Here is a 59,915-nt window from a genome sequence, read left to right on the forward strand (position 1 = left end):
AGGGCATGGAGAGAGGTAGTGAGCACAGCTCAAACCTAGCTGGGGCTTTGGAATCAGAGGCCTGGGTTCAAGTCTCATTTTTAGTGTTTACTGGCTGAATGACTTTGACCCAGGAAAGGTCACATCTCTCAAAGACACAATTACATCTGCAAATGTAAGGCACTTTATGGTCACAGGGGCTGGGACCGAGATATCTAAATGACACCAAGGGCCCAGGCTGCCTGTGGGGCCATGCCTGCCTGATGGCCTCTCCCAGCTGGTCTGGCCCAGCCCCAGCTCCCTGCTCACCTGGTAGTTTCTGCAGCTGCCTCTCGTTGGTAAGGGCCACATCATCCTGGTGGGTGCAGAGCCTCGTGGCCACAATCCCATCTCGCCCCACCCTGTGGGCAGCCGTGGCCCGGAGCTGGCGGGTGACCTCATCTGAGCACCTGCAGAGGCCAGGCTATCAGGGCGGAGCCTACCTGAACCCCAGGGAAGGCGGGGCACGTGGGTGATACAGCCCATGCAGCAGGCCGTGGACCAGGCTTGGGGACTGGATGGGGCACCAGGGCAAGATTTGCTGGTTCCCCAAGCTGGCCAACTTGTTCCTTCCTTACTTGGACCCCAGACATGGAGAATGAGCGTGGGGGTGGTGCTTGGCTGGGATCATGGGCAGGCACCCTTCCCTGTGTCTGCCCCCGGGTTGGAGCTAGCCGCTCTCCTGAGGAAGTTAGGTATGAGGAGTGAGCATAGGCCAGAGATTTAGAGACTGAGGTGAGGCTCTGATGTTGATACCCTGTAATACTGGTACCCTATAATCAGATTGGCCTCCAAGCTACAATTTTCTAGCCCCTTGCCTGCTGCCTTAGGGGGAAAAAAAAAATCTAGCCTGTGTTTCTATTTTCCACACTTCAAGCCTTCCTCCAGGGAAGCCTGGGTGCTGCAGCAACTCAAGTGAGAGGAGGGGGAAGAAGTTGGGAACACCTCTCACTGCTCTGCCACTCAGCCTTTCTCTTGTCCCCCACACTTGCTGGTGTATGCTGTGCACCTGCCTACCTGCCTCCTGTCCCCAGGCATAGAAAGCCCCTCACCACCACCACCTGCTTCCTTCATCCCATCCCAACCTGATCTGGGTCCCAAGACCCAGCTGCAGTCCATATCTTCTGCCCTCCTGGCCTCCTTTCCACTCCCAAGTTAGAATACCTGTAGCATTTCAACCTTTTGTCCTAGCTGGGGTGGGATCATGTCTGCAACCTCCTCTCCCCCACCAAGTGGCCGCACAGGCTCAAAGAGTAGAAGGAACTTGGGTTTTAGAGTCAGACCTGAGTTCAAATCCTAGCTCAGCCACTTACTAGCCATGACTTTGGACAAGTCACTTCACCTCTTTGAACCCCAGTTTCTGCATCTGTAAAATGGGAGTGTTAACATTTCTGAATAACTCTTGTGTCTCCATCTGCCCATAATTCCCTGAGATGTACTCTGTGCCAGGCCCTGTGCTGGATGGTAGGGACCCAACCCTGGGGGAGGCTGGGCCCCAGTGCTCACAGAGTGACCATCCCCAATGGGGCCATGAAGCATTTCTCTCCCTTCTCTGGGTTCCTGTGCTTCTCTCTGACCCACGCTTGGATCCGCATCCCATGGCCCCTTCTCTATTCACCAGGGCCCACCTGCCCAGCCGCACAGCTTGCAGCAGAGAGATGAAGGTCTTGTCTGTCTGCCGCCACACCTCCGTCAGCTCCAGGGTCACTGGGACACATCTCCTCCAGCTCTTGGCCTGGTGGGGGCAAGACGGGGCGTCAGGGAGCAGAGCAGACCCCTATGGGGGTTAGGGCCAGAGGGTGAGTGCTACCTGGAAGCAGAACTGCGGGGGCTGGGATCCCTTGGTTACAGGCGGCAGCTGCAGGAAGTCCCCACAGATGATGAGCTGGATCCCTCCAAATGGCTTGTTCTGCTGCCGGACAGCTCTGGAGAGGAGCATGTGATGCTTTAGGCGCTGGGGTGAGCGAGTTCCACATGGAAGAACACCAGAACCCAGTCCTCACTGCCCATACTGACCTGGCCACGGCCTCCAGCTTATCAAATAGGTCCGCTTCCACCATGGAGATCTCATCAATGACTAGCCGCTGGCAGTTCAGCCAGCCCTGCCGCACACCTGGCCGCTGGGCCAGGGCCACACACTGGGCCAGGGGAGCCTGACCCGAGCCAATGCCTGTGAGTGACACTATTCAGCCTGGGCTGAGATCCCAGCCCTGTCTCAACCCTGACCTCCCCTCTCTTCCCACCTGCCTGGCTTGCTCCCAGCTTAAGTCCCAGAGGCTCTCACTTACCTGCAAAGGCATGGAGGGTAGTACCCCCGATGTGGCAGGCTGCCACCCCAGTGCTGGCAGTGGCCACAGTGCCTGTGGGAGGCAGTGAGCCCAGGATACGCTTCAGCAGATAAGACTTCCCCGTCCCTGGGCAGAAGGCAAAGTCAGGGCCACTTCTCCTCCATCCTAGCACACCACTGTTCTCCCCACACCCACTCTACCCCCCACTACCTGCACTCCCAGTGAAGAAAATGCTCTGGCCTTTCAGGACAACCCTCAGCACAGCAGCCTGTTCCCTGGAAAGCTCTGGTTTGGTGGGGGGCAAGCTCAGCTTCTTCACAGGCAGGGGCCACCTTGGGACTTCCTGGGGGGATAGGGCTGTCTCAGGGCCTCCCCACATTCCCTAGGCATTGCCCCCTCCCTTCTTGGCCTGGTAGCCCTTTGTGTCTCTGCTGGCTTCTCTCCTTGGAGCCCTTGGGCAGCCTCGGTTCACCTGGAGATCTTGCCAGTAACCACAGGGGTCCAGGTCTCTCCTTGAGGAAGGGACCGAGGCTGGATCTCCACTGACTCCTGGTGCCCTGAAGACCCCAGTGTGTGGGTCCAGATTCTCCTTCAGCTTTCTCCCCTGGGTTCCCTAACTCTCCTGGTTCCCTTACCCATCCTTCCTTCTCACTACCCTTCCTGTCACAGATGTGTCTCTCTTGCCTCAAAACACCCAAGCAAAACCCTGCCTAGCCAGGGCGCCTTCTTGCCGCATCTCCTTCTTCTCACCAGCTTGTCTCAAACCTCTGTGGTCTGTGATCCATTTGTTCCAGTTCCCGAACACTGTCAGACCCACCAGACTTTGTCCCCTATCTGATTGGACCTGTTGGCTGCCCCTACACAGCTGACCACTTCGTTCTCTCCAAAACCTCCTCTCCTCCTCCAGGGCGACCAAGTTCCCACTTTTCTTCTGAAGCACCTTCTCTGCTTTCTCTTTTAATGTGACCTTGGCCCCCTTTTCCTAGTCTCCTTACTCAGTCTCAGGGATTGCACCATGAGAAACATGCACAACTCCCATATTCCTGTCATTCTCATAAGTCTGATGAGCATCTCGTCTGAGATAACCAGTAGCCATCTCGAATACCTCCACCATCTTCCCCCCACACTTGGGCTTTCTCGGTCTCTTCCGTCTCAGTGGCACACCCACTCCCCAAGGCGCTCCCCCTTTCCTGTCCTCACGGTGCTGGGCTTGGCCCCGGACCGGGGCTCCGTGGGCCGCTTCACCGGCGTGGAGTCCGTGACCCAGGTGGCCGCCGCGCGCCGCAGCTCCTCGGGCTGCACCGGGCTGATGGTGACGAAGTCGCGGGGCCGCGGGCCAAGCAGCTGCGTGCGGGCGGAGGCCGGCCCGGGACCCGGGGCCGCGGCCAGCTTGAGGCGCAGAGTGCGCAGGAAGCGGCGCAGGCGGTCAGGGGGGCAGTCGGAGAGCAGCAGCTGCACCGCGCCGGTCCGGGGAGCGCCGTCGGCGGGAAGCCGCAGAGTGCTGCGCCCGGACGCGGCGAAGCGCGTGAAGAGGCGCGCGGCGCGCAGGGCAAAGCACCGCGGCCGCCCCGCGGGCCCGGACGCCTGCAGCCTCAGCATCAACTCGCGGCGCTCGTTACGACCCAGTCTCAGCTCCGCGGTGCGTAGGGCCTGGCGCCTTCGCGGCTGCCCGCCCGGGCTCAACTCCTCCACAGCAACACGGCACCGCAGCTCCGCGTCCGCGCATTCCGCTTGCACTGCCTGGGTGCCCGACAGCATCGCCACCAACTCTGCAGGTCTGCAAAAAGACCGGAGCGCAGGGGTCATCACAGGTGGTATAGAGGTCGGGACGGGGAGCCGGGTCATGGCCACAAAGGGTCCCGGGGCTGTCACTGGTAACACAGAGAGTTCACGGAGAAGGTAAAAGGGTCCTGGGGCGAACCGGAAATTCTCTTAGAAATTACTCTCCTACACAATAATTTCCAGAGCGGCGGATGGGCAGCGTCAAGTACACCCAGGGTTGGGGAACCTCGGCTGTCCGACAAGGGCCACAGAAGGGATCCCCTGAGCAGAAAAGAAGCCTGCTTCCAAGAGACCCAGGGCGGGCACGAGAATCCTGAGTCTCCCCCCCGAGGAAGCAGGGGACTCTCACGTGTGGAGGTAAGCAGGGGACTGACATGTAATCAGCGCCTTCTGTCTTCCAGGTACGTTCACTGGTTTATATGCAGCCAAGCAGGTCTCACTACTCCCCGTGTACAGAAGTGGAAAACAGGCTGAGAGAGGCCACAACGGCTGGTGGGAGTCAGGGCTTGTGTGATTCTGAAGCCCCGGCGCTTCCCATCTCCAAGGTGGGATGGGGTAGAAAATATTTGGCTAGGGAAATCGCGGAGGGACCCTGGCGTCCGGCTTTCCGTTCACCCTCCGTCTTGACCCACTCGTACGCACCCTCCCGGCAGGAACCCCTTGAAGAGGCAGGCGCTCTGCCTCCCACCTCTAGGATCGGGTGAACACTCACTTGCGCCAGCACTCGGGCGAACAAGCTGAACAAAGTCGGCATGCAGTCAAAAGTAGGACACTAGAAACTTTCAAATACTGGGTGTAGAGAATCACCCTATCACCGGCCGGATCTTTAAATTTTCCAGCCAATCAGAGACACCGGGCGTGACAACGGGAGTGTCTTTCTTTGGGTTTCAACTCGCTGGGCTTGGGCTGTACCAATAGCACGCCGGAGGAAGGAGGCTTATTGTGGTGGCGGAGCATACCAAGTCGCGCGGACTAGTGGGTGTGGTGGGAGGGGGCGGGGACTGCAGCGGGGCCGCGCGTGGTGTTGTGTCACCAATCGCGTCTTTGAAGGTTTATTTTCAGAACCATACCTCCATCGCACACTCCCTCCTCTCTAACCCTCGCACTAAGGCTGAACTTGGCCTTGCGGAAGAGCTGCCTCTGATCCCTCTCATCTCTGTTTACACTCACTGGACCTTTGCCCATTTCTGGGCAGACCCCCCAAACCCTCGCGCGCGCGCACACACACACACACACACACACACACCCGTGGCCTACTGCTGTCGCTGCCCACCCCGCTCCCAACAGCTCTTTACACACTTATCTGTCTCTGTAACCATCATTTTACGCATTTGTCTTTCCCATGTGTCTGAGACCCGTCAGTGAGGAACTCTTGAGACCTGTGGCCAGGTGCTCAGAGAGTACAAGGGAAGTGTGTGGGCCGCTGTCTTCGGGAATTTGCATCCCTCTCATTGAACTGAATGTTTAGGGAATTTATTTTTAATTATCTTTTTCCTCCCTCATTAAATCTTGGAATGACATAGCTAGAAGGCATCTTACAGGTGAGTCAGCCTGCTCATTTATTGAATTGCCCCCATTTTTCAAATGAGGAAACCAAGGCTCCAAGAAGTTTTACCAGATGTCACATAGCTTGTAGATAGCAAAACAAAGCCTTGAACCCAAGTCTAAGCCTGCTAGTTTAACTGCTACACCACACTGCTGCCAGGTGACTGGTCTAACCTGGTGAAGGGAGTCCAGCCCTGGACTGGAATCTCAGCTCCTGACAGCCAGTGCATTGCCCCAGGCCTGCCAGTCAGATGTTACTCTAAGCAAGTTTCCTTAATGTCTCAAGCCTTTGTTTCCTCATATTTAAAAATGGAGAAAGATGAAGATGTGGTGATTGCACAACTCTGTGACTATACTAAAACGCATTAAATTATTTGCTTTAAATTGTATGGTATGTGAATTATATCTCAATAAAACTGTTAGGAAAAAATCATGAGAAATATTTTTCCTCTTAAGTGTTGTCTTGTCATATGAGTACTAGTGGCACAGGAAAATTTTTAATGTCACTGTGGTAGGCAGAATAATGACCCCCCACCGCCCCCCCCACCCCACCCCCCCGCAAACTGCAAAGATGTCTGCATCCTAATCCCCAGATTCCTTTTGTGAATATGTTACCTTACATGGCAAAAGGGACTTTGCAGATGTGATAAATTAAGGATTTGAGATGGGGAGATTACTCTGGGTTGTCTGGGTAGGCCCAACTAGGATTCTTATAAGGGAGGCTAGAGAGTCAGAGAAGATGTGATGAGGAGGAAGCAGAAGTGTGTGTGTGTGTGTGTGTGTGTGTGTGTGTGTGTGTGTGTGTGTAAGAGGGAGAGACAGACAGAGAGAGAAAGATTGATTTGAAGATGTTACTGCTGGCCTAGAAAAGGGAAGAAAGGGCCATGAGACAAGCCATAGAATACAGGAGGTTTCTAGAAGCTGGAAAAGGTGAGGGAGTGGGTATCCCGCTCTAGATTCTCCAGAAGGAACACAGCTCTTGATTTTAGTCTAGTGAGACACATTTTAGGCCTCCAGAACTGTAAGATAATAAATTTGTGTTGTTTTAAGCCACTAAATATGTGATAATTTGTTACAGCAGCTATAGCAATAAGAAACAAATACAATCATAAGCTAGAAAGCGAAAGCTGGGATTATGAACCCATGTCTGTTTATTTCCAAAGCCTGTGTTCTCTCTTTCCACTCCCCTCTGCTCAGTGGGCCTAGCACACTCACACTGTGGGCTACCTTCTCCCTTCTCTCTGTGTAGTACCCCAGACCAGTTCTAGAGAAAGCATGGAGGCTTCCACATGAATTTTCCCCTAACATTTTCTTTCTTTTGGCTTTCAATTTTTTTTTTTTTTCTTTTTTTTTGGCCTCGCCAATCGGCTTGCGGGATGTTAGCTCCCGACCAGGGATCGAAACCCGCCCCCCGCAATGAAAACCCCGAGTCCTAACCCCTGGACCGCCAGGGAATTCCCTCAAGTTTTTTTTTTTTTTTTTCCCGGTACGCGGGCCTTTCACTGTTGTGACCTCTCCCGTTGCGGAGCACAGGCTCCAGACGCGCAGGCTCGGCGGCCATGGCTCACGGGCCCAGACGCTCCGCGGCATGAGGGATCCTCCCGGACCGGGGCACGAACCCGCGTCCCCTGCATGGGCAGGCGGACTCTCAACCACTGCGCCACCAGGGAAGCCCCCAAGGTTCTTTAAATTGTAAAATATACATAACGTAAAATTTACCACGTTGACTATTTTTACGTGTACAATTCATTGCCATTAAGTACATTCAAACGTTGTATAACCATCACCTCTATTCCTAGAAAAGTTTCATTATTCCGAAACAGAAACTTTGTACCCATTAGACAATGTTTAGACAACCATTAGACAACTCCCCATTCCTCTCTCCTCTCAGCCCCTGGTACCCCACACATTTTATTCTGAAAATATTCCAACATATACAGAAAGATAGAAAGACTTTCACAGTGAACACCATATACCTACCACCAAGATTCTACAATTAATATTTTGCTGTATTTGTTTTAACACATCTAACCATCTATCCATCTCCCCATTCATCAATCCATTTTTTAAAACATATTTATTGGAGTATAATTGCTTTACAATGTGTGTTAGTTTCTGATTTATAACAAAGCGAATCAGCTATACATATACATATATCTCCATATCTCCTCCCTCTTGCGTCTCCCTGCCACCTTCCCTATCCCACCCCTCTAGGTGGTCACAAAGCACCGAGCGTCAATCCATTTTTTTGTTATTCATTTCAAAGTTGCAGACAACAGTTCATTTCACGTCTAAACACTTCAACATGCATAGAATTAACTAGAGTTTATGCTTACCTTTTAAAACAAAGAATTTATTTGGCTGCAGCAGGCGGGTTGTAGTTCCCTGACCAGGGGTCCAACCCTGGCCCCCTGCATTGGGAGTGCAGTCTTAACCACTGGACCACTAGGGAAGTCCCTATGCTTACCTTTTTTTTTTTTTCTTAAATAAATTTATTTATTTATTTTTGGCTGCATTGGGTCTTCGTTGTTGGGTCTTCGTTGCTGCCCGTGGGCTTTCTCTAGGTGCAGCGAGCGGGGGATACTCTTCATTGCGGTGCTCGGGCTTCTCATTGCGGTGGCTTCTCTTGTTGCAGAGCTCAGGCTCTAGGCATGTGGACTTCAGTAGTTGTGGCTCGCGGGCTCTAGAGCGTAGGCTCAGTAGTTGTGGCACATGGGCTCAGTTGCTCCGTGGCATGTGGGATCTTCCCGGACCAGAGCTCAAACCTGTGTCCCCTGCATTGGCAGGCGGATTCTTAACCACTGAACCACCAGGGACGTCCCAGTTGGTTCCTTTTTAATGCTGAGTAATACTGCATTGTATGGATATACTACAGTTTACCCATTTTCCTATTGATGGCGATCTGGGATTTATGCTTTAATTTCTCTTGAATAAGTTCCTAGGTGAGAAATTGCTGGTCGTGGAGTTTATAATTTAGTTTTATATGAAGCTGCAAGAGCTTTTTCCAAAGTGGTTTTCTGCCCACCAGGTTAACAGTGAGTCTTTGGAGCGAAAGAAGTCGGAGGAAAGCTAGATACCGCCTGGCTATAGATTAACGGTCCTCAGACTCCGCCCTCCTCCCCGCCCCAGCGCCACCGGCCGTCAGCTGGATCTTGATTGGCCGATGGAGGAGGGAGGCGGAGGCAGAGGGACTCCTCAAATCTGGGGCCGGACTTCCTCACATCTGGGGCCGGACTTCCTCCTTCTGGGCTTTGGGCCCTCATCGCATCCGCGGGGCTTTTGCTCGCTGCTGCCGCGAGGGGTCAATTCCGAGTGAAGCGCAACACTGCTCCCGATCTCCTCGCCTAATCCAAAGCCTGGTTTTAACGCAAGCTGTCAGGAGGAACGGGTTTTCTTCACTATGAAATTTCCTCCTCCAGAACTCTTTCTATACGTCTTACCTGCTTTCTCCCACTGGCGGTCTCAGTCCAATCCCCGGCTCACTAATAGTAACGACGGCATCAGCACAGGACTAGGTGGTTTACTAATTGCACTCTCGGCGTTTTCTCATTTGATACTTGAAAGAGCCAGCCCCTTCCTTCCTCTCCCCCTGCGGTCCTTTCTCGTTGTGCTTTTGCCCTCTCCACCTTTACAGCCCTCAGCTTACAACAGTCTGGCAGAGGAGCTGAAAGGGTGTTTCGCGGTCTTCCAGCTTCCAGAGCACTTCACCTCGTGTAGCTTCTTCTTTGGGCAGCTGACACTCATTTTATTGAACCTCTGGTACAGCTGATTATACCTCATTGAAATACTCTCTTAACTTCCACAACATACTCCCCTCGTTTTTCCTACGTATTGGCTGCTTCATGTCTGTCTCCTTTGCTAATCCCTTTCCCTCAACCAGACCTCTCAATGTGGGAGCACTTTCTTTCTTTTTTCCTATCTTTTCCAATCTCATGGCTTAATTATCAGCTACATGCTGATTCTCAATATTATAACCCCAGCCTGCCCTTCTCCCCTGAACTCCAGACTGTATTGCCATTTGTCCTCCTGATGATATCTCCATACAGATGCCTAAATGGCATGTTTTTTTTTAAATTAATTTATTTATTTACTTATTTTTGGCTGTGTTGGGTCTTTGTTGCTGCGCATGGGCTTTCTTTGTAGTTGCGGTGAGGGCGGGGGGGGGGGGGGGGGCGGCTACTCTTCATCACAGTGCGTGGGCTTCTCATTGGGTGGCTTCTCTTGTCGCGGAGCACCGGCTCTAGGCGTGCGGGCACTAGAGCGCAGGCTCAGTAGTTGTGGCGCACGGGCCTAGCTGCTTTGCAGCATGTGGGATCTTCCTGAACCAGGGCTCGAACCCGTGTCCCCTGCCTTGACAGGCGGATTCTTAACCACTGCGCCACCAGGGAAGCCCCTAAATGGCATGTTAAACTCACTCTCTCCAAAACAGAGCTTTTAATCTCCTTCTCCAATACCATATAGACCTGTTTTTCTCCTGTCTTCATCATCTCTGTAAATGGCACCTCCATTTTTGGCTCAAGTTAAAAACCATATCCTTGATTCCTTCTCCACCTACCACATCCAATCCACCATCGAAACCTGTTGTTTCTGCCTCCAAAATGTTTTGTTTTTTAGAATTGTAGTATAGTTGACATGAAAAGACAACCTATGGACTGGGAGAAAATATTTGCAAAGAATGCGACTGACAAGGGCTTAATTTCCAAAATATACAAACAGCTCATACAACTCAGTAATAACAACAACAAAAAAACCAAACAACCCAATCAAAAAATTGGCAGAAGACCTAAATAGACATTTCTCCAAAGAAGACATATACAAATGGCCAATAGGCACATGAAAAGATGCTCAACATCGCTAATTATCAGAGAAATGCAAATCAAAACTACAATGAGGTATCACCTCACACCCGTCAGAAAGGCCATCATTAAAAGGTCCACAAACAACAAATGCTGGAGCAGGTGTGGAGAATGCACACTGTTGGTGGGAATGTAAATTTGGTGCAGCCACTGTGGAAAACAGTATGGAGGTTCTCTACAAAACTAAAAATAGGGCTTCCCTGGTGGCTCAGTGGTTGAGGGTCCGCCTGCCGATGCAGGGGACACGGGTTCGTGCCCCGGTCCGGGAGGATCCCACATGCCGCGGAGCGGCTAGGCCCGGGAGGATCCCACATGCCGCGGAGCGGCTAGGCCCGTGAGCCGTGGCCGCTGAGCCTGTGCGTCCGGAGCCTGTGCTCCTCAACGAGAGAGGCCACAATAGTGAGAGGCCTGCGTACCGCAAAAAAAAAAAACTAAACTAAAAATAAACTTACCATATGATCCAGCAATCCCACTCCTGGGCATGTATCAGGAGAAAACTCTGATGCAAAAAGATACATGCACCCCAGTGTTCATAGCAGCACTATTTACAATAGCCAAGACATGGAAGCAACCTAAATGGCCACCAACAGATACATGGATAAGGAAAAAATTGAAATATAGTTGATTTAAAATGTGTTTCAGGTTTATAGCAAAGTGATTCATATATATATATATATATATATATATATATATCATATCCTTTTTCAGATTCTTTTCCATTATAGGTTATCAAAATGTATTTTGAATCTATTTGAATCTATTCAATTCCCTCAACCTCCACCCCACAACCTAGAACTAGCAACCTGTCAGCTCTCCCCTGGATTACAGCATAGTCTCATAATCTCACTGGATTCCTAGATTCCACTCTGGTCCTCCTACAATCTCTTCTCCGAACAGCAGCAGGTGGGATCTTTTCAAACACATAAATCAGATTTTGCTACTGCTCTAGTTAAAAGCTCTCAATGCCTCCCCAGGCTATTCCTTTTGGAATAAAATCCACAGTTCTTACCATAGCCTGGGGCCAACTCCCTCCCCTTTTTCCTCTGTGATCTCAAATCTACCACTTTCTTCTTTACTCACTATACTTCTGTCACACTGGCCTCCTTGGTGTTCCTTGAAGACCCTATGCCGGAGGCTTTGCATTTGCTCTTTCTTCTGCATGAAATATCTTCCACCTTTCACTGTGACTGTCTGCCTCTTTTTGGTGACTGTCTCTTTTTCATCTTTCAGGTTTCAGCTGAAATTTCCACTCTGTGGGAAAGCTCCACCCCACCACTCACACCATATCTAAAATTGGCTCCCCAATTATTATTTTATTACCTGTTTACTTTCCTTAGAGAACTTATCACATTCTGTTGTTATTGTGGTCATTTGTTTATTTGCCTATCATCTCTCTCTTCCGGCTTCAAGAGGGCAGAGATCACCCCTGTCATGTTTATGGCTTCGTGCCCTGTGTTTAGAACAGTGCCTGAAACATGGTAGCCTCTCAACAGATATTTATTGAGTGGATATTTATCAATGAATAATGAAACCATTCTCTCCAAGTCCCGACCCCTCTATCTCTACTATCTCTTGAATCTGCTCCTGCCATCCTTATAACCACTGGCTTTGTTCAAGCTCCGTCACCTCCAACCTGGATTTCTGTAACAATCTCTGACCCAATGGGTCTCCATGTCTCTCTTGCCCTGTCACCATTCTTCACACAGCAGTTATGAAAATGAGGTTTCAGAATGAAAATGATGTCAGGCCCTGCTTCACTGCTTCAGTGGCCCCCAGCTATTTGCAGGAGGAATTTCAAATCTCTCAGGTCAGCACTCAAAGCCCTTAGTGCCCTAGCTCCTGCTCCCTCCTTGGTGCCATCTTTCCGAACTCCCCACCAACATCACATGCATATGACCACAGAAATCTGCCTACAGTCCCCTAACAAGTCAGGGTCTTCTACAAGTTCTTACTTTTGTGAGATGTTCCCACGTCCTAAATTCCCGCTGCACCCCCTCTCCCCCATCCATCGAACCCTGCTAGAATACAACTTAGTTACTCCAGCCCCTCTGGGAACCAGCTCTCAGCACACACCGTGTACCGTTCTCAGGACGTGTCTACCCTCCTACTGGTTCATCAGCTCTACAAGCCAGGGCCTGGGCCTTTCTGTGGCCTGGTCACACAGTGCTGCCAAAACACATCATTTAGAGAGAGCACTGGAGTCAGGAGAGGTTTGAATCCTTGGGCCACCACTTACCAGTCAAGAGACCTTAAACAGGTCCAAGCCTTGGATTCTTGATCTGTAAAATGAGGATAAAAATTCTATTTATTTCATGGATGGGGTACCTACTTTTGTGAGTTTAGTACAGTGAGCAGATGACAGAGGTGCCCCAAATTCTTTTGAGTGAACAGATAAATGCCAGGATGAAGTATTGGAAAACACCCCACTTCAGAGGCACTCAATAAACTTTGTTGATTAAATGGCACATATGCAAAATAGACTCCATCCCTTCCACAGCCCCAGACTTTCAGTGACTTCCCATTGGCCTGAGGTTGAAATGTAGTCTCCTCAACACAGCTTCAAGGTCCTCTCTACACTGAGCTCTGTCTGCTTCTCCAGCCTGGCCTCCCTATACACACACACACACACACACACACACACACACACACACACACACATACACGCACACAATACTCTTTCATGCCTCCATGCCTCCATGTTGTTCACACTGTCTCCTCTGCCTGGAATGCCTGTTCCTTCTGTCCCGGTTTTAGTGCCCTTCCTTCCTCGATGCCTTTATCCTCACATTTAACACGTAGTTTTCTCTGTTTACATGCCTTTCTCTCCTGAAAAAGGACAGGGACCCTGGGTCCTGCCATTATCTTCCAGCCATTAGTGTAGGGCCTGATGAATAATCAAGGCAAATAAAATATTTGTGATGAAAAAAATGCGTGTGGTGTGGAGGCAACAACCAGAGGGCCAGTATGGGCTGAGTGGGGAAACTGAGACCAAAGTGGTTATCAGTGGCTCACTCTCAAGGGACAGAGCTGCCTGGATATCAAAACTGACCTCACCCCCAACCCACCATGAGTTGCTTCTGTGCAACAGCATGAATTCCCCAGGGGCTCTGGTCTCCAGCAGGCGGAACATGAGTTTCCAGATACAGGATCTTCTGAGTCCTCAGGCACAGGGTACAACGGCTGCACAGCTCTGCAAGTTGAGGGAATAAAACCGTGTGGTGGCCACAAGAGGTGGTTGTCATGTATACTGATTTTCTCAGTTTCCCAGGCTGGATTTTCTTCAGCCTTTTAGATAAAGGAACCCAGGCCCAGGTATGAAGAAAAGGTCTGACTCCATCTTCTTTCCCCTTGGCCCTGGAGCTCCAGGCTGCCCTTTTCCATGCTGACTGGAAGTGACTTGGAAGCCTGAGGGCCAGCAGAAGGCAGTGAAAGGGGAGCTGGGTCAACTGGTACAGCCGCTGCTATGGCAACCAGAGCCAAAGGAGGTCACCATTGATTCCACACGCACTTAATTCTTCCTGCAGAGGCATTGGGCAGGGTTGACCCAGAGAGCTAAGAGGGAAGAGGTGTGTGTGTGGAGGGAACAGGACCGTGCTGGAGGCTGGGATGTAGCCAGTCACTTTCTCTCCCTAGGCCTCTGATTCTCTAAGTGTAAAGTGAGAGTACAAGGTATAACTAACACCATTATCTGGTCCCTACATTTCACTCCTCGGCAAGGTTGTCAAGGCTGCAAGATTCACTGCTGGATGGGGTGGGGGCGGGGCCCTCAGATATAGGAACCAGAGGAGGACGGCTCTGAGCAATGCCCAACGAGGGCAGGAGAACACTGCATTTGGGGACCCCCGAGAGTCAGAGGCAGACCTCCTCCCCCAAAGGGACCCTGGAGTCCAGACTCTCAGCCCCAGGTCTTCCCGTTAAACGACTCTCCGGACGGGATCCGAGCTCCAGGCGCCGCCCTGCCAGGAGGTTCCAGGGAGAAGAGGACCAGGTAGTCACCACTACCCTAGCGTCAGGTAGGAAAGAAGGACTCTCTGGATGCCCCCATTTCTGGGCCGCCCAGGCCGGCTTGGCCCGGTCAGGCAACCCCAGCCCACTCGGTCAGGAGACCTGAAATGCAGATGCCGCCACCTCCTCGGGCGCTCTCTCGGTCTTGCCCCACCCCGGCCCCGCCCTCGGACCCCGCCCGCTTCCCTCGCCTCTGCCTCTGGCCGGAAGCCCCCTCCCCCTCCCCCTGCCGGTGCCCCACACCCTTTATCCCTTTCCAGTCCCACTCCTTCCGCGAGTCAGGGAAACCTCTCTCCGCTCGGTTCTCCACCCCACCCCCGTCTTCCTCCAGCTCCGGCTCCTCCATCCAGTCCCCGAGCCCCCGCCCGGCCCCGCCCAGGCTCCTCCCTCAGCCCGGCCCCGGCCCTAGTTTCCCGCCCCAGACCAGGGCCTCGGGGCCCAGCTAGTCCCCTCCTCGGGCCCCGCCCCCGGCCCCCGGAAGCCTCTCCCCGCCCTCGGCCCCGCCCCCCCGAAGTTTCTTGGGCCCCCGGCAGCCAGTGGGACAGAACGCACTGAGCCGCCGCCCGGCCGGCGGTGGATGGAGGTAACGGAGACCGCGCGGCGCCGGGAGTGAGCGGCCGAGCGGTCGAGCGGCCGGACCTCAGCGGACTCGTCATGGAAGAGGAGGTGAGGGCCGGGCCAGTCGGGGGACCTGGGCTGGGGTCTTCGAGACCCTCGCGGCGGTTGGGGTCCCTGGCTCAGGCCCTTGTTCCAGCCAGCCCCTCTCCCGCGGGTCTCCAGGCAAAGCCTAGGCAAATGAGATGAGCAGGGGCGGGGGTAGGGATAGCAGACCCATCCTCCTTCATTATTTCTGTCTTCTCTCACCAACTATGGGCATGGTGGTTGTTATTGTTCCCATTGGATTGATGGGGAGACTGAGGCTCTGGTCAGTTTGATGACTTGCTGAAAGTGTCCTAGGTTGCTGGGCTCGAACCCTGATTACCACTGACTCCCTGTGCCGTCCACGTCGGATCCTTAGGGCACACTGTGTGTGTGTGTGTGTGTGTGTGTGTGTGTGTGTGTGTGTGTGTTGTGGTGGGTCTGTGGGTTCTGGAGTCCCTGTCTCAAGGAATTTTGAGGTTTTGACCCTGTCTGGTGGCCGCAGGACTGGAAAAGTTGCGTTTTCTCCCCTGTTTAAGTCCCTGTGAGTCCCCTTTCCCCTGTGAGTCTACCTTCTCCCCTGCTTGGGTGTCAGGCCCTTGTAGGGGCTGATCCCTTCCCCTGCCTTTCCCACATCCCTGGAGGGCTGACTCCCTGGAGGAGCTGGGCAGCTGGACCAGCAATGCCCCTTGAGCCTCCCTCTTCCCCCTCAGGACCCTCTTGGTCTGGGGTGGGGTCAGACACTCTGTGACCCCTGCCCTTTACTTGCAGACTCAGTTCTCTCAGTAGCCCCCTCATCCAGGCACACTGCCAGCACTTAATGTGTGACTGTGGAATGCATAAACTAGGGAGGGGCCTGCTGTGGCTAGAGGATTTTGCTTCTGGTCCCCCAAGGGGTCTCAGCTTCTGCCCCTCCCAGACCGAGGGGAGGAGATGTGTCTTTGCCTGGATAAGTGGGGAGGAAAGATGAAACCTTCACTCTTGGGGCAACCTTGGCTAGCTGGGGACCAGGCTGCCTGTGTCCCCATCAGTGCTCGTCTCCCTGCTTCCTGGGACCACTGCCCAGGGGCAGCTGGGGTATCCGTCAGAGTTCTCTCCAGGCTAGGCCCTGCATTTCTGTGGGATGGTAGATAAGTCACTTCCCCTCTAAGCCTGCATTTCCTCTTCTATAAAATATAGGGCCTGGTCTCCTCCCCGGGTCCTGATTGTAGCCCCTTCTCTCAGAGTGGGTGGAAATAGGGGGCAAAGTCAGGCCACTATGATTGGCTGTGGTTTCTTGCTGACAGGGGTGGGGCTTCCCCACCCCTGCTGTGAGGGCTGGGCTGTCTGGCTGTGGCCCCTCTCCTTCTCCCAGGGGATTTGGGAGAGGATTACTCCATCTCCTGATCTGCTCTGGCCCCCAATTAAGGGAAGTTCTCCTGGGGCCTCCTGGGCCAATGGCCTGTCTGGAGGTCCGCCCAGCCCTGTACTCCCTCTGGTCTTGAGTCTCTAACATTGCCACTTACTGACTCCCAGATGCCGAAAGCTCCCCGCACATCTGAGCTATCTACGGTCTTGCCCACCACCTCCCCACACAGCCGGGAGCTCCCTGTTCCCTACCCCGCCCCTCCTTTGACATCCCTCTTTTCCTCTCATTTCTTTTCCCCTTAACTTCCTCTTGTTTCTCCAGGCCTCAGTGCCCATCCTCCTTTCTCTAAAACACCTCTTAGATCTTAGTCGTCTGCTCTGCCCCATGACCCCAGGCTGGCCTCATCACCTCACTCCCAAATGGCTGCTTTTAGTCCTCCCCTGGCTTTGAACTTCCTCTCCATGCCCCAGGAACCCTGATGCCAGGCCCCCTCAGCCTCAGTGACCTCCTCCATGCAATGGGTTGGTAGTCCCCATCAGCCTGAGATTTGGTGCAGAAGTGCAGGTCTGGGCATAGGGCATCTAACCATTTGTGTTCTCAGGGCCTCAGTTTCCCCATCTATAAAATGAGGGAGGTGGGCAGTCCAGAAATGCGATGGTTTATGTGCAAAAGCTTTGAAAGCTTCAGTTATCAGTGTGAGGTATTGTTGCAACTGGACTCAGGCTTTTCTATCTCCGCCCTGGGGTTCTGCCCCTCTTCCTCTCAGTCATGCCTTTCCCTGGCTTGGCCTCCAGTGGCACCAGGCTGCTCCTTTGCCGTAATGCATCTAGAGAGAGGCAGGGCAGTGTCCTGTCGCAACACTGGTTTTGTGACCTTAAGCTAATCTTCGACCCTTTCTGGCCTGCACTTTCTCATCCTGTAGTGAAGGGGTTGAGAGTATAGGGTCTTTGGTACCTTCTGTGCCTTTCCTTCTTCTGTGGGCCAAGATGTGTGTCTCTTTCCCTCCTCACAGTCCTACCAAAACCCTTCCTTCTGCAAGGGCTTCCCAAACTAACCCCAAGTCCTTCCCCTACCAGAGAGCCAAGACCGGGATATCCGTCTGGGTCAGTGCTAGAGCCCTCCCAGTGGGCTGGGATCCTTTCAAGCAGGGGATGCCTACCCAACCCCCAGACTGGGGATCTCCCTCGTGCAGGGTCTGTGTTGCCCCCATCAGACTGGAAGTTCTCCAGGTCAGAGCCTGTGCTTCCTCTCTCTGATTGCCCCATCACAGGGCTCTGACATGGTAGGTTCTTAGCAGAGTTTGGTCAGGGCATCATGGGGTTTAGTCAAAGGGCAAAGGTCATTATCCTAAGCTCCCTGTGATGTAAGGTGCCAACAAGTTCTCTTCTGCTGGTCTCTATCTCCCTGTCACGGCCTGTGTTGGGCTTTCCACATGCTCCTTTCTGTGCACAGTGTTGGGCTGACTGACCTGGTGTCTTTTTCCTTTTTTTTATTTTTAATGAATGACCCAGAGGCCCTCCCATCTCAGGCAAAGCAGAGCCAGGCTGGTGCCCAGGGGTGCCTCAGGAGCTGCTCGCGGTGGGCGGGGGGAGGGCCTGAGTGAGGATGGGTGGGAGAAGAGAGAGCGAAACAGGAAGAACAGTGGTCAGCTGGTCAATAAGAGGAGAGGAGGCCGAGAAACTGGGCTGAGCAGGACAAAACCTCCCCTGTGAGCCCTGCCAAGGGGAGGGCCCGCTTATTAAAACTTACTGGGGCATCTCCGGCCCCCTGGTGGGAGAGTGTCTGAGGGGCAGGGAGAGGGGCTGGTGAAGGATGACAGGACTCTGACCTCCAGCCAGGCCTGTCTTCTGGTGGCTCTTGCTGTGGCTGATTCCTGGCAAGGAGACCTTCTCCTGGGCTTCGGTTCATGCCACCTCCAGCCCCTCAGCTGTCACTCCCCCCATCCTCAAGTGCCTTCTCTCCTCAGTGCCATCCTGGTACTCCCATCCCTAAAGGCTCTGGACTGGCTTCCCTAGCTAATCCAGTCATGGTATTCACCGCGCACTTCTCTGCTCCATGCGGAGAGGATGGTGGTCAGGGTACCAGGTTCCAGCCTGGCCCCCGGGAGCTTCCAGCTGGCAGGAAGTTTTCATGTCTCAGGCTGTGGGTGAGGCAAGTAGGGGAGGTCACAAGTGGAGGGGGATGTGAGATCCCATGGGGTCGTGGGTGGGCCTCTGCAAACAGGAGGCGAGCTTGGAGCTCAAAAGTAGATCTGGGCAGCATGCTCCACGGTCTTGTTTAAGAGAAGCCTAGAGTCTGCAGGCCTAGGGGGTGGCCAGCTGCTGTAGTTGCTAATGGAGGTGTGTGACATGTCAGATGTTGAGGTGGGGTTTCCCATTTCCCACTTCTACCCCTCCAGCCCTGGTGGAGGCCAGCATAGAGGGGTCTCTGTGTGGATGAGGCCCCAGCGGGTCACACAGCCCATGGGGCTGAACACAGGGTCTCTGGTGATGTGGGGGGGAGGCGGGCATTGGGTGCATGGTAGGATGCTAGAGCCTCCCCCTTCTTGTCAAAGGGCCCTGAAGTCCCCTCTTTCCCTGATCAGGGTAGCTCATAACTGGCCTGTCAGCAAGCCTCTCACTTCCTCATTTCTCCATCCAGGAAGACCATTTGGGACCATTCCACTTCTCCATTTCTCTTGCCATCTACAAGTTAGGGAGAGACCCTGAGGGGGCATCTCGTATTCCTGGAGCTCCTGGGAGCACTGAGGCCCAGCAGCTAAGCCCAGAAAGGCCTTGTCCTGAATTCTGAGCCAGGCCCAGGGAAAGGGTTCCAGAGAGCCAGAGGGGATGGCAGTGACAACAGTAACAATAATGACAGCTGCCATTTACTAAGTTTAGGGTATCTTAGGCATTGCTTTGTATGTTGTATCTTTTTATTCAGCAACAAACATTTATTGAGCACCTATTTTGTGCCAGACACTGTCTAGGCATTGGGGATACAGCAGTAATCAAAACAAAAACCCCTGCCCTCACGGAGTTATAATCCTTGCAACTTCTGTTAATATCATCATTTCACAGATGAAGAAACTGAGGCTTAGAGAGACCAAGTGACCTGCCTCTGGTCTGCGTGACTTGGGCTTCAGAGCTCAGACTCCTGACCACTGGAGTACGCAGTTCAGAGGGGGAGGGGGCCACAGTAAGAACCAGACTGGGGATTCCCTGCCATGATGGAGCACAGGGAGGCCATGCCCTGTCCAGCCCCAGACAGCCTACCACACTTCTGTCTGGACTTGTCCTTCCAAAGGTAGCTGTGGCCACAGGGTATCCCTGGGGAGAGGTATGCTCCTTTTAACTGGAGCCCCATTTTTAAGCTTTATGTAAATTATAAAGCAGTCAGAATTAGTCATTGCTGATTTCCTTCTAGCATCCTGTGGATTCTGACATGCTCTTAGGCCCCCTCTCCTCCACTCGCCCCTTCACACTCACCACTGTGGGTACCAGTCATTGAAGCAAAGTGGTTAGCAAATTGGGTGTATTTTTATTTTCATTTCACAGATATTTCTTGAGCACCCATTATGTGTAAAGGAACGGTACTGGGTTCTGGGGACCAAATGTGAATTCGACCCCATCAGGTAGGCATATACTTGGCGCCCAGCTACTCAAGCAGGTAATCAAGAGGCACAAGATGTCAGTGACTGGCCTGGAGACTCCAGGGTGGCTGCCATGTCCTAGAGAAGGGTTTGAGTTTACCTCCTGTACCTGCCTGTGGTCGAAGGCAGTGTCCTTGGAGCCCTCGCCAGACAAGGTGGCTACCCTAAAGTCCTGGCCTGGGGCAGGGATGAGGGCAGCGGAACCTCCTGCTTTGGGGTAGGATGCAGGGGCCGCAGAGTGGGCTCTCTAGAAGGGCAGGGGTAGGGAGGAAAATTACCACTCTGCCTGCCTGCCTCCTCCCATCCTTCGGATCCTGCGTGAACGTCCTTTCCTCTGGGAGGCCTTCCTGAGCCACGCGGACCTGAGCCAGGTCCCCCGCTGTCCTCTCGCACTCCCTCCTCTTCAGTTCCCCTTCACTGATTCCTTCATAGCATTTCATGGTTGTTAATGTATTTATGTCTGGTGTTTATTTGTTCAGCAACTCCTTCCCCACATTGCCAGCCCCATGAGGGCAAAGATGTGTTCTTTTTATTCTTCCCTGCCTACTCCAGCATCCGTGACATTGTAGGTGCTCAGTACAGCGTGTGTTGACGAGGTTGAATGAATACACGGGAGGCAGAATGGTGGAGGGGAGAACATGGGGTCAGAGAGACCCAGTTTGAATTCTGGTTTTGTCCTTCCAGCGGTGTGACTCTGGCGAGTCACCTCCCCTCTCGGAGCTTCAGTCTGCTGTGACATGTGGATAATGATGCTACCACCTGGGAGGGTAGTCGCATGGGTTAAAATGAGACAGTTTGGGTAAAACATAATACAGTGGTTCAGTATAAGGTGACTGCAGCTGTTATTGTTGTGGCTGTTTTTATTAACTGTTATTTCTGATATTGGATTGAGAATATCTGCCTCAGGGGTTGTGGGGAAGCTCAAATGGGGTGATATCAGTAGGTATCCAGCAGAGGGACACATCCCTGTGTGGCCTCACGGCAGCAACCCTCATGACGCGTCTGGATGCTGTGTTACAGGGCGTGAAGGAGGGGGGCCAGAAGCCTCGGGGAGCGCAGACAGCAGACAAGGCTGGCTGGATCAAGAAGAGCAGCGGGGGCTTCCTGGGCCTCTGGAAAGACCGCTACCTGCTCCTCTGCCAGGCCCAGCTGCTGGTCTACGAGAACGAGGTAAGGACCTGCCTGGTCCTGAGTTTGGGGGTGCCGGGTCAGGGAGCAAAGTGAGGGCAGCCCAGGCCACAAGAGGATTCCAGAACCCGGACTGGAAGGCCTGCTTCGTTTTTGACCCGCTGTGCAACCTTGGGCGATTGCCTGGTTTTCTCTGGGTCGGTGTGGTACAAGGATGATACCTCTAGGTGCGAGCGTAGGACTCCTGGATGAGGGGCTCTTTGAAGCATATGTGTACAGGGATGTGTGTGTCTCCTCAGCTGTCCACCTACACTGCAGCTCCCTGTCCCGGGGCTAGGTTCCACATCTGTGAAGTTTCCAGAAAACTGAAGCTTGCTCCACTCAGTAATGATAGTAGAAATAATGCTTATTGCTCATGCTTGTTTGGAGGTCTTACATACCTCTTGGAGGATGCTCACAATAGTCCCTTAAGAGTGGTCATCATGGGGACTTCCCTGGTGGTCCAGTGGTTAAGACTCCGTGCTCCCAATGCAGGGGGCCCGGGTTCAATCCCTGGTCAGGGAACTAGATCTCACATGCCCCAACTAAGAGCCCACATGCCGCAACTAAAGATCCTGCACACGGCAACGAAGATCCTGCATGCCTCAACTGAGATCTGGCACAGCCAAATAAATAAATAAATATTTTTAAAAAAAGAGTGGTCATCATGTCACGTTCTACAGAGGAGCACCCTGAGGCCCAGGGTGCTCAAATCCTCTTCAGCATCTCAGTGAATGAAGGTCAGGTCTAGAACCAAAGTCAGGGATCTCTCCACCCAGCTATGTCAGCAAGTAAACTCTAAAACTTATTCTTGGTGGAAGTCCTCTAAAACACGTTGGATATTGTCTGCCTTTCAACAGAAGGTACGGGCCTAAACGGAGTCTTTCCTTGGTGGCTCAGAGTCACTGAGGATCAGGCTGTTCCGTACTGCCAGACTGTACTTTTCAGCTTTGCATTCTCCTCTGACATCAGGCTGCCAGTTGCCGCTTTTGCCGTCCTTGTGCCTCTCACAGTCCTCATATCTTCCCACTTCAGACTTGTGCCCCTTTTCATTTCAGCAGGTTTGGAACTTGGACAACCCAGGATGGGGAAGTTGTGTGTTAAATAAGTGTCAATAAAGTTCTGGGTGAAGACCTGAGGCGGAAAGGTGGCCTTTACTTAGAGATGCTGTTTATGTTCTGGGGTTGAGGCTCTCAGAGGGCCTGTCCACTGCAACTGGGCTATTACTGTATGACTCTGACAGACGGAGTACACGGGGAAGAACTGGCCTGGGGGCAGAGGAAGGGGGATCCTGCCTGTTCCCCATCGGCCTCTGTCAGCATGCCTCAGGCTGTCTTGGCAAATTCATAACTGTCGCAGACCAAGAATGATCTAGGTTGTTCAAAGGAGCTGCCTTTGAGAAGCATCTCACCTTTCCTGACCAAGTCCCCAGGCTCATGGAGTTGGGGTGTCAGAGAAGCAGCCGGAGGAGGCCAAGGGGGTGAATGGTGCAGACAGCCCCCCAGATGTTCTCTACTGCTGCTGTCCCCAAATTGGGATGTGCTGTGGCGGCAGCAGGGGGCTATTTTTATAAATAAAGGGGGCTGTCGCAGCTTCCTCCAGTCCCAGCTACCATAAGAGTTCAGTGACAGGCCCCCCAGCTGTCAGCCCATCAGGCGCTACCAGACTTGTCCTGGGTCACCTCTCTACATCTGGCCCACGTCTGGGAAGCAGGAAGGATTTCATATCCCCTAAACACAAAAATGTCTAAATCATGCTTTAAAAAAAAAAATCACTATTCAAAACCTCAGGGCAGTTTTAAGAACTTAGCACTCGGGGGTGGGGGAGCTTGGCACAGGAGAAGGAGTTGAGAAATGCTTACTAGTTCAATTCCTCTTTCTGATGTAAGGAACTAGGCGAGTGCGAATGACTCTTGGCTGTTTCTTTGCTGTCAGTGAGGCTGACATTCCAAAAATGCTGCCCCCGCCCAGTGCCTGCTGGTTTATCCGACTTTTCTGAGATGCAGAAGGGCCGGATGATTCAGCGTTTCAAGTTGAGAGGAGACCCAGGTCAGGCAGCCGTGGGGAGCTGGGTGGTGGAGATGGAGTGACTTTTGTTTCCAGACAGAGGAGGGTATGTTTGGGCCGGTAGCTGCCCAGTCGGGGGAGGCCTGTGCCCATGGGGTAGGTGAACCTCTCTCTCTGGGATGGGGGTCGGGGGGACGTCCTTTCTGGAGTCTCACTCTGAGTCAGGCATTCAGTTCAGCAAACTTTTCCTCTTGAGGGCTGACCCTTGTAGGGTGCTGTAGGGGGAACAGAAAGGAGAGCAGACACATGCAGCAGAGGGTAGAGAGAGATGGCTCAGCAGGGAGTTAGGACCATTCTTCCCCATGACAGGGTGTCCCTAGCACCTAGTAAGATGCCTGCAGAAGTGCCTTCTGATGGGGACCCTTAGAGGAGGGAGAGAGCACTGAGGCTTAGGCTCTTGCAGGTGAGCAGGGCAGCTTCCTGGAGCAGGTGGATTTTACCAGCCCTTGTGTTGAGTGCAGGAAGCTGGAAGGGACTGGAGACTAAGGATTGGAAAGAGGTGCGTGGAGGCAAAAATGGGAAAAGATACCTGTTTGAATCTAGATGGGAAAGATCAGGCCACCCTGGCCACCTGTTCCCCTTTCCCTGAAAGGCTGAAGAGAGAGTAGGTCCGTGGTTACTCACCTTAGCTGTACAATCATCTGCTTTGAAAAATACTGATGTCTGAGCTCTGTGCCCCAGGGATCCTGATGTAATTGGTCTGGGATGTTGCCTGGGCACTGGGGTTTTTTTAAGCTACCAGGTGCCGCCAAGGTTGAGAATTTCTGGTATAGAGCAGAGGTTCGCAAACTTTTGTATAGGGGCTTGTTAAAACTCAGATTGCCAGGCCCATTCCCCCAAGATTATGATTCAGTAGGGATGGGCCTTGAGAATTTGCATTTCTTTTTTTTTTCCAATTATCCAATTTTTTACTGTTAGATTTAACAGACAGAAAATTATATTTCAATAAATTTAACTAGAACAAACGTAACATAGGGGTAAAAAAAGATTACAAAAACTTAAACTACATCTTGACGAAGACCTGTAGGAAATAATGTGCAAACCAGCGCTGGTCCCCAGATACACTTTGCATTAACTTTTTTTTTTTTTCTCACACACACACACACACACACACACACACACTGTATTTTATTTTTACAAGAGATAAATAAACGGACACCAAGCATTGTAAATGGATGACCACAACAAAAGCAACAATGATTGCAATTACCAAACATGAAACACACTCATACTATGTCATAATATTGACATTGAGTCCAGGAATCCTCCACTGTAACAGCTCCTTTACTTTGCAGTGAAAATTGATTTGTATATTTTTTGCCTCTGAGTCCTTGTGGGATATATATATATATATATATTTTTTATTCAAGAGAATTTGCATTTCTAACAAGTCCTCAGGTGATGCTGTGGCTGCTGGCCCAGGTACCACACCTGGGGGACCACTGGTGCAGAGCAGCCTGCAGCTAGGGCACTGTCCAGCTTCTGGCTCTGCCTTGAAGGAGTCTGGTATGCTACAAAGGGCTCTGGCTTGGGAGTCAGAGGATGGGTGTTTGCGTTTGGCCCTGCTCCTTACATTTGGGTCTGTGCCCAAGGGTGAATTTCTTCGCCTCCAGGTCTCATTCTCTTCCTCTATAAAATGAGACAAATACTGGGGCTCTAGGATTTCAGGGTGCTTGAGGGACTCAGGAGAATCGGGGATGCAAAAGTGCTCACTAAGTGTCAGGGTTTCTTAGTATATGCGACTTATCATGGAGGGAAATTGGGGCATTTCCTCTGCAAATAATCGAGTCACTGCCTCCCAGATATTCCACCCCAAACTGTGGAGCACTGAGGCAGTCCCTGGTTGGATGCTCTGCATGATGTCCAACAGCAGGAGTTGGCTTAACTTGTGTGCCCGTCTCCAGGGCCTGCATCTGCTTCCCTTGAGTCTCCAAGGGGCGAGTGTGCCACACCCAGGAAGCTGTTCCAGCTGGGTGTCCCCTGGAAGTGGAACCAACTGACCAACACTGAGGGAGGAGGGTGTCCCAGACAGCTGGCTGGAGAGGCACCTGGTGGGTAGAGCCCATGAGGAGAAAACACTCAAGGGCCAGGGCTGGCAGGCAGAAAGGCAGCCCAGCCAGTGTCCAGGGGTGGCCGAGAAGAGGCTGGCCACTGTCCTGGCCACCAGCCTTACTAGTGATGAGGCCTCACGGTGGCAGACTCAGGGGGTACTCTAGAAGGAACCCTTGCCTTCTCCATTGTGCAGGCCGTGGAGAGTGGCCTTTCACCCCAAGCCAAGGGTCAACAGTGGAAGATGCCAAGTGGGGAAGTCAACTCCGGATCACTGTGGTGAAGGCGGGTTGTGTAACCTCAAACAGCCTTATTCACGCTTCTCTCTGTGGCTCTGCCTGGAAAGCCTTTTTTTCCCCTCGTTTGTGACAACTTGCTCCTTCTTCCAGACCACCTCTTTCGCAGGTCTCTGCCTGGCTCCTGGGCCTGCGTGGACTCCCAGGCACACTTTCGTAAGCCTTTCTAGCTTCCCCGTTTCCTCCTTTGACCTTAGGCACATTTGTGTCAGCCCTGCTACCCGCCTTCGGGCTGTGAGCCCCATTTCTCATACGGATGGTGAGCCTTGAGGGCATCCCTCCAACCAGCGTGGACTGAACACCGTCTCCTTGCCAGGGTCTGAATGCTGCATCTTGGTGGTTGATTGGCAGCCCGAGGGCCCCCTCTGACCAAGCAGTGCCCTCACTGAGTGGGATCAGGGTCTGGGGCAGGGCCTGGGTGTTTGAGGGTCTAGGGCATCTAGCTCTCACCATGTCCCCTGTGTCTCCCTCCCCAGGATGAGCAGAAGTGTGTGGAGACAGTGGAGCTCGGCAGCTATGAGAAGTGCCAGGACCTTCGTGCCCTCCTCAAGCGGAAACACCGCTTTATCCTGCTGCGGTCTCCAGGGAACAAGGTAGGGCAAGGCCTGCTGCTGACTGACCTCACTCCAGGCCAGGGTCTGCTGGGCAAGGTTACCCCTGGAAGGCTGTCTAAGACAGGCTGGGCCCCTGGATGCAAGTCTGCAGGCTCTCTGTTGAATGTGGCTGAGGCTCAGACCCAGGGGCTGCCACAGGTTGGACCTTTGGCTTGCTTTTAACTTGAAGTCACCCCAGCCCCTGGTTGATAGGAGGCGCATTTAGAGCTCTGCTGAGAGCTCTGCTCCCCTCTCCCCTTCTAGGCCCTGGGGCCTCCTTCCCAGGCTGTAGTTGGAAAGTAGTCTTTGGGAGGTGGGGCCCTTGGCCATCTCCCGTACCCAGGAGGCCCAGGACTGAGGCAAGAAAGCTGGGGATGAGGCCTTCACCCCACCAGGCCTCTGACACCCTGACGTAGTCAGGGGGCCACACCCTCCCCTCATCCCAGGCCTTCCTGGGTGGGCCACCTCTCCTACCTTTCATCCTAGGCTCAGTGCTTGGACCTGCAGCCCCCCAGCTTTCCTCCCTTTGCACTGTTCTTTCTTGGCTGAAGCTGGAGGAAGTCTCTTGCCTGAGAGGTTCTTGCCCTGGGACACTCTGTGTGTGTGGATGCACCCCACACCTCTGGCAGGGAGTCCGGGTGGGTGTTAACATGTGGTAGAGTTTCACAGATGTCAGGAGGGAGATCAGATTGGAGGCTGGCATTTACAGCACCTCTCGCCAGCTCACGCCAATCTGCAGCTGGGCCGTGCCTCGCCCCAACCTCTGCATGTCATGTGGGGCCTCGCAGAGCGGGGCTGAGTCACAGAGGCTGGGGGTTGGAGAGTGGGCCTCGTCTGGGCTTGCCCGAAGCCATTCTGTCTCTTTCATAGGTTTAAGGGCCAGGAACCCAGTCCTCTGTGGTCCCTGGAGCTCTGGGCCCTGGAGGAGACCATGATGCTTTACTCACTAACCCTCTGTCCCATTTGGCGGTGGTTGGGGGCAAGGGAGCCACCGTGGAGCTCTGACCCTGCGGGGGGGAGGTGTGCCCAGGGTAGGGGCAGGTTTCATTGACCTCTGATGCTTAGGGCTCTCTGAGGAAGGGGAGAGCCACATTTTGGTCTTTCAGGCCCTGGAACCCCAACCCTGTCCTGGAGATCCGCTTCCTCTCTCAGTGGCGCTGTATTTGTGTGTGTGTATTTGGGGAAGGTGTAGAGTGCGCGATATGTGAAGGTCTGCCTGTGTGCCTGATATGCGTGTGTGCACCTCTTTATGTGCCGCTGAGTGTTCGCCTGGCCCAGGGGCTGCCTGGGTCTTTGTGTGTCCCTTAGTGAGCGTATGTGGATGTGAGGTGGAGGGGACCTTGCTTCTCTGTCCTCTGCCAGCACGGTTCTGTGGGCCACCTCCTTTCGCGGCTCTGAGAATCATCTGGTGGTGGGCCAGGTGGGTCCGGCCCCACCGGGGGGGGCGGCGCGCGTCACCTTCCGAGAGGCCTGTTTGTGCAGCTGCATTGTCAGCTGCTTCGGCCAGCACCCTCCCTTTCATCCCTGAATCGTGCCAAGAGTTCAGGTCAGCTCTGGGTGACCCTGGGAGCAGGGCGAGGGTCGGGGAGATAGGGCCGTGGAGTGATTGGTGGGGGCTGCTGGGCAGCGGGAGCGCAGCCCACGCTGGTTCCGGCTCAAGGGCCCCTGACCCTCGGCACCCAGGAGCTCACACAGAGAGTGGGCGCTCTCCAAAGGCCAGATGGTAGACGGCCCCACCCCCCCACCCCCCCCCAGCATCCTCTCTCTTTTCCTATCGCCCTGGGTGTTCCCCTCCTCAGGGAGGCTGCAGGCTGGCCGGGAGGTCACATGACCCCGGCTGTCTGGTCCAGAGGACGCCTTTTTTTCCCTCTAATCAAATAAACAAAGACTCCAGTGTCTTGCGTGCCCCTCTCCCTCCTGCCTCCCTGTCCCCACGCCCCTGCCATGAGGTCACAGGCAGACGCTGCCAGGAAGCAGGGTGGCCTCTGCTGGGCCTTGCTGCCCCACTGGTTTCAGCCAGCTTGGCCCTTTCCTCTTTCCTGTCTCCTCTCTCCCCCTCCCGCTTCTTTCCTCTCTGCCATTTTGTCCTCCCCCCTTTTCCAGCCATGTGGGCCTTCTCTGTGTCCAGTCCCATTAGCTTCTAACCTCCTAGTGGGGCCTGTGCTAGGAAGGGCTTGAGGAGGGACCTTCAGGACATAGGGGTGGGGCAAGAGGAGCAACTTCTTGGTCTCCTGTTTGTCCCCATTCGGACCACCTTGTGGGATGCCTGGCTCATTCAGCAGGATTTCAGGGTTCCTTAGGGTGACGCTGGGTCCCATTTAACTTTGTATTCCCTCTCCTAGGGGAGCCCCTGGGCCAACACCCTCCCCCCAGCCTGCCTAGGTAGGCTGTCAATGGGAAAGGGTCACAGCTTGGGTTGAGTCCAGTGGTTGTGTTTTTGTCCCACTGAGGCCCTGAGTAGTAAAGAGACCTGTGCAGGTCTCATTGCAGGTTGGTGCGACTAGAACGCTGTGAACTTGACTCTCAGGCCAGTGCTCTTTCTCTTGCTGCAACTGTTGCTGAGTTCAAGTGTATGCCTCTCAAGCTCTCTGGGATGCTAAGTCCTGCACCAGGCAGGGACCCCACCAACTCAGGGCCTGTGAGCAGGAGAAGCGTAGCTGGGCTCATGGGCTGCCCTGGGTCACCTTACTCGCAGCCCTCATTCAGGGCTGGGTGGGCCCTTTCAGAGCCCAGATGCAGCGCTGTCCCTTCCTGAGCCCCTAGCGGCCCTGATGGCTGGGCTGAGGCAGTTGCCAAGGTGCCCTGGGGTTTTCGACTTAGCTGCCGATCTGCTGCCAGGATCAAATTTACCCTGGTCATGCAAATGAGCATTGGGCTGTGCCTGGCATGGGGAGGTGGGTGGAACCAGGGCCCTGTGTGAGGAGAAGGCAGAGGCAGCCAGGAGGAAGTTATATAACAAGGATGCTGAGGGGGCCAGGCGGGCTGCATGTTACATAACTGGGAGAGCAGCAGGAGGGAAAGCGCTATCTTAACACCCGGGCAGGGATGGGCAGCTGGCGACCCGCCTGACAAAGAACTAGGGCTTCTTAGTGTCAGAGTGCGCAGCGGCCCCAAGACAGGAACCTTGGGCCAGTTCATTCATTGATTAGCTATTCATTCAGTAACCATTTCTGAGTACCTACTATGTGCCAGGCTGTGGCTTTAGTCATGTTTAATTCCCTCAGCATTGCTTTGTGGTAGGCGGTGTCATCCCTTTTTCCAGATGAGGAAACTAGGACTGTTTTGTCCAGAAGGAGATAAATGGTGATAATTCCTATTACTGAGCACCCGCTCTGTGCCCACTTCCACGTTTAACACTTTGCTACATCACTGATCTTCATAGCTCCCTGAGGCTCCGAGCCAGCCAGCTGTGAGTGCTGGTCTGTCCAGCTCAGAGGCCCTACTGCTGTGTCCACCATAGGGGCGGCTCCTGGGTTTGTGTGGCCTCACTCCTTCCACTGTTTCCTGTCTGACCATGGGGCCTGGCAGGAAGGGGCCTCTCTGAGCTGCCTTCTGATGCTAATGTAGGAGTTCGGAGCTCCTGCCTGAGGTGGGAAGGAACCCGTGGGGAGGCATGGGATGAGGTTGGGTGTGAGGTCAAGTCATGGGGTTACTTTAGGCCACCTTGGCCAAGTCCCATCCCATCTGATGAGCCTCTTTTTTCTTATCTATATGATGAGGGGGCTGGAATTGACCCCCTAATGCCCTTTCTCTCTTGCAGCCTGTGATTCAAGGCCAGAAAGTAGACCCTGGGACTTTTTCACTTGTCCAGGACTGGTTGTGGGGCCCACTGGGCAGCTGCAGGTGGCCCTGGTTCCAGTGGGCCTTCACCAATGGACACCCCTCATGCCTGTCACCTCTGTCATTGTACTTAGTCTGGTGGAAGTAGACTGGGACTACTCCTACTTTACAGAGAAAACTCAGAGGTCAGGCAGCTGGTCTGGGGGAGTCACATGGAGTGAGACCAGATCTGGGCAAGGCTGATTCGAATCCAAATCTCTGGCAGCTGTATACATGGAGAGGGCCCCTTCTCTGCTGGATCTGTCCCCTCCCTTGCTCTGAAGCCCCAGTGTCAGACCTGATGTGGGGGTCATTGTGGTTTGCTCCTGACCAGCTGTGCGGGGGCAGACTTCAATCTGGGGTGGGAAGCTTCCTCAAGACTCCAAATGAGAACCCTTTTAAACATCTACTATCCACCCCACGCATGCCCCTTGCAGGTCAGCGACATCAAGTTCCAGGCATCCAACGGGGAGGAGAAGGAATCCTGGATCAAAGCCCTCAATGAAGGGATCAACCGAGGCAAGAACAAGGCTTTCGACGAGGTGCGAGGAGGTCCTGTGGACGGCTCTGGGTCTCCTTTCCCACCGTGTGTGATCTCAGAGTGGACCCTGCCCCACCCCACCCTGACAACCCCTTGATTATGTCACTGCTACAAACACTGGGGCACCTGTGGTTGTTACCTCGTTTAATCCTCACAACACCCCTCAAAGTAGGTGGTTGTGTTCCCATGTTACAGATGAGGACACTGAGGTGTAAGGAAGTTAAGTAACTTGTTTTAAGTTAAAACGTGGGTAAGTGGTGGGGTAGAACTTAACTGGGTGCAGCCATGCATCCTTTCCAACCCAGCCCCAGCCGGAAACAGCAGGAAACAGCAGAGAGGTCTGTGGGTGAGCTGAGAGCCTGACAGCTCACTCTTCAGTTGGGCGGTGAAGTCCAAGCTTGGCTGGCTCTAACCCTGGGCCTCCTTATCTGCTTGCAGTGGCCACCCAGCCCCCTGTGCTGTAGTGGCGATGGCAGCAGGGCCATGATCAGGCTTTCGGCAGGCAGGGTGTCCCAGGGGGCCAGATCTCCTAGGGAGGGTTTATCTTTGACATCATGGATTCATAGCTGTTTGGGCAAAAATGGGCTTGGGGGGGCCACCTAGAGTGACCCCTAGGATTGCAGAAGACTGAGACCCAAGGGGAGCGAATTTTCCCACACAGGTTCCCTCTTAACACCCAGGTTCCCTGCCTCGCAGCCATGGCTCCTGGATCACGTCTTACGTGACTGTGCCATGCTCAGCCCTCACTTGCTTGGGAAAGTGTCCCCATTTCGGGGGAGAGAGTGTTGGAGGCCACAGGAGCATGGGCTGGGTCTCGGCCCACAGCCTTGGCGGAGCAGGACCAGCCCCTCCACTGCAAAGACCCTCAGGTGGGCCTGAGCCTCACCTGTGGGCAGAAGAGTCTTAGCCCACCACCCCCCACCACAGGGCCAGGCTGCTCCGGGATTCAGAGTCTGGATTTCCCACGTGACTCTTCCTATGGCTTCCGGGCTACTCCCCACCCCCATTCCTTATCCTTAGAGAGGAGATGCTGCCCCCCAGACTCCCTGACCCCTGGGGGTGGAGGCCCTGCTCTCTCTTGAGCTATCCCCAGGGGTCCTGGGAGAGTGACTGGGGCCAGGGAAGGTCTTTTCTGGAAGCCAGGTACTAGGGGATCATGGGCTGTCTTCTCCCCGCTCCCCCCAAGCTAAGCGCAAGAGCAGCCTCGGGGCTGCCTACATATTGCAGTGGACTGAGGGGTGAGGGCTGATAGCCCACATTTGGGCAGGAAGACTGAGGCTGAGCAAGCAGCTGCAGAGAAGGGAGAGCCTCAGACTGCAGAGAGATGACACAGGCTGTGTAGAGGCGGGGGGAAAAGCAGGGAGGTGCCTCAAAGAGAGGGACAGCTGGGGCCCTTGACCCTGCCAAGCAAGGATGCAGGTGCAGACCCTGCCTCTGAGTCTCAGGTTAACGCCTGGGCGTTTCCTCCTCTCCTCAAGGCCTGCTGGGGACTGACATGGTTCCCTGTCCTTCCCAGGTAAAGGTGGACAAGAGCTGTGCCCTGGAGCATGTGACACGGGACCGCGTACGTGGGGGTCAGCGGCGCCGGCCCCCTACAAGAGTCCACCTGAAGGAGGTAGGGCCTTGGCCCCAGCTTGGGAAGGTTGGGAGTCAGATGAGCCTGGGACTACAGCTCCTTAGGTGGCAGCGGGCTTGGGCCACCTTTTTCCTGAGCACTCTTGGTATCGGGCTGCCTGAGTGGCATGCGGGGTGTCGGTGTGGAGGCGCGAGTGCTGTATGTCCTCAGGGAGTGGGTGCGCCTGCTTCCCGTGTTGAGTCCACGGGCCTTAACCCAAGCTGGTGCTGGAGGGAAACTGAGAGCCTGAGGCTAGTCCCCGCCTCTCAGAGCTCAGCTTCCAGCTGGAGAGGAGACCTGTCCATGGACTGCTCCAAGCAGCGCTGTCTAATTTTGGTACAGAGGGCGGCTCAGGCAGGCTGAGCAGGAGGGACCACAGAGGACCCACAGACACCTGAGCTGACCCTTGAAGCACGGGAACGGTTTCAGTGGGCAGACTTGGAGTGAGGGAGGTCCTGGGTGGAGGGAATGGTGCGAGCTTGAGGCCCAGGGCAGGGGAGTTTGAGGTGTGCCTGGTCCCTTTGGCTGGGAGATGTGTCTGGGAAGGTGGGGTAGGGGGGAGGAAATTGTGGAGGCCTTGAAAGCAGGAGTCGGGGGCAGGATGGATGGGAGGGTGCGTTGCAGAGGTCAGTTGGAGGCCCTGGGTAGGATGGGTCAGGTTGATGGAGGGAAAGGCAGGGGGCCAGGAAATAGAGGCAGGGGTGGGGCCTCTAGGCCCCAGGAGGGGGTGAAAAGGGAGGGGCCGGTGCAAGAGACACTGGGAAGCAAGAGCCACCTGGGCTTGTGATTGAATTCGGGACTCGAGGAGGCGGACTGGACAAAGAGGGAGGGTTGTCAGGAGTGCCCCCAAGCCTGGAGACCCGGTGAAGGGAGGCCCTGGACACAGGGAATGTGGGAGAAGTTATGGGCAAGGGGGAGGGGGAAGGGAGGAGCCCTTCGTCAGACCAGTGTTACTGATGGGTGTCGATAGTTGGGGAGAGACCTTGGAGTCCAGGAAAGAACCTCAGCAGATGCTGCCTTTGGGGAATGGGGGGCAGTAGGGAGCAAAGGAAGAGGAAGCCAGAGAGTGGCGCATCCGGAGAGAAGGGCACAGGACTGGGGGTCATCAGCCAGGTTGGCAGCCACAAGTCACGAGGCAGGACTGAGGAAAAGGCAGATGGTGGAGTTTACAGCACATTTTCTCAGCTTAGGGCTGTCATGGGGTGCAGGGCTGGGGATGCTGGAGAGAAGGAGACAGACCATGGCGGGGAAGGAGGGAGACAGAAAGGGGCCAAGGTCATTGGAGGGTTTGCTGGTGAGATGAGATAGCCTGTTCATGTCTGTCAGCGGAGGGAAAAAAGCCTGCAGAGGGAGTGACTGAAGTAGCCAGAGAGGAAAGTCATGTCTGAGGGAGGAGGCCTAGGAGGTGTGGGGCAGGCCAGCCTTGGAGAGGGGAACCCTCTGAGAAGAATTCAGGGAGGCACTCGTGTCCAGTGATTGAGCGCATGTGTAGGCCAGGTCACCCTGTGTGTGTAAAAGGGAGTGAGGGACCTTGAGGGACCTTGGGAAGGGCCTCCTGCCCAGCCCCGCCCCAGGCCCTCTGAGGCTCCCTGGGAGTTTTCCCCATGATCGTGGGGCTGCTGGGTGTCCCTGTGGGCCCCTGGGGCCAGATGGGGCCAGCTGCCTGCTGGGTGCAGCTGTTCTCCTCTGGCACTCAGCTGTGGTCTGGGGCTGCCCGTGTCTGGGGCCACACGTGACAGCACGAGGAGAGTGGGCACCAGCTGCTGAGCAGCTGGGCAGGCGAAGGCTGGAGAGCTCTGGCCCGGAGGGCTGGCCGACCGGACAGAGGTCTGCAGGGCGAGCAAGCTCAGGATGGTGCAGGAGACCCACATGTGGGTTCTGGTCCTGTCGCCTGCTGACTGCGGGGACCCTGGGTGGGTGGTTGCAGAGAAGGAACCCGCCCAAGACCCACAGCCAGGGTGGAACCATGTCCCCTGACACCCAGGCCAGCACAATTGCCATTCAAAAGAGCGGCCTATCACACAGGCTGGAAGAAGCCAGGCTGGGGCGCTGAGAGCGCACCCTAGCTCTGGCTTCCTGGCCTGTGATTTCAAAACCAGGAATTCTATGGAAGTGAGAGACAGGAGAGGATTCATCAGAGAATCACTTTAGCTTCTAATCAGGTGGCTTTGGAAACCAGAGCAGAGGGCATGGAGAGTAGGGGGCCAGGGGCCTGGGCAGCCTAGATGGGAGGGCTTAAATACCCTGTAGGTGGGCACACCTGACCCAGTGGCTGGTCATCCAAGTTGATGCCCATATCCTGCCCCTCCACCCAGGTAGCCAGTGCAGCATCCGATGGGCTTTCGCGCCTGGACCTTGATGTTCCTGACAGCGGGCTGCCAGTGTTTGCCCCCAGCAATGATGTCAGTGCAGCCCAGCCCCGGGAGACACCCCGGCCGCCCATGCCTCCTACCAAGCCTTCCACAGCACCTGAGATGACCAGTCTTGGTGACGGAGTGGAGACCCCTGTAGGGGAGAGAGCCTCAACCCCCGTCCCAGCAAGCTCTGAGGCCCACCCTGAAAGCCGAGAAGACTCAGAGACTCCAGTGGGGGAGGACAGGGGCTCTGAGCAGCCCCCCAGCAGGGTCCTGCCTGACAAACTGAAGGTGAGCTGGGAGAGCCCCAGCCCTGAGGAGCCCCCTGACCCTGAGAGTACAGAACCACCCCAGGTGCCCGATTCTGGGACTTCCAAGGCCGTGCCTAGGGAGGGTGGGAAGCCCGCTCCACCCCCTCCACCCCCAGCCAAGATCTTATCGGAGAAACTGAGAGCCTCCATGAGTGGTGTGCAGGCTTCTGGGCCAGCCCAGAGTCCTGGGGCCTCTGAGCCCTCTGCCCAAGGCCCAGCACAGGTCTCGGTGAATGGTATGGATGACAGCCCTGAGCCCATCAAGCCATCCCAGGATGCAGGCACCCCAGGAACTTGCCCAAAGGATGCAGCAACGTCCACAGCACTGCCCCACTGGGACCCGCAGCCTCAGTTCCATCCCCGCTGCTCCTCCCTGGGGGACCTGCTTGGGGAAGGCCCCCGACGTCCACGGAAGCCTGGGGGACAGCTGTATCGGGCCCAGCTGGAGGTGAAAGTGGCCTCGGAACAGACGGAGAAACTGTTGAACAAGGTGCTGGGCAGTGAGCCGGATGCTGGGAATGCCGAGGCGCTGCTCAGCCAGGCCGTGGAGCAGCTGAGGCAGGCCACCCAGGTCCTGCAGGAGATCAGAGATCTGGGAGAGCTGAGCCAGGAAGCACCTGGGCTCCGGGAGAAGCGGAAGGAGCTGGTGACCCTCTACAGGAGAAGCGCACCCTAGGGCCTGCCAGCCCAGAGCATGGTCCCTCCCGGCCAGCTCAGTCCATTGGAGCCCAGCCCTGCCGAGAAATGTGCTTCTTTCCAGGCTGTAGAAGGGCCATCAGGCATGTCAGGGTTTGGCCAGGACCTGCAGAGACTCCTGGGATCCTTCTCGCCCTGCCCTGGCCAGAGGTGCCAAGTGCCACCCAGGGCTGCTCTCTGGCCGGGCCTCCAGCTCTGGGCTTGGGCTGGGAGCACACATGCGGTACCTCTGTGCTGGCGTGGTCGTTCCGAACAGCCCCAGGGCCCTGGCACAGCGCTCGGGTTTTTGAGGGCGGTGTCATCTCTGCTTCGCGCCCTCAATAGTTTACATTCCTGACTTCTGAATAGAGCACAGCTGAGCCCCCCTGCCGCCTCCATGTCCAGATGTTCCCAGGCAGAGGCAGCTTCAAGCCATAAGCAACCCTCCCCACCCCCCCTATTCCTAGTAGCTGCAGGGGCCTTGGGTCTAGACTAGAGGTTTGTCCTTCAGCTGAGTGAGACCTGGAACCCAGCTAGGGCCTCTGAAAGCAGGTGGGAGGCATCTGTGTGAGAAAGCCATTAGCTGTGGGGCCCCTCCCTGGGCCTGTTTCCTATTCTGCAGGCCTTCCCCTCTGGTGAGCCATGATTGGAGGACTCCAGGGTGGAGGAGGAACTCGAAGGGTCTCATAGTCTAGTCCCTGCCCCTGGACCTGCTTGTGTCCAGCCTTGCACATTCCTGTACAGGTGAACCCGATGTCGACATCAGAACATCCTGTATGTAATTCATTATAAATCAACCTTCAGAAGAGAAGCTGCCCCAACTTCTGTGCCTCCCAGATGGGATTTATATCTGGGTCTCTGGTTGCTTCTCAACCCAAACAGGTCCGGTACCCCAGTTATTTCTTCAAATGCCGTTGGGAGTGTGTTGGGACCTGAACCCACTTCCCTCTCCCCTTTCCCCTCACCCCTCTGGCTCAGGCTAGAGGGACTGCTCCTCCTGAACTTCTTGTGGAAGGAGCATTAGCTCCTGTCCCTTTCGTGGTCCGTGCCTGCACCCTGGGCCTCTCCCGAGCCCCTCCCCGCCGTCGTCTCGGGCTGCAGGAGCACATCCAGTCTCCATCCTGCTGCAGCGGCCGGACTGAGGGCAGTCTATAGGTGCAGAGGCCCTGAGGGCCACAGCCACTCTCCCTGGGGCCTGTGGGAGTAGGCGCAGCTTCTGACAGGCCTGCTCAGGGGTTTCTGCAAGTGCACTTTTGTTTACTGAAAGAGAAGGAGGGTCACAGCTGCGTGCCTGGCCTTCCTGCCCACTGCCTCACCCCCAGCCACCAGTCATGCCCTCTGAGGCCCGCTGGCACAGCTCACTGCCTTCTTCTCCTTGGTTCTTGAGGACAGTGGCCAGGGATTGGGAGGGGCACATGTCCACTCTGCAGCCTGTACTGGGCAGGGGTGGGGGCAAGCAGCAAGGTCATGGCTCGTGAGCCCGCCTTGGCCTCCCTAAGCCACACTCCTTGAACAGACTAGGCTCCCATGCCCCAGTCTGATGTCTCTCCATCTGTCTCCAGTATGAGAGCAAGAATGTCACCAGGGGCCCACAGTCACGTGGCCCCCTGCAGTCTTCCTTTGGGGAACAGCCTTGCTCCACCAGCAGCCTGGGCTGGCTGGAGCATTAGCCAAGTCACCTCCTTCCTGGGACTAGAGCCTCAGTTTCCTCCTCTGATAAGTGACCAGGCTGAGCAAGTAGCTCTGGGGTCACCTTAGTGGCCTAATGCCATTGGTTTCTGTGGGGTTCCTGTGCCTTGGCAGCCTGGACACGAGGGGGAAGCCAGCTTCCAGGGGAGGGGAGAGGATCGGGAATTCACAGGGGCTGCCTGGCCTGCCTCCTTGACGAGGGTGGCATTCCATGCCTTCTGCTTATGAAGCGCCTTTCTTGAAGTTTGGCAATAAATCCCTTTTCATGGAACTTCGCTGCCACAAGCCTGTTTGTTGGTGTGGGGACCAGCTCCAGGGCCTCATGGAAGCAGAGGGTAGGTGGTGGTTGACCGGGGCATCACCTTTCCTCCAAGCTCTCTTCAAGGGCCCACTTCCCATAGTCCAGGCTGGGGCCCTCGCCCTCCCTCAGTGCTCCACCTTTGCTAAACTTGGCCAGGTGCTCCAGTCTCATCCCCTGCCCCCAACATGTTTCTACAGCCCGGAGACCAAGTGTCATAGGGAACAATGCTTTTCAGTTTTTAAAAACTTCATTTGGAAATAATTTCAAGCACAGAGAAAAGTTGCGAGAGTAAGTATAGTACAGAGAACACGCATATACTCAGATTGACCTGTTGGCTTGTCTTTCGAGTGCCTTCTCTCTGTAATACACAATTTTTTTTCTGAGTCTTTGGAGAGTTAGTTATGGCCCCTTTCCCCTAAATACTTCAGTGTGTATATCCTAAAAATAAGCATATTCTCTCATTAATCTTGGTGCAGTTATCAACTTCAGTAAATTTAACACCGATAGAATACTTACTGTTCATATTCTGATTTTGTCGTTAGACCCAATAATATCGTTTAACCACATGTTGCCTCCCGTGTAGGGTTGAATATTACATACATGTCTCTTCGAGTCTCCTTTAATCTGAAATGTTTCCACAGCCTTTATCTTTCATGATGTGGGTATTTTTGAAGAATACAGTCCTCCCCGGCTTTTTAATAGAATATTGTTCCTTTGGGGTTGGTCTGCGGTTACTTCACAATTAGATCAAGGTTATAGAGTCTTAGCCAGAGAACTGCGTAGGCGATACTAGGTCCTTCTCAGGGAATCACATCTGGAAACACAGCCTCCATCCGACTTTTACTGGTGATGCTTATTTGGATCACCCAGTCAAAGTGTCTGATTTTTCTGTTGTATGGTTACATATTTTTCTCATGTAACTAATAAGCAATCTGGGAGACTTTTGATTAAAGACCATGCACAAATATGTTGCACCACATCAAAATTTCCCCTTAGATCTAATCTCCATTGATGATGCTTGCCTGAACAGGTGTTTCCTATGATGGTTCAAAATGATTCCAGCTGTCATTTTAACCTCAGAGCCTGGTCCTGGTTGGGGTGATCCTGGGCCCTGCCTTATGCCTGTGGCACCCCTAATACATCTCAGCAGGACCCCAGGGCTTTGCTGAGTGCTCTTTGGAAACCCCTGGGCCAGTAGACAGAGCTCCACTCAAGTCAAGCTGCTGGGAAGGTGTCAAGTCCCACCCAGGGGCTTCAGTGAATCTCAGCCTCTCGGGGCCTCAGTTTCCTCACCCATAAAAGGGAGATTGCAGTGCCACCCGCTCCCCACGTGGGAAAGCACCACAGTGCTCCCCAAAGGCCGGCTCCCTTCCTTATCTGTGAGGGCTGCTGGAAAGGCCTGGTGGTCAACACAACAGGAAGCACCTGGCCCGGGCTTATTGACTGTTCTATGACTTTCGTATCCCTCCTGAATTCCCCTGCCACTGACCTGACGTGTGTCCACCATACCAAGTGGGTGGCCTGCAGAAGGTGGGCCATTTCACCTTATCGTTAAGGAGGAACCAAAGTAAGGGAGAGAAGTCCCTTTATCGACGGGGGCATACTCCCACCCTGGCCCAGGAACAAAGTCTCCTCCCGAGCGACGCCTTGAAGGGAGCAGCTGCTGGGAAGGTGTCAGTGGCCAGCCAGCCGCAAGACTGAGGAAGGATGTGGTGAGAACTTTCTTTCCTTCTGGCCCTAGGGGCTGGAGGCCTGTGCAGAGAAACGGAGCCTTTTTCTTTTGAATACGCGTCCCCGATATCTCAGTGGCCTGAAGTCCTGTGGGGTTTTGCAAAACACAGGTGGCTGCCTTCAGGCGGGACCCAGGACAGAGCGGGAGGGTCTGGTGGGGAAGGGGACATCCAGATTGCCCCTCCTTCTGCCCCCACCTGAGCCTGGACCCTGGAAGCTCCCTGTGTCTTTCTGGAGCCACCATATTTTATGCCTTCCAAGTCCTGTGTTCCTGCCTCCCAGCCTCCCTGACCCCTACTCTCATGTCCCAGACATGAGGCAGGACTGTCAGAAAAGACCTCACGAACTCGCTCAAGTGGAGGTTTCTGTGATGTTACGAGGAGGCTCTGTTGTGGGATGTGGAGGGTGGAGAGGTGATGGTGGAAATTCTGCCCTGTTGTCATAATTGTGTTTACAGGAACAAAGTTCCTGGAGGAAGCAGCAGGGTGTAAGTAGAAAAACATGACTTTAGATTTGGAGGCAGACATATCTAGATTCAAACCCCAGCCATGAATGAGTGACCTTAGGTAAAATGTGCCTGAGTTTTTCCTGTCTGTCAAATGGGCTAATTCTCCCTTCTTCACAGGATTGTTGTGGAACGCTTAGCCCATGGTCTGCCTCACAGAAGATGAGGTTAGTAAACCCCAGCCACCCGGCCTCACAGAGCACCTACTACTTGGCAGGCCTGTTTTGGTCTCTCACTGTCACCAGTGGTCTCATGAGGAAGATGTATTTCTGTTCACTCCTTTGACAGCTTAGGAAACTGAGGCTTAAACAACGTGCCTAGGAGACCACAGGTTAGTGTTGGGACCTGGGATTTGACCCTCTGGGTTCCTGACCTGGGCTGACACTCGACTGCTTCCTGTTTCTTCTCTGGAGAGTCTCTGACTTCAGATGGACACTCAGCCCAGGGGAATTCGGGCTGACTTGGGGCTTGGGGCATCCCCACCTTTCCTGAAGGACACCCTGAGGCTGGCCTGGCTCTCCACCAGCCAGCCAGGGCCCCAGGGAGAGGCTCGGGAGGCCCTTCCCTTATAAGGACAACAACTCGGCAGTGATGAAACTTCTCGGCCTCCCGGCTGGGTGGGCGGGGGAAGGGAAACGACAGGCTCCAACGGCTACGGCTGAGAGCCTGAGCCTCCACAGGAACTCGCCCACGAGCCTCCCCTCTCCCCTTCCTGTCGGCTCTGAGTGGGGCTTTCCAGAGGGTCCCACTGGCAGGAGTGGGGAGGAGAAGCCAGGGCCTGGGATGTCAGAGTGGGTGGTGACCCATGGAGGGAAGATGAGTAAACAGGCCGAGAGAGGGGACAGGACTCTTGCAGACCCTGCAGGAAGCATGCAGTCTGGACTCCAAGCTGTAGGCCTATCTAGCCCAGCCCAGCCCTCAAGCTGGTCAGGCAGGGCAGGAGAGAGAGAGTTGGGAGGAGGAAGGAGAAGGCCCTTGGGCAAGTGTCTCTCTCCCTTCGCCCTCTAAGGTCAAGTCCTAAAGGGGAGGAGAGCTGGGTGGGGGCTAGGCAGCCTGCAACAGGACCCTACCCTCCTCCTTCCTTAGCTGTGGCCCAACAAAACCTACCAGCCCACCGTCCATCTGAGAAACTAATTGAGGAATCACAGGATATCAGGACTGATAAGGATCTCTGAGACCATTGAGTACCTCCTGCTGGTTTTAGAGTGGAGGAAGTAACAGCTCAGAGGGAGGACCTGAACTTGCCCATCTGTTTTGTTAAAAAAAAAAAAAATTATTTGGGGGTGCTTTTTCTTGGTTTCCTATTTAAAGTTCCTTTTCAACAAATCCCAACTTGTTAGTTGAAGAAAAGGACAAAGGGCTTTTTCCACACCCAGGTCTGGTTAGCTCTGGTGATCGGTGCTTCCTTGGAGACCCTCGGGTTGGCAGTGGGGGTGAGGCCAGATCCTAAGGGGGAATCAAGCGTAGCAGATGGAGAATCCGTCTCTGACACGGCTGTGCACAAGCTGTGTGACCTGAAGCAGCTGCTCAACCTCTCTGAATCTCAGTCTCATCTCTCTCAGCAGCGTGATCTTGAGGATAAAATGAGGTAATTTCGATAAAGCATCTAGCTCAGAGGCTGGCACAGAGTAAGGGCTTAGTAAATGGGTAACAGTACTGTGTGTCGGACACCCACGCCTTGCCAACATTACATTAGGTCCTGTGGATTCCAAGTACGACAAAATGAGACAGACATCCTGACAAACACAGTGGGATCAGCCCCGAGTTAGAGGGGCGAGTTCTGCAGCAGCATAGAGGAGAGATCAACAGGCTGCCTTTGCTGAGGGAATCAGACAAGGCCTCATGGAGGAGGTAACCTTTGACTGGGCCTTGGAGGAGGAGTAAGAGGTTACCGAACAGGAGCTGGGGAGAGTATTTGAGAGAGGGAACAGCACGTGCAGAAACAGAGAATCACAGCATATTCCTGGAACTGGGCAAATTCTGTGTAGTATCCTGTAGTAGGAGGTGCTGAGGGAAGGGTGAGGGGATGGGAAATGAGGTGGCAGAAGGCAGGGGATCACGATGTTCCCCAGAAAATTTGGACCAAAGGGAGTCATGGGAGGGTTTTAAAGAAGGCAGGGACAGGCTGCAGGGTGGGGACTGGAGGCAGGGAGACCAGTCAGGGGGTGGTTGCGATGGACCAGTTGTGGAGTGGTGAGAGCCTGAGCTGGGACACTGACATTGGAGGTGGAGTGGAGGAATAGATCCTTTTTAGGAAGCAGAATAGGGGATTTTGGGTCTTGTGGATGTGAGAGATGGAGTGGGGGGAGGGGAATCAGAGATGCCTCACGGGGGTGCTGGGGGTGTGGAGGTGCCCTTTCCTGAGATGGGGAGTATCCGGGGAGGGGCAGGTTGGGGAGAGAACAGCAGCTGTGCGGAGTAGTCCAGTGAACTACCAGAACTGGGCTGGGGCAAATCTGAAGGTCACAGACATGTAGACGGTGGGTGATTGAAGCTGCAAGGATAGCAGAGTTATATCTCATGTGTTACTCAGGATTAGATTTGACTGTGACTGACAGGAGGCCATGGCGTCAGGAGAGTTCATCAGAGGCTAAAATCGGCTCTGGGGGAGATAGACAAGATAGCAGCGACTCAAGTTCAGTCCTCCCATGTGAGAAGTCCGGCGGTAGAGCCCATCTCTACCACAGCAGCTCCATGGTCACCCAGGACCCAGCCTCTTTCTCTCTCACCATGTGTTCTGCCATCTTAGCACTTGCCAACAACTTCATGACCCATGAGTGACCCAGCTCTGGTTATCATACTTGTATTCTACCCAGTGGGAATGGACAAGAGGTCATAAGGACATACACCTTCCCTTTAAAGACACTTCCTGGAAGTTGCACTTCTGCCTACCTCTCCTTGGCCAGACCTTAGTCACATGGCCACACATAACTGCAAGGGTGGTCTTGCACCTTGGTCTCTGACCCTGGTGGCTATGTGTCAGCTGAAAATCAAAAGTCTTATTACCAAAGAAGGGAAGAATGGATCTAGAGCAGTGGTTCTTAACTGGGGACCATGTAGTCCTCCAGGGGACATTTGGCAGAGGCTGGAGATATTTTTGTTTGTCACAACTGGGAGGGGTTTCCAGCGGGGGAGACCAGGGATGCTGCTAAACATACTACAAGGCACAGGACAGCCATCCACAATATCTGGCCCAAAATGTCAGTCGTGCTGAGGTTGAGAAACCCTGACCTCGGCACATAATTTATAGTCCCATTGCCACAACCAGGAAAGTGAGTGCAGAGTGAGTGGTCAAGTCACTTGTGGGCCGGCAAGACATCTGTCCCCCGTGGGCCACATGTCAGGGGGGTTCAGGAGCTCAGATCTAGGCTCAAGGGTTTTGTCAGATTTGCCTCAGCTTGGAGGGGCTTCTGCCCTCTTACAAAAGCAAAGGGCCTTTGTTTGTTTGTTTCATTTGTGTATCTTTGTTTTATTCGTTTCTTGATGTTGGGCTCAGAAGTGCAGATTCCCAGGCTGGACTCTCAGGGAAGGGGCTTGTTTAAGCTATAGGTGTTTCTTTGCCCACCAGCTGCCACCCCCCGCCCCTGGCTGCTGGTGAGGGAAAAAGCCCCATAGTCTGGGACGCCAGGGCCAGGCTTGGGCTCAGTCCCTCATTTACAATGAGACATCATCAGGCCTCTTCCCCCAGTCTCCTAGCCACAAGCCAGGGCTGGGTGGCCCAGGAGAGGCCCTTGTGGCCCTGAATCTACAGAGACGCCAGGGTGGCTTTGCTGGTTTTGCCCACAGCCCTGGGCCGGGCCTTTCTGTGCTTCCTCCCTCCCAGGCAGCTTTCCAACAAAGTCAGCGTTTCTGGGCTCCTCCCACCTTCATTTCCTTCCCGGCCTGTGGCCTTGGGTCTGAAGGGAAGCAGGCCTGCCCAACTGTGGCCAGTGCCAGGTCATGCTGGGCTTAGGCCTGTGGGTCCTCAGAGTCCCCAGGACACGATGTGGCCAAGAGTGTGCCTGTCCGTGGGTGGGGAGTGTGTGAACAGCTCTACCCCTGGGGAGGGCTAGAGAGAGAGATAGCCCCCAGGCCATTCTGAACTGCCTGGGGTCCCTGCTGTGGGTGAGCAAAGGTCTCCCCAGGCCAAACAGCCGCCCACTCTTCTCTGGCTATGCAAAGGCCTCCTGAAAGAAACTGACCTCAGAATCACGTGTTGGACCTGGGCCAGGGTCAGTCTCCACATGGGTCTGGGAGGCAAGCTATCCGCAAGCTCAGGAAGGGATAACTCTGGCCTCCCAACCTGTTTCTGGAGACCCAGAGGGACCTTGGAGATTTTCAGCACTTTCAAATATCCAAGTTCTTCAACAGGGCTAGGTGATGGATTGGATTGGTGGCACAGACCTTCCCGCCCTGTGACCTCTGACAAGTTGCCTAACCTCACTGATCTCAGTTTCTTCATCTGTTAAATGAGGAGAATAATGCCCCCAAGTGTTATAAGCATTACCTAAGGTCAGGCAAGTGAACTGGACAGTGCCTGGCCCATGGGAGGCACTGAGGAAACAGCAGCTGTTCTTCTTGTCTTTGTATTAGTAGTATACTGTCTCTCAGGAGAGCCTTTTCTACCCTTTATCAGAAGGTCTCCTCAGAGCCACCACTGTGATCTTATCACAGAAAGTCCATGGTGGGAGGGATCTCAGTAACCTGCATTTTGCAGATGGAGAGACAGGGAAGGGACTTGCCCAAGGTCACATAGGGAGCCTGCAGCAGGGTATCAACTGGCCTGGATTCACTGCAGCATTCTCCTCCCGCCCTCTCCAGGGCTCTCCACCCCCCCTCAGGAAACAGGCCCAGTCCTTTCATTTGCACCATTGTTGGGAAGAGCCCCAGACACCGAAAGGCTGTTTTCCTTCTGTCCAGCTCAGCTCTGATGCCTGGAATCAGGAAGCAGGGTGATGGCAAGTGTCCTGTCTGACGTCCTCCTGCCAGGGGTGGGGGTGGGGTGGGGTGGGAGAGCCTCAATGGGCTGGGCTTCCTGAAATACAGCTGTGGCAGCAACTGCAGGAGTTGACATAACATTTAGCGTTCATTAAAAAAAAAATCACTGTGGATCAAGAGGTCCCCGGTTCAGATCTGGGTGCCCCCTCCAAAAAACAAACAAACAAATATTGAGAATGGGGTGAGAAGGGAGGAGAGATGAGGTAGATGTAAAGAAACTAACTTTTCCAGCAGAGAATAACTAGAGTTATTCTAGAGTTGATAAATCAAGAAATAGAGGCACCAAGCATATTATTTGCAGTCGAGGAGAGAATTCATGAGAGTTAAAAATCATTACTAAGCCACTACTGAAGTGATTACTTCTGGGCAGGAGTTCTGGAGGTGGGAAAATTTAACTTCATTTGATACTTTTGAGCACTATTTGGATTATTATTATCATTATTTGCCATATCTGTGTGTTACATCATTGTTTTTTTAATTAATTTATTTTTGGCTGCGTTGGGTCTTCGTTGCTGCGAGCGGGCTTTCTCTAGTTGTGACGAGCGGGGGCTACTCTTCATTGCGGTGTGAGGGCTTCTCACTGTGGTGGCTTCTCTTGTTGCAGAGCACGGGCTCTAGGCACACGGGCTTCAGTAGTTGTGGCATGCAGGCTCAGTAGTTGTGGCACACGGGCTCTAGAGCTCAGGCTCAGTAGTTGTGGCACACGGGCTTAGTTGCTCTGCAGCATATGGGATCTTCCCGGGCCATGGCTCGAACCCGTGTTCCCTGCATTGGCAGGCGGGTTCTTAACCACTGCGCCACCAGGGAAGCCCTGTGTGTTACATCTTTAATAAAATAGTTAATGCTGAGCTCAGATGCAGGCAGGGGCTGCTTGGGCAAAGCTGCCATGTGGCTTCTTTTGTCTCTGGCCTCCTTGGATGTGACCCCCCCCTTCCGGAAGTCCTTGTCAGGAGGGAATTCTGTGTCACTAAGACTTCATCTGGGCCCTCCCTTCCTGTCCCCTCAAGATCTGTTAAGATTGGCTCCGGGGTTGGGCGGGGGGCGGGGCGGTGTGGGGAAAGAAAGTTGGTTGCAGAACTGGTCCACAAATGCAGCTAGAAAATTTAATCATCCCCATGGAAAAGATAAAAACCCCACCTCACACCATACACCAAAAATCAGCTCTAGATGGATCAAGAACTTAAAAGTTAAACATCAAAACCTTTAGAAAAAAATTTGGTGAATATCTTTCTGATGTGCTACTTCATTAAAATTAAGAACTTCTGCTCATCAAAAGACACCTTGAATAAAATGAAAGACAAGGCTACAGAGGGGGAGAAGATAGTTATTTTATACAACCAACAAAGGATTAGTATTAAGAATATATAGAAAAAAACCAGAACTCTTACAAATCAGTTAACAAAAAGATAAACAATACAACAGAAAAATGAACAAAAGATATGAATATGTGTGACTAGTAAGCATGAAGAGGTACTCAACCTCATTAGCATTCAGGGAAATGCAAACAAACACCATAATGAATTCCATTTTACATCCATTTGGCTGGCCAAAGTTTGACAATACAAAGGTAGAAGAGGACATAGACAATGAGATTTTTTTTTTTTTGCGGTACGCGGGCCTCTCACTGTTGTGGCCTCTCCCGTTGCGGAGCACAGGCTCTGGACGCGCAGGCTCAGCTGCCATGGCCCACGGACCGAGCCGATCCGTGGCATGTGGGATCTTCCCGGACCGGGGCACAAACCTGTGCCCCCTGCATCGGCAGGCGGACTCTCAACCACTGCGCCACCAGGGAAGCCCAATGAGATCTCTTAAACACAGCTATTGGGAATCTACATTGGCAGAACCACTTTAGAAAACAATTTGAGGGACCTCCCTGGCTGTCCAGTGGTTAAGACTCCGCACTTCCACTGCAGGGCGTGTGGGTTTGATCCCTGGTCAGGGAACTAAGATCCCACATGCCGCAAGCCATGGCCAAAAAAAAAAAAAAAAAGAAGAAAGAAAGAAAGAAAAGAAAAGAAAAAAAGTTGACATTTTCCTGTTAAGCTGAATATACATCTACCCAGCAGTAGTTTGAATTGTTATTCCCAAATAAGGAAACCGAAGCACAGAGTGGTTAAGTGACTTGCCCAAGGTTATAGCTAGTAAGTGTCAAAGCTGGGATTTCAACAAGACAGTCTAGCCCCAAAGAAGGAAGAGAGGGCATTGATGAAAATCTCCCAGACGCTGGGGAAATGCCAGCTGGCGCTGAGGTTTTCTGCGATCCCAGAGCGGAAAGCTAAATGAAATATCTGGAAACAATACAATTGTAGACATGTGATTCTAGTCTCACAGGGAGGTAAGGGGCCTTCCTGGGCTTTGGGCCCTGCTTACAGGTGCCCGGCATTGTGAGTATAAGACGAGAAGCACTGTTCCCTCTTGCAGGAATCAGCCCAATGAGGAGATCAACACATATGAGGCCTGGACAAGTGCCGTGCTGGGTGGCAGCATGAGGGCTGGCACCCTGGGAGGCAGGGTGGGTGGCACTTCACCCTGAGACCCAACCGCAGGCATTTCTGTGTCTCACGCAGTGAACACATGAATCCTAGGAAGACCCTGCTGAGTTGGGGGTTATCGCAGCCCTTTTACTCACAGGGTGTGTGAGCTCAGAGATGGCCAGTGACCTGCCCACGGACACACAGTTTCGGCATGGCAGAGCAGGGTCTGGAATTCAGGCCTTCTGCTGCTAAACCCTGCATGATTCCCAGCAGGTCACCCTCCAGGCCCCCAAGCCAACAGATGCACTCCTCAGCTCCTGAGGTGCAGCACCTCTCCAGCTTCCCTCCTCAGAAACAGATGCTCCATCCTGCCGTCTCCCTCTGGGCTTGACAATGATTAAGAAAAACTGGATGAATCACATCTAAAGCAGAAGCAAATCTTTATCGCCCCCAGCACCTACTTGGTCAATTTCCTGGGTTGGGTGTAGGGGGGCGTTTATTTCTTCGGAGTTCTCAAACTCCCACTCAGATCCAAGACCAGACTCTGCCTACAAGAGCATGTCTTGCTTGGGGTATGATTTAGGGGATGGGGTGGGACAATGAGGCAGGGCCCTCTAGCTAAATGGATCTTCACCCCTCCTGAAACACCACCACCGTCATTTCTCCAGAAGGACCCTGATAATTGAAACACATCAGACAGCTTGTCAGCCATGATGAGTCCCATATTACAGCTCTGAAAATGCTTTACAGTTTATGAAGTGATTTCACATGTAAAAATGTTCTTGGTCCTCATAACAGGTATGAAAGGTAGGGCAGCGATTTAAACACATCATGTAATAGATGAGGACATGGAACAAGGTTCAGAGAGGCAGAGGACTTCATAGCTAGTCAGAGCCAGGAGTTGAATGAAAGTCTTTAACTCCAAATTCCTCGTACCTCAGGTAACTGGAAGTTAGTTGCCTTAGAGCAGAGGGTGACGGGACACAGAACAGGTGGGTTTTGATAGGAAAGTGGAAGGGATGAAGGGAAAAGTTTCTGGAGAAGGGGTAGTTGGATGTCAGACCTTGGCTAGAGGGAAGAGCCTGATCCCCAGGGCATTGACATTTCTGGCACGGGGAAGGGTGGCCTGGCCATGGGGGGAGGCTGAAAAGGAGGAGTGGGGCACGAACTCTAGGGAGTCAGAGCCTGACGGCCTGGAGTCAGCCTCTGCTGTAGGCCTCCACCTGCCCTCTGGGCTCTGAGGACCTTCCAGCTCCGCCGCCACTGCCTGATTCCCTGCCAAGTGTCTCGTGAGCCTGTCAGCAATGACCTGGTCACACTCGCTCGTGACTGCGTTCCTCATGTGACCGCAAATGAGTCAAGAGGGGAAGCAGGTGCCTAAGGGCTTCCGGGGAATTCCGGGATGCAGGCAGCTTGAGGCCCTGGGTGAGGGAGCCTCAGGGTGCCTCGGATGCTGGGGCTCCCCAGGGCTGGTTGTGAAGCCACCCTCCTCCCAGGGTTGAGGGCCAGTCAAAATTTTCCCAGACCCAATGCAATTCTTCTCCTGCCAAGTAGCATCAGTGTGAGGAGGGGCACAAAGGCCCCTCTGGTGGAGGAAGGCCTGGCTCGGTGCCAAGCAGTCTGCGGGCATCTGGGGCACAACATCTTGATGTAGCTCTGGGAGCTCCACTTTGTGGGTGAGCAAACAGAGGCTCTGTTTTCCCAAGAAGAACGAATGGAGTAACCTTAGCAGGAGCTCCAGGCCCTGAGCACAGAGATTCTCATTTATGGAGACCTACCTGTCAGGCACTTTATTTGTAAAATTAATCAGGTTTTGAAAACTGCATTTGATACAATTACACATAGGTGCTATAAAAGATAGAACTAGACCAGGAGTTCTTAATCTGGGGTCTGTGGGATCCCTAGAGATCAAAGGATAGAATTCAGGAGTCTGAAAATCGGGAAGAGAAAAAAAAATACATCTTTATTTTCATTGACCTCTATCTACCTGAACATTTTTTTTTTCCTCTTCAAAGATGTGGCAACAAACCACAGCAGTATTAGCAGGACCCATGATGGTGTCACTGACAGAATTACAGATATTTTCAAATTACCTTTTTCAGATATTTTGAAATATGGTTTACATTCATCACTGTTTTAAAACTGCAGTAGTTGTTAGACCTATTGCTAGATCTTGATATTTCATGCATTAATTAGGAAGCACCATCTACATCAAAAAAATTTTTTAATGTTTGATAACTACATTTTCATATAGTTGGTTTCCTTCGTAGCCCTATGTTATTTATTTTATGCATTTAAGAACATCATTCTGAGATGGGATCCGTAGGCTTCACCGTATGACAAAGGAAGTTATGGCACAAACACACAAGGGTACGAGCCCCTGAGCTAGGCCTGCCCTGCAGTATTTTGAGAGGATCCTGATTTTTAAAAAACTATTTTCCAGTTATATAAGAAAGTTGAATGCTGATCTGTTTATTTTACTTACTCGAGTGAAATTCAACTCCCTGCCATCACCGGACAGTGAGCAACCCACAGCTCTCCAGGTGAACACTTCTAACAGCCTATTAGCAGAGAAATCTTTCCCCCAAACAGGCATTGACATTGTTTAACGTAACTGAAAAACAACCTTGAGCCGTCTGCATGTTTCTCTCATACTCACCGTAATTAGGCAATGTCCTAAGAGGAGTGGTTAAGAATGGAGGTCTTATGGCTAGAAAAGAGGATGGCGGTGTCGGGGAGAGGACACAGAACAGCTGTCTTGCTTTCATGAAGGGCGGCCCTTACATTCCTGCAAGCAGCCCTAGAAGCCCACCAAGGACAGCCAAAATCAGGATGACCGGAGATCATCCAGATAGTCTCTGTTTTCTCCTTGCAGCCCACTTCTCTCCCTCATTGCCCTCTCTCTCTGGGGTACTGGTTCCTCACGCTGGCTCCCCTTCCTCTTAACAAAATGTGCCCTGGGAGACAGGTCCTGAGAGAGAAGGGCTGTGGGGTGGATGGAGTGACCCACCCAACAGAGGGGCTGGTTGCCAGGGCATTGCAGAACCCGTCACCACACTTCCCTGAGTCTTGTGTTCCTCAGCTGTAAAATAGGCATAATGATATCTGCTCTTTTGGGCATGGACTAAATAAGATGCTAAGTGAGAAAACATTTACGGTACACAGTGACAATGATCATCCACTCACTCACAGTAAAGTATAGGCAGCTAAAGCTTCAAGGATGGCTGTTCTCAATGCGTTTGGTACTGAAATTGGGAATGGAGTTAGGTGGAAGGAACCACCTTCTTCTCTAATGGTGAGCTCTCCCTTCACAGGGATGGGGGAAAGAGCACAGGTTCAGAATCACATCGAATCCTGGCTCTTCCCTGACCTATGTCTGACCTTGGGCAAGATGATTTCACTTCTCTGAGACTTAGTTTATCACCTATTAAGTGGAGATAATAACAGGATCAACCCCAGTGTTGTGAAGGTTCCATAAAATCCTGTGTCAAGAGCACTGGGCCCAGAGCTTTGGGGAAAACACCTGAAAAATGTTTCTTGATGAATATGATCTTGATCATTCAGGATTCAAATCCTAGGTGGGTGAATAGGCTGTGAGTCATTAAGGCAGGCTGGGCCCACCTGGGGGCTAGTGCGGTGAGGAGGTTGAAAGAAGATGGAGTCCCTCCCCCACCGCCACCATGGGGCTTCCTACTGACAGGGAAGATGCTGCCCAGAGGTTCCTCTGTGTCAGGCGTTGGAGTGAGCTCACTCAACCTCCTTGATGGCCAGCCCCTGTGGAGCTGACCCCAGACTGCCGGGTCAGCCAGCCAGGCCCTTGCCGGGCTCTGCGTCCTCCCTCAGTCCCCTGGGTCCAGGCAGCTGGCGAGGGGCCAGGCCTGATGCTCAGCTGCTTGGAACTGGCTTCTAGGCCAGGCCTGGAGACCCATGCGGAAGGGCCCAGGAGTGGAGCTGCCTCCTTGGGGAGGCGCAGAGTCTCCCTCCTGCCTGGATGGCTTCTCAGAAAATGAGCAAAGGGACTTCCCTGTGGTCCAGTGGTAAAGAATCCGCCTTCCAATGCAGGGGATGCGGGTTCGATCCCTGGTCAGGCAACTAAGATCCCACATGCCGCGAGGCAACTAAGCCCGTGCGCTGCAACCACTGAGCCTGCGCGCCTCAATGAGAGAGAGAGGGAGAGAGAGAGAACCTGCATGCCACAACTAGAGAGAAGCCTGCATGCCGCAATGAAAGATCCCGCATGCTGCAACGAAGACCCAACGCAGCCAAAAATAAAAAAATTTAATTTAATTAAAAAAAAGAAAAATTATTAAAAAATAATAAAGAAAATGAGCAAAGCTGAAACTGGTAGGGACATAGGCGAGTAGGAACCAGGACCCAAAATGAGCTAAAACCGAGAGAGGAAGGGGGCACCCACACAGGGCAGGCTGAGTGGAGAGCTCCCCTGGGTTGACACTAGCGCCCAGGGGCTGCATCTCACTCTTCTGAGCCTCCACAGGCTCCCCTTCCTCCCGCCCACCTCCCTCCGCAGCAGCTCAGCCTGCTCTCCTCTGTCTCACCTCCCCCGGGGCCTGCATGACCTAGGATGAACTGCCCCCATCACACACACCAGAGTCTGAGCTGCATGGCCAGGACGGACAGGTGGACAGGGTGGGAGTGGAGCACACACTCAGGAGTCACCCTGTTGGTTTGCCAGTAGAGGCCCGTATTCACTGCCTCCAACCAAGAGATTTCAAGGATTGTTTCTAAAGCTTCAGCCATTCATGCAACACTTTCCAGAGTTTTGCTACCTAAACTATTATCCATTTAATATTTCTCAGCTCCTTTCAAAACGTAGCCTAGTCCCAAGCAATAATGTCTGTGAATTCACGAGTATGACAGCTGATTTATTTTTTCCTGATTTATATTTGGATCAATACATTGGTTTTGTTTCATTTTGTTTTTGTTTTTTTAATTTGGCCACGCCACATGGTTTGCAGGATCTTAGTTCCCGACCAGGGATTGAACCCACGCCCTCGGCAGTGAAAGCACACACTCCTAACCACTGGACTGCCAGGGAATCCTGGGATCAATATATTGTTAAAAAAAACAAAAACAGTTCACCCACATATCATCTAAACTCACTTTATGGATGGTGTTTTTAAATTCACCTTGTGATCTGTGTGTGGGAACTTGTTAGTGGAAAGACAAAGAAAGATTTTGGGGTCATACCATATAGGTCCTAGTTGTGTGAGCTTGGGAAAGTCACTTAACCTTTCTGGGCTTCAGTTTCCTCATCTGTAAAATGGGCACAGGTGTGAGTACTGAGCATGGAGCCCAGCCGTGGTAGCTTTCCTCCTCCTCCTGGAATCTTGCCCCCTTCCCTGCAGGATAACTTAGGCAGGAAGCCTGGTCTCTCCAGCCCTCTTCCTAACCATGAGGAGCTACTGCATTCCAGGGAAGCCTATACTCTAAAGGCCTGCCTGGGAGGAGGTGAGTGTTCTTTTGGCACCTGTCCTGGAGAATCCCTGGGGAAGTGCTTCCTGGCATCTATCCTAAGTACCCATGCTACCATGTCAGCTCCTGTTCTTGCGTTCCACCCTCCGTGGAAATGAGAATTTGTTAGGTACACTCCTTCATCGAGGGCCAGCCTGATGATGTGGAAAGGCATGTGGGAAGCTGGGTGCAATCCTGGCACCGCCACTGTCTCACTGTGTGTTTTCTCATCTGTAAAATGTGGGGGGCCAGCTTTGACTGTGAACCTGGCCTCTCCTCCACTTACCCTCCCCCACTGCAGATGGGGTGCGTGGAAGGGGCAGGGACTCCTGCCCTTTCCCACAGAGGAACTAATTTGTTTCTCTTCTGGTTGAGGATGTGGGAACCGGGAGGGAGCAGGTCAGGGTGGGGGTGGGAGTGGAGAGGAAGTTGCTGATCAGTGTGGGAGACTGGCTGCCACTAGCCCTTCCCCACTGGAAACATCCTCCCTCTCCCCTCCCCCATACAGCCACAGGGAAGAGTCTAGCCTAGGTTTCCAACAATGGTCTGGGAAAGGTCAGATCAATGTGAGGTCAGGGGCATGCCTGGTGGGGTTTCAGACTGTGCGTGGTGTCTCCATCTGAAGAGTGTACTCTGGATACTAATCTGTCTCCATAAATGAGGGGGTGGGAGGGTTCAGAGATCACCTAGCCTAAATCCCCCATCCTGCTTTTACAGAAAGGGAAACTGAGGCCCAGAGAGGTGTTGTTTGGGGTCATACAATGACTTGGCAGCAGAATCCTGCCCTCTGCTCCCATCCTTCCTGCCCTTCCCACCTCTCCTCCCCTCCCCGAGCTCTGATGACACTCTCAGGGAGATTTGGGGCTTCTATAAAAGATGCTCTAATTGATTCTTAACAGGAAGCGTGGGCTTTTTTTGCTCTGAGTTGACAACCACAGCGGCTACACACACATACAGATAAGCACATATGCCCCCACATACACCCACCCCGAAGTTTTACACGGTTGCGTGCACACACACACACACACACAGAGCCACCTGCTTGTACTTGTTTGGCATTTAGGCACATAGATGAGACACATCTGTGTACTTCTCTCCCTGATGCCAGGAAATGCCCAATCAGAGGCTCTCACCTGGTGCGCTGTGACCTGCCTTTTGTTTCTGTAGTGGAGGGTGGGTTTGAAGGGGTAGAAGTGAAACAAGGGGATTGGGCAGGGCTTTAATGGGTAGCAAAGGCCCTCATGACCCAGACTGGGCCCCAGGGCTGATGCCCATCAGTCCTGGGCATGGAGGGGCTGCTCATTCACAGGGCAGACTGACAGGGAAACCACCAATGTGTCTTGGGGAGTGTCAGTAAGGCCGAAGAGTGGGGGCCCCCAAGAGGTTAACCGACTTGCCCACAATAGCCCAGCATGGAAATGGCAAAGCTTATATTTGAACCCGGTCTGTTTGACCAAGAGCCCAGGTTCCTGGTTCCACAGGCACACCTTTCTTCATTCCAAAGAGGCTGATGCACAGAACTTCTCATGGACAAAATAAAGGAAACAGTATCATTGGGTGTCTAAGTGGGGTTGAGGGAGGCTTCATAGATGAGTTGGCATTTGAAGCTGCTTCAAGAATGAATGACAGGGGGCTGCCCTGGTGGCACAGTGGTTAAGAATCTGCCTGCCAATGCAGGGGACACAGGTTCGAGCCCTGGTCTGGGAAGATCCCACGTGCCACGGAGCAACTAAGCCCTTGCACCACAACTACTGAGCCTGAGCTCTAGAGCCCGCGAGCCACAACTACTGAAGCCCATGCGCCAAGAGCCCGTGATTGGCAACAAAGAGAAGCCACTGCAATGAGAAGCCCGCTCACTGCAACGAAGAGTAGCCCCTGCTCGCCGCAACTAGAGCAAGCCCGCGTGCAGCAACAAAGACCCAACACAGCCAAAAATAAATTAATTAATCAATTAAAAAAACAAAAAAGAATGAATGAGATTATTAGATGAGCGGAGGGTACAGGGAAGGACATTCCTGGCAGAGGGAACAGCATGAGCAAAGGCAGTGCAAGAAGGTGCAAGGGACAGGGTAGGGCACAGTAACAGTGGAACAGGGGGCAACTGGCCCGAGAGGTATGCGATCAGAGCTCTGATTTGGAGCTAGAGGATTGATGTGCAGGTCGGAGGGGTTGGAAGAACCTTGGGTGCCAGGCAAAGGCTTTGGATGTCAGGATATCCTGGCAGGTGCTTAAAAAAGGGTGTGCCTCCATCAGTCCTGTGTTCCAGAGGCTCACTCTGACTCCAGGATGAAGGATGGTAGTGAGTGGCTGCAAGGAGGAGAGGCTGAGGAAGAAAGTGTCCAAGCACAGGTTGTGAGGCTAGAACCAGGCCTGGGACAGTGGGATGGAGAGAGGAGGGTGGGTGGGAGAAGAGAGACAGCCTGAGAAGAGATAGGGGAAGGGAGGATTATGAAGCCACCAGGCAGAGGTCCTGAGACCACCGAGTGCCCACCTCCACCCCAGTCCAGGCCACTGGGTACAGGCTGGAAGTTCTCAGAGAAAATCGTACCTCTGCCCAGACTCCCTGACCTTTCCAGTTTCTACCCACCTCCTCTACTTCCCCGGGGGGAAGCAGCAGGGACCCCACCTGCAAGCAGAGCAGGATTTTCTCCTTTCTCTCCTTTCTCTCTAAGGAGAAATACTCAAAATTTCTCTGCAGAAAACAAACAAACAAAACAAACAGAACAAAAATTTCTCTGCAGAGCTGGAGGGACAACACTAGCTCCCACCACTGGGTACAGACACGGGCTCCACCAGCAGTGAACGAGGGAACCTGCCCCTACAAATGGCTGCTGGTGCCTCTGGGAAGTCAAGTGGGGCTCCCATTGTTACGGCTCTGATTGCTGTGATGGATCTGTACAGTTACCGATTCACAATACCAGGTCTGGGGTGGTTGTGCTGATTGGCCAAGCCTGGTCACATGCCCAGCCTTAGCTGCAAGGGAGGCTGGGAAAGGGAGTATCTGGCATACTTAGCCTCAGGAATGGAAGCTGGGCTCTTCCTCATGCGTGAAGAACACCCCACACAAAGGAAGGGGTTTCAGTTGCTGGATGGCCAACAAGAATGACAAATGTCCGATATGCTACCTTATGGGGATGTTGGTGAGAATTAAATGATTGATTCCATGTAGAAGTGTTTAGCAAGGCATCTGGTGTAAAGAACATGCTTGGTAAATGTTAGTTCTCACTCTATTACACTGTAAGCTCCATGGCGGGCAGGAACTGGACCTCGTTTTTGCTTTCTACTGTGTCCCTAGAGCCTAGCATGGTGCCTGGCATGTAGCAGGAGCTTGACAAATGTTTGTTGTATGAATGTCTTGCTCCTCGAAGCTGTGCCCTGTCCAGCCTTTCTCTCCTACCCTTTTTCTCTTCGCTCTGACCGTGACCACAGCATTTTCCAAGGAGGAGGCACATGCCAGAGCGGAAAGAGCACTGTAGCAGGAGTCAGGGACCCACAATCGGCTCACTGTGTGAGGCAAGTCACCATCCCTCCCTTGGTCTGGGTTTCCACACCTGCAAGATGGGTACAGCAACCTTAGTTGCTGTGCCCCATATCTCTGGTGTGAGAGACAAATGAGAAAATGTGAGAGGTTGATTGCAAAGACACAAAAAGCCTTCTGCACCAAAGCGGGGGAGGAAGCTGCTGCTCAAGCCATTCACACAGAAGTGTTAAGACCCCGCCCCAGAGGATCTGCCTTTTGAATAGGGGCCAGGGGAATATGTGTGGGGAAATGGCCTTCCTCTTCCCTCAGTGGAAAGGCCTGGTGCTCATGCATCTGTGAACTGAAGCTATTTTTATGTAGCGCAACTGTGATTATGACAGGGCCTCTTCCGGAAGGGGAAGGGTGGGGAGTAGACCTGATTCATCAGTGGGGCTGCACAGCTGACACAAGTCTGCCATGAAAATCAGCCCTAACCCCAGAAATGACGTTGCCCTTTTGCCTTCCTCAGGGAGAGGTGCCAAAGAGAGCCGTGCGGTGGACAACCTGCTCCAGGAAGGACTAGGTCAGTCATTGGGCTCAGATCCTGTCAATCATTGTTGATCTTCCAGTGAGCTGTGGGCCGGCGGTATCCCTGGGCAGGAACCTGAGGACCCACTGAAAAGAGCTGGTAGAACAATGGAAACGTGCCTGACACATCCTTCCTGCCCACCGCAGGCTCGGCCGGCGGGACTTGAAGTTTCACGTAGCGTTTATTGGGCACCGATTGTGTGTCCGCACTGTGCTTAGGGGCTTTACATCTCCTTTTCTTGAATTCTTCCAACACCCTCCCCCTTAGGTAGAGGTGACTTGCCTCCATTTTATAGATAATGGCGCGGAGGCTCCGTGAGGGTGTGACTGACTCAGCTCCACAGCACTCCTGACTGTGAGTCCTGGGTTGAGGGAGCCAACAGGAAGGGTGATTATTTTCTTTACTGGAAGGACAGGGAAAGGCTTCCCAGAGAGGGTGACATTTGAGCCTGGCCCTAAACAATGAGCAGGATTTAGCTCGGGGTGGGGGGGGGGGGGCGGGCAGGGAGAGGGGAGAAGGAAAGGCATGTGACGTAGAGGGACAGGGCATGGACAAGGGCATGGAGGTGTGACAGTGCATGGCTTGTTTGGGGGTGTCAGGTAACTCTTCGTGGCTGGGGAGCGGCAGGGACGGAGGGGAGGGCCTCGCATGCCAGGCTAAAGGCTCTTTGGGTTTCCTGCGGAGCTGTGCAGGCACAAGGCATCCTCTCAGCAGTGCGGTCATGCAGAGAGGGGAGGGGAGCTCACACTGGGGGAGCCCACACGGGGAGGAAGGCGGGAGGCTGTCAGGCCCAGAGGAAGCCGGGTAAATTTCCTGCCCTAGAGCCTGAGCTCAGGCAGTGGTGGGCCTGTGCCTTGCAGGGCTGCTGTCCCTCCATCAGAGCCTTGGAGCCTGGCTCCGCTGTGTCCCCCAGGGCTCCTTTCCTCTGCCGTTCTCTGAGTGCCTTCTCTGTGCCAGCGCCTTTGCATACTGTATTCCCTTTAATCCGCACAGCCACCTGCAAGGTGAGTATCACCCCCATTTCATGGGGGAGGAAACAGGTGTAGAGAGGTTAGGGGACTTGACCCAGATCACACAGCTTCTCTGGGTGACCTCATGGGGCCTCCACCATCATCCTTCAACAAAGGGATCCTCTCTGAGCCCTGCTTTTAGTCAGGGCAATGACAGCCTTCTTCCTTCAGTGAAAAGTGGACTCTGAGGCCAACCTAACTGTAACTCATCTGCCTCCCAGGCACCCGCAGTGCAGACTCAGATGTTCAATCCAGAGAGCTCCTTAGAGATCATTTTGTCCATTCTGCATATTACAGATGGGGTAACTGAGGCTCAGAAAGGAACAGACTTGCTTGGAGTCCCACAAATGGCCCTAGAGGTGACTGGCCAGCCTCTTTTGAACAAGAGTCTCTCACTGGAGCTCTAGCCCAGCTGAGAAGTTGAGCAATGAGGGACAAGTGGGTTAGAGCACAGATCTGGCGGGGAGTGGTGGCTTGTGGGACAGGGGATGGCTTGGGGCTTCTTGGAGATCAGAGCCCAAATGCACTCAGCCCCTTCATCCCACTCGGCTCACTTCAGACAGATGCCCCCTCTCAGGAACTTTACTGCCATCTGCCTGAAAAGTGTGCCAATAACTGAAAATTTTGGTGACTTTGACGTGACTGCGTCCCCTAGAGTTGTGCAGTGCACAACTTGTACAACTGTGAGTGGCTGCCCAGCCCTGAAAATGGAGTGAGTTCTCTGGCACCTCTTCCCACTTCTCTATCCCCTCTATGCCCTCTCTTCTTTCCCTTACCCCTTCCCACAGAGCCAGGGAGCAGGGGGCCATGTCCCACCACGGTGGGAGAGGGAAGGAAGGACAGAGACAAGGGAGGAGGAAGGAGAGTAAGGCGGGCAGCAGAGGGAAAGGGCAGGACTCATTTCTGCTCTCAGAAACTGAAACCAAAAGTCCTGGCAGGAGTCAACGTGAACAGCAGATCTGCAGCAAGAGGCTAAGATTGCAAAGTGGCACTGAAAGAGCACAGCCTTCATATCTGACTGGTCAGAGACTCCCTAGCTGCAACCTTGGTGTCACCTAGACCAGACCTTGCCCTTCATGCTGACAAGAAGTGTGCAAGGACAGAGGCTCTTTTCTCTGAGGATTCAAAAGGCCCCTCCAGACATTACAGTGCCTAGCACGGGGGTTAGGATCTTTGCTGAAAGGGGGAAGGGGCACTCCTCAAGCCATGGAGTCACCTAATGCCCCAAGACTGGGTGACCCTTAGCCTTGGCTGGTGTTAGTGTCTTTTGTGGACATGCACACATCCATGAAGCGGGAACAGCTGGCATCTCTGTGCCTGGAATAATGGGGACTCTATTTCCCCAAGTCGAACTCAGGACATGTGAAGTCACATGGAGTTTTGTGACTCATCTAGCCGTGAGAAGTTATTTAGATGCCACAATATTGGATTCTTTGGGGCTCTTGATGCTTTATTCCAACAGTGGGATGGAATATTTGAAACTTGGATTGTCTTTAAAAATTCAGGTTGTATGTTTACCATTTCTTATGACCTTTGTGATTCAGTGAGCCAGTCCTGTATCAGGGACCCAGGTGTCACCCCTCCACAGAGGTTTCTGGATCCTTTATGTAGGATACTGTTCCCAGAGTGCTGTGGCTCTTGGCTTCAGAATGGGCAGCCTCTTTTGGGCTTGTGTTTAATTAATCTTTGTATCTCCCATTATGACAGGAGCCTCCCCTCCCCTTGGGGGTTCTCAGAGTGTAAGCTCCTGGCTTCTCCATTTGTGAGCTGACACCTACTCTGTGCTGGCCGTATAGAGGCAGGGAAGAAGGGGACAAGTGCAGGGGTAGGCAGGGGAATTGGGCTCCACCATTTCCCAGCGCTGTGGCCTTGGACAAGTTCCATTCCTCTCTGAGCCTCAGTTTCTTCATCTGGAGATGAGGACAACTTAAACAGCTGACTTTTCTTGAGTGCATACTATGGGTCAGGCACTGTGTTAGGCATATTATAGGTAGTGACTTATTCAGAAAGTACTTACAAGGGCTTCCAATGTGCAAGGGACACCACGAGGTCAGCTGAGGAAGTGGGGGCTTGGAGAAGTTAGGTGACTCCCCAAGGTCAAGTGCAGGT

At 53.4% G+C, this 59,915-nt stretch overlaps 2 protein-coding genes across 2 annotated transcripts in view; one reads left to right on the forward strand and one right to left on the reverse strand.

The window, feature by feature from the left end:
• Positions 1–4,064, reverse strand: part of PIF1 (PIF1 5'-to-3' DNA helicase) — a 6,419-nt gene extending 2,355 nt beyond the window's left edge. Inside the window, exons 1-7 of the mRNA XM_065872211.1 lie at positions 3,507–4,064; positions 2,517–2,649; positions 2,307–2,432; positions 2,035–2,188; positions 1,829–1,943; positions 1,647–1,753; positions 289–428 (exon numbers count right to left, since the gene is read on the reverse strand). Of these exons, the coding sequence (XP_065728283.1) occupies positions 289–428; positions 1,647–1,753; positions 1,829–1,943; positions 2,035–2,188; positions 2,307–2,432; positions 2,517–2,649; positions 3,507–4,064 (1,333 nt within the window). The remainder of the gene's footprint in view (positions 1–288; positions 429–1,646; positions 1,754–1,828; positions 1,944–2,034; positions 2,189–2,306; positions 2,433–2,516; positions 2,650–3,506) is intronic.
• An 11,084-nt stretch (positions 4,065–15,148) lies between these two features.
• Positions 15,149–36,405, forward strand: PLEKHO2 (pleckstrin homology domain containing O2). Its single transcript, XM_065872528.1, has 6 exons — positions 15,149–15,160; positions 21,133–21,282; positions 26,167–26,283; positions 30,540–30,644; positions 32,160–32,258; positions 34,574–36,405. The coding sequence occupies exons 1-6, from the start codon at positions 15,149–15,151 to the stop codon at positions 35,597–35,599; spliced, it is 1,509 nt and encodes a 502-aa protein (XP_065728600.1). The 3' UTR covers positions 35,600–36,405.
• Positions 36,406–59,915: the final 23,510 nt, after the last annotated feature.

The sequence above is a fragment of the Phocoena phocoena genome, chromosome 2 (assembly GCF_963924675.1).
Source record: "Phocoena phocoena chromosome 2, mPhoPho1.1, whole genome shotgun sequence".
Taxonomy (NCBI): Eukaryota; Metazoa; Chordata; class Mammalia; order Artiodactyla; family Phocoenidae; genus Phocoena; species Phocoena phocoena.

Bases quoted from the DNA above. Each gene is read 5' to 3' on its own strand.
- PLEKHO2 (XM_065872528.1), top strand. The intron at 26,284-30,539 runs GTAGGGCAAGGC...TGCCCCTTGCAG, and splicing joins TGCGGTCTCCAGGGAACAAG to GTCAGCGACATCAAGTTCCA. The intron at 30,645-32,159 runs GTGCGAGGAGGT...TGTCCTTCCCAG, and splicing joins AGAACAAGGCTTTCGACGAG to GTAAAGGTGGACAAGAGCTG.